We start from the raw sequence: 60,948 nt of genomic DNA, 5'->3' as shown, positions 1-60,948 counted from the left end.
AAGGAGGGCTTGAAGGTGGATGATGCCTTCAAGAAGGAGAACGGCAGCCAAGAGCGTCGTTGTCGCCGGCGACGGCAGAGGCCAGACAAAGCTTTCGCAGGGGGCGAACCACCACCCCTAAAGCATGACCTTGTCGCTCGTCAAACAGTACTGGACAGCCCATGGTATGAGGAAGAGATCACCGGTATCCGCTTGAAGGATTGCAACCCCTGTGATTGATCAATAAAACTCTTGAATCGAAAAAAAAGGCAAGCGTAAGAGAGATCGCATGGCAGCTGAACTTTTTACATTATAACTCAAGTTTCGTCTTTGTATCTCGACCGCTCCACTAAATCGTTAGAATCTCAGCCTCTGTCGTTTGCTGTAACTAAAATATGCAGGAGAGTACCTTGGACGGATCATAGATCTCTGTCGGATACAAATTTACGAATCCAATTAGGTTAATCTATCATGGCCAACGACGGTGCCATGGCGGAGCCCGGCCACGCCTGGCCCGTTGTTGCGCTCTGGGAAGAGAGGCTGCGGGATTAAACCCCAACCCCAACCCCCAACCAAGGCCAGGACGCGGTGGCGGCGGAGCCACATGACCATAGCAGGTGGATCCTTGTTTGCCTTCTTACTGCCGTCGCTCTCTTCATGTATGGTGCCGGCTGTCGGGAAGCAACTATCGGGGGGGTGACTAGAATCATGGCGTGTGTACTAGTGCTGATTCCAGTCTGTGTATTCTTTTCGCTACTTGCTGGTGTTGCCATCGCTGATTGGCTAACTGGGTTTCCAGGCGGTGAGAATCGTAGGCTCGTAGATAACTTGCTCCAGGTATAGCGTAGTTGGCTAGCTTCTTTTTTACAGAAATTGTAGCTAGCTTAGTTATAAATATAAATTTGTTGTTTCACTGTGCTTCTCTTTCTGTAGTTATACTATTCATGTGCACATGCACGTCCTCCTTGTTATAATCGAGATGTACAATAAACGAAGAACGAAAAGTAAAACACTGCAGGGGACACGAGATTTTAACGTGAAAAATCCTTGCAATACACAAGGGAAAAACCACGGGCGCCAGCCAGCAAAAGTTCACTATTTCGGTGATGTTTACAAACGCCGTGGGTGTACAATGATGCGACAAAACCCTAGCGGCGGCTTACAGGGAATATATATAGACGGTGGCAACGATCCGTACCGCTCGGCCCAAGCCTACCGGCGACGGGCCTCGCTCCGCTCGTCAGAAGTTAGCCTCTTCTTGAAATTTGGATCACAATATAACACTCCTGAACTAGATCTACACCAGGTATACATTGTGCTCGCGTTTCTAAATAAATACTCACCGAAGGAAAAAGATGGTGATTCAAAGATGTCTTGTTTTTGTATGAAAATGTCCTGTTACTGCTTTGGCTAATTTCAGTTAAGTTAGAGTTGGGTGAATGCACTCTATGATCAGGTATCTTAACTGAAATTCGTCTGGAATAGGTACTATCTTTGTTCTACAAAAGCGGAAAAGTTTCGGCCTCTCCATAGGCTTCTGTATCGGTTAGCACATGGCTATTGCAATACCTAGCTTAAATTATGCACAACCTTCCACTCATGCCACATCTGAAAACATCGACAATTTGTTGTGTTGATCAAACTTTCAACTCAAACTGATTTAAGCTTTGCATTAGCATCACAAATATTGTTGACCCCAACAAGACGTTATGGGAAAGCCCCTCTTGGGATCATGACCAAGAACACTTTCTAACCCTAATGACAGTTGATAGTTCCTCTTTCATGCAATCATGCTTCAGATATGATTTCACTCGGAGAGGCAGCAAGCTTCCCCGTGATCGTCAGATACCACGGTGCATCGCTAACAATTCCAAGCTACCATGTTGTGAAAAGAGTGTTAGACCTGCAGCTCTTGTGAATTTCCTGCTGGTTGGTAGGTCATGGGTCGTTTCAGAGAGCCATCATGCGACGGACAGTATCCACAACATCAAGGAATCGCCCTGAGATATGGGAATATTAGTCAGATTTTGATCTTCTTGCTTCCACCGCTTGCGAGTCTAATCCCATCTTGCTTTCCCCACCGTCAAAACAGCCGATTGTTGAGCCAGATAATTCTTAGGAGTTCATTTCTGATGTAGTTTTTTAGCTTTAATTCTGCATGTAAATGACAGACTCGAGATGTCTGTCATTTTACTTATGTTGAGAACAGCAGTCTACAAACAATTCCTAACCTCTGGGTGAAAACTGAGTCATAGTCTGGCCCTGATTGGACTGCTCCAACTTCTGCTGCATTTTCAGTCCAAGATGTCATTTCTAGCTTGAGATCAGAAATCTCTTTGCCATTCTCTATGGATATTGTGATGCTTGTCTCCTGGGCTATATGGACAACAAGGAATGATTTCATTTTCAAGGGTATCCTCCTAGTATTTATAGATGCAGGAAAAGATTCAAGGATGAAATGATTTTGTTGGCACTATACAAAGCTAAGAAGAAAGCTTACTCTGGTCTGGCAGCCTGGGTTCACAACTTTATCTAACTTAGTTTTAGTGAGGCTTGTAATAGTTGGTGCTTCTAATTTTGCAATTTCTTTATAAAATCAATAAAAAAATAACAGCTAAGTAATGTTGTTTCCTTCAACAACAAAAAACAAATCATAGTAATTGTCAGTTGCCTCTTTGCCCAAATTCATGGCGCTATAAAGTCACCCTAGCACGAATTTACTGGTACTTGACTACACTGTAGATTACAAAAATTAAAATGACACCTTTTACCTAGCTAGTAAAAGCTTATAAATTATTTGAATTTTAAAAGCTTATAAATGTGATAATTAATATTTGCTAATTTTGGAGAAAATGAAACATTTGGATTTTCCAAATCATGCTAGTTGAATGAAGTTAGTCCTGAAATTTATCCTGCTACTTCATCTTCAAACAACCATAGCGCTTGTAGATATGGTACATTCTGGATACTAAAACTTTGCTTGCATTAGAGGTTCAAGTATAATCATATTTGCCCGCACATGACAGTTTACTACTAAACAATGGAGCACAAACTGCAATGAAAGGGAGAAAGGTGTCAAGATTCAGACATGAGAATAAATACAGTTTTGTCTTAGCAACTGCGCTCAGTGCAAGAAATAACACAGGTGAGAGTAAAACAAGTCAGTTGTGTTGCTGCTCTTCTCCGCATGTCTACAGAAACAAACTGAGGAAACTCGTCTACCCATACAACAAGAATCACATGATCTCAAAACAGCACCAAACTTCGTAAGTTCATGCCCAATTAGCACATAAGTTCTAGAAACGTCAAATAGTTGGAAAAAAATGCACTGCCCATCTTTTGTTATTGCCGTGCTCAGAGAGTGGTTTCATGCCTATCATATCATTGACCGAACCAAGGAGGAATGTCATGACTCAAGATTAACGATATAAAAATATGAATTAGAAAGAAACAGATTAATTCTGGCAAGATTTAATGAGGGAAGCTACAAAACTACATGTATGCTGCCTTCTACAATAAATAAAAACACAGCAACACTGCTTGATGAACTAAGTGTATTTGTGCCGACAACTGTGGCTTTCTCCCTGTACGCACATCTGGAACTGATTAAGAAAATGTCCAAACAGGGATTCTCAACTTTCTAAACAGGAAGGAAAATCTTGAATCAAAACTCAGCAGTCCATTAGTATTTAAACCACCTTACCATGCTTTACTACCGTGGCTTTCTCCCTATATGCACATCTGGAACTAATTAAGAAAAGGACCAAACAGGGATTCTCAACTCTCTAAACAGGAAGGAAAATCTTGAATCAAAACTCAGCAGTCTATTAGTGTTTAAACCACCTCACCATGCTTTACTTAATCAATCTATAGCATAGCACAAAACACGTCACTAGAACGGTAAATATGCACTATCTATTAACTTCGCTCAATTTGAGAGTCTGTCAATTGGCTTCGGATCAACATACGCCGCTACATTGTTTTTGAAAAGAAGAAATACCATTAAATACTATCTAGCATGTAGGGTAATGACCGAAAATACCTGCCAATATGTGGAATTGCCCTCTACCCTATACTATATAATTGCAGTTTGCATATATTTATTATACATATTATCTGCATAAAGCTACGAAAAACATATATGTCCACGTAAATTATCCTCATATGGTGAAAATTTATCGCGAACACCAATTATCTACTTAAAGTTGACAACTGTCTCCATAGCATTTCAATTATTATTTTCTAGGGAATAGCATATTAACCAGTAAAGTTATACATAGTTACATACAGTGTCCTAATATGCAAGAATCTGAAAATGGAAGCACAGATCAGATGCAAAAAAGTTCCGAGCCCTAAGCAATATGGAGACCCACGGTGCTCGACATTAGCCTGATAAACTGGGCCTGCTTTTGCAGAACGTGCAATAGTTGGTTCTGCATGCCCAGGCAGTGAACAGATTTATCATCATCCTGCATGCATATGGCGTTGCCAGATAGATGCATGGAGGCAAACTAGGGGTTTATAAATTAATCGCCAGTCACTACCTCAAATGGACCAAAATGATGATCCATTCAAGCCATGTTGCATAAAAAGGAAGGTTACTTTAGCTTGACATTTTTCTTAGAGTTTGTTCAAACTTGACATAGTATGACTTTAGATCAAATTTATACGCCTTCCTTGACGAAACGGAGGTAGTACATGCACAATGTAAGTAAAACCCCACAGCATGAATATTTCCCTTGTTTCGAGGAAAGAAAAAAAATCCTGGATAAATGGCCTACCTGAAAGGATAGTGTTGTGCTAAACCTAGTCAAACTAGCCATCTATAAAAGTATACAATTGTTGAACTCCTATCTGAAATGTGCATAGACACTGATGGCTTTGCCACAACAGAAGCAGAGTGACTCACCACTGTTGCCACACCCCATTTTGTTGCACCCTTCAGATTTACCAGTGGTGACATTGTGGACATAATGTAGCATCTTTCTACACCACTTTAAAACTCAGCATTTCCTCCAGTATATCCCTGGTAGTCATCCTGCCTGACACCTACAAACAGTAATTTGGGAAGATCAGATAGGAAATATGCATAGATTGAGGTATTCTGCATTAGTTCCAGATGTAACTACAAATGTTCTGGAGGCACACGGGTCACTAAATCAGCATTAACTGCACGGTTTAACTACAAATGCAAGATTAGTAACACAAGATTTAGTTGCAACTGTACCTGCCGGGCCTAGATATTTTGCTCTGGGGTTACACACTGTTTCCCTCAATGGTGTGTGTTCTTGCAAAGAAGAGCAAAAGATAAAGTAACAGCTTGGGCATTGCTCGTTGTTCTCCTCAATTCTTCATCTTCCACACAACCAATCATACATTCACACACCTTGGGCAATGAACCATGTGTGACATCCGAGTTTAATGATTTCTCAGGAGCAAAACTATCTCAACCTTCAAATTGTTCTTCCTAAAAAGCCTCTGAAACAAATATGGTGAAATTGAAGCATGCTTTTGATGTTGCGGTATAGCAACTGAAACACACTACCCTCGTTCTCATGCATCCTGTATGAGTACTCCATGCGAATCAACAAAACAATTGCTGGCAAGCTTGATGGAGTTTGAACGTAATTGTTGCAATATTAAATTAGTTTACACAAACCAACTTCTATGAGCACAATTCATGAGGCTTGATGAGAACGAATTAAGTCAACTGGTTCTCAATAGAGTTATATCTACTATGAACCACTATCGCACAGTTCAACAAGGATAGAGCACGGAATGGAGACCATTAAATAAGTGGTATTCTTCCAAGGAAGACTCAAAAGAATTCATTAAAAACAGTGAATACCTTTTGGTATGACTGAATAAGATTGAATAACTCAGAAAACCCTATGCAAAGCCCTGGCTTAGGCATGTAGTGCACATATGGAAGTCCTTGAGAAATGTTTGATAGAATTCTAACTATTATATAACTGAGCATTGAAGGGATCAAAGACTACAAAGGCAAAATTTATGAGCTTGCACAGTTATCTCCTTCGTGTGTTGGAATATCTGGACCAAATCTTATTTAGCCACCAAACCGGAGGTAGAAGAGCTATACCAAACAAATAGAGGAAATGGCGGAAACAGGAGAGAGTAAAATCTAAGTGACATATGGCACGAAAAGAAAAACTATGAAAACAAGATCCGACCATCAAATAAACCTGTAAATAGCTGAGCCCTCCTTGTTTTCTACTTCAGCCCGATAATCCCCATATATTGCTTCCAACCGCATCAGCTGCAGTAAATGAAGAAATCAAGTAAACGAACAAATGATCTGTACAGCAAGTGTAAAGCATTAATCTTTGTATGACGCACTGTAACTCATAAATCACCATGATCCCAACTAGTCAATGCCTTATAAGGTACTCCGCAGCAGGGACTTACCCAAAACTGGAATATATATTCTCATTTTCCATTCCAGTATCATGTGCCAAAAGGCTAGAAACGCACTTCCATTTAGTTCACAATAGACTTAAAGAGTCCTGCAGACAACATTGAACATTTGCACAGCTGAAATCATTTAGTAGGCTAGTACCAGTGTATCACTTCTTAGCAGCTTGCAAAGGATGATATATTTACAGATTGATATTACATATCTCTCCTACATAGTTTTGTCTGCTTGAGTATTCTCACAAACAGCACCAGCTATCAAAATTCAGGCACCCGGGGGACCCTATATGGCTGCTGAACGCCAATACAAAATGAAGAACCTGAACTGCCAAGAACTTCCCCACCTTCGGGCCAACATTGCCATTACATTGAGCTACCAGGAAGCAGAGGATCTACAACCGCTTGTCTCTGTCGTCCTCGCTTGTCTCCGACACACCTCGATCAAAAGAATACTCTGGCTCCCCGCTTTGCATGCCAAACTTACTGATCATCCACTGAAGAGACTCGATCACCTGCCGGTCATACATCTGCTTCTGCTGAGCCATCTCCCGGAACTGCCGCGCCTCGCGCTCCACCAGCGCCTTCTCGTTCCGCAGGCACGCGATCTTGGCCATGGCCTCGTCGGCCGCGGAGGCCGCCGCGCGCCGCTCCTTCTCCAGCTCCTCCAGCGCCACCTCCTTCAGCCTCCTCTCCCGCGCGAGCCGCCGCCTCAGCCACTCCACGTTGCCCTCCTCCGCGCCGTTCGCCTCGCTCGCATTGTCCTCCTCCTCTGTTTCGGCGGCCTCCAGCTCGAGTTCGGAAGCCAGCGACCTGGAAACCGGCTTGCTGGAGCAGCCGCTAGCAGTAGAGCCGACGCGCTCCAGGGCGGGGCCCAGGCTGCCTTTCTTCGGAGCACGTGCTGTTGTCCCGCACACGGTGCAGACGACGCCTCTGACGCGCAGTGGCTGGGCCGCGCCGCCGGCGTTGGCGACGATCCCCTCCACCGCGTCGAAGCGCTTGCTGAGGCGCCAGACTTTGGCGGCCAGGAACAGAAGGAGCATTGCGAGAAACAGGTGGTGGGCGCTCACGGATCGGGACAGGGCGATCCAGCGCGCGGCGGAGGCCCACTGGCCGCCGACATCAGGCTCGGAGGCGTGCAGCATCGCCAAGAACCCGATAGCGGAGCCGACGACGAAGTAGGCGGCGCCGGCGCTGGGCAAGAAGGCGAGAGAGACGCCGGCGAGCGGCTTCAGGAACCGGGCACCGGAGATGCGGTTCCAGCCGCCCATGGCCAGGTTCCTTTGTCCAATCCGGGTGAAAATTTGGCGGAAAGATGCAGTCTCTATGGGTCGGCGCGCGCTGCTGCCATGGAATCGCTTGGAACTGGAGCAAACCTCGGAGATCTCGCAGAATTTGGGGGAGGGCGTGGGGATTGGGGAAGACCGGGAGTCGAGGAGCACGAGCTATAGCTAGGCAGCCGGCGTGGGCGGCGGCAGTAGGGTTCAGTCCAGTCGAGTCGGGGAGATTTCTTCGGATAAGTAGTGGACGGTATGGCTGCCTTGTGGGTCTCGCGAATTACGCGGCCCCACATTGTCGGTTTCTGGCTTGCGTGACGTGTGGGGCCGGCGAAAATGAAGGGACATGGGCGATCTTACCGGGCTCATGGAATTCCTAATTTAACACTTCATCTTGTAGATGACAGGTGGGCCACAAACATGTAGGACCCTATGTCTCTATTTTTTTTGAACAAGGCGTCAGGCGTGGTTACAGGAAGATACTGCAGGAGGCGGTCCAGATAAACGCTGAATTACAGCCGTGGTTAGGTTAAGTTTTTAAGCACAGCATGTAGGAGCATCTCCACGGACGGCTCCAACATCATCTTAAATAGGTTTACTATATAGGTACCGGTCGGTTGAATTTGGAGCCCAATAAAATCATCGGCTAACCCATGTCGGCCTCTTAAAAGAGTGCGATGGCGCCTCGCGTCACGTCGGATGGTGCTTATGTGACTGATATGGCAGCAACACAAATGGCGATTTTCACTTTAATGAGACGCCTCGGATACCGTCATAGACAGGTTGTCGTCTTTACTGTGAAACAACAATTCCCCACACGGAGACTCCTTGGATATTGCCGCTGTAAATGCGCACACCAGTCGTTCCTCCTATTTATCACCCACTCGACTCGCCTCTGAATTCACACCTGCCTCCGGCGAATCGCCTCCACACTCGCCACAATGTCGCGTTGGTTCATCACCACCTACTCCATTCTAGGTTGCAACTACCGCATGTCACAGCCCAAGCCCGAGCAGGTGGCCTTCCCTTCGGGCGGTGACCCTGACGAATCTGATTTCGAGGAGTGAAACAAGTCGTTCATGGCGGATGCGGACGCCAAGGTCACGGAGGACACACAGTGGGCCACGGAGGAGGAGCCAGCGAACCAGGAGCAAGCGGTGATCTGGCTACTTCAACATGGCGTGGGACCAGAGGAACATAGCCCCAGTCCTTGAGGAGACCAACACGGCCATCCTCGAGCATGTCGCTGAGATCTTCCACGAGTAGGTGCCGACGGAGGAGGATGGTCGCCTCCCCATGGCAATTGAGCGGCAGAGGCTCTAAGAGCTCTAGTTAGGGTCCATGTTGCTGGTGACTTCAAGCCAAATAAGGAGCATAAAAACCCTGGCATGTCTACTTGGCCACAAACATCGTGCTTGTGCTCTTACCCTCATCTTATGCCGCAACTTCCAACCAAGGTCAACATATTTCAGCCCATACGTAATTCACAACAAAATATTGAAAGCATCTTATAATTCCTAAGAGAGTGAGTACTAAATGAGTGAGAAGAGGGAATCTAGAACTAGTCACCAACCAATTGACAACATTGATGTTCTGAGTTTCAGAATAAGGATTAAAAGTAATCATAACTATACGACGTGCAGTAGCATGGCCGCCTGCAAAATAACAAATTCATACTATTTTGACAAATCTCAGATAAGTTTCATGAGATGGAGAGAATAGAAAACTTTGGCCATTTGTGAAGCGTTCAAGAAAGCACAATTTTGTTTTGTACAATCGGTGTACTCATTGTTGTTTTATAGGAATTTGTGGCTTGCAATATTTATATGTTTACTAAATTGTCATACTCCCGGAATTAAAACCTCGATGTAGAAGTATTCATGGAAATTACAGGGAATCATTGATGCGGAATTGTACTTAAGGAAATATACTTAAGAAACCCGGTACGGCTATACTGGAACACAATGTATATAAGTACGTTAGAATTATATACCCGAGAACAATAGAGTGGAATGCCATGTTGTCTGTAGGATTTGAATTCAAACTCGGCGCACGACTCACGCGTGCGTATTTAGGACCTATTAGTGATAGTGGTTGGTTTAACAAGTCGCTGAGTTCTATCTGCAGATACAAATATCTGAAATTTGGAGTCTATATAAAGGTCATTACCCTCTAGCCTCAGTATGCACTGTGAGCGGCACCACCGATAAGGGCGGCACCAGCGATAAAGCAGAGGAATAGAGGGTAGACCGAATAACTCCTAACCCTAATATCCTACAGTTTTATCATCATCCAATACTTCAATGTAATCCATTCAGATCAAGCAAGTCGAAACGTGCGGCATGATGCTGCCATGTAGTCAGGCACGTCCACATGGATCGAGCTTGTAAAACAAGTACACCTAAGTGTTGCCAGACTGAACTCTGAAGGTGACCATTGCTAAACTCAAAGTACTCTCTTTTTTCGCATCATGGAACTCACATTATTAATCGAACAGCAAATTACAATCCTTATTCAGGAAGTTAACTAAGAAAGCCAGGATATTGTTTATCCATAGGCACCTTCTTCTCTTTCTAGTGGCTTTTCTAGCATAAATCATAATAATGAGTGACTACATTAGCTAGCCGATCTACAAATAAAAGTTTAAAGCTAGAAAATATCCTGTTGAGCTTCTTTATTTTCTGACGGATTGAGGCAATTGAGGATTTGTCTCCACGTACTTGGATCTTCAATAAGCTTGACACTAGTAGGAAAAGCATCATCAGTGGCGCACCAAAAACACATTCTGTGGCGCATGGGTGGTGTGCCACAGAATTCTCGCCACAAAAATAAGGATTCTGTGGCGCACCAGCCAATGCGCCACAGAAAGCTTATTTCTGTGGCGCAGAGGATGGTGCGCCACAGAAACAGGAAGTCTTATTTCTGTGGCGCACCACCGCCGGTGCGCCACAGAATTTTTTTTTAAATTTCAAAAAAAGTGGCGGCCAGATCTAGATCTAGATCTAGATCTGGGGCCGCCGATTTTTTTTTTTAAATTTTTCTGGAAGGTCGCCGGAGGTGGGTGATTGGTTGCGTGGGTGGGGTGGGTGGGTGGGTGGAGGATGAGGCCGGCCGGAGGAGGTGGTGGTGGTGGAATAGGAGGAGGTGGAGGCAGTGGCGGGCACAAGTGTATTCATGGGTATTCAAGTGAATACCCATTATTTTCGTCCAAGAAAATTCATATAGTATTCAGCATGCTTAGCTGAACCAATCTAGTTATTCTCCTTGCACATAGCATCTCTAGTAAACCTACTATTCCTATAATAGCACTAGATTGCTCCCATGTTGATCTGGTGAGCTCTCCAGTAATCTAGCTTGAAGCTCGCACTAGCGACACAACGAGGATGAGGCGGTAATCGATTTTATTGTCCTAAATTTGAATACCCATTGTATTCATCATGTGCCCGCCCATGGGTGGAGGTGGAGGTGGTGGTGGTGGTGGTGGTGGTGGTGGTGGTGGTGGTGGTGGTGGTGGTAGAGGTAGAGGAGGAGGAGGAGGTGGTGGTGGTGGTGGTGGTGGTGGTGGTAGAGGAGGTGGTGGTGGTTGTTGTTGTTGTCGCCGGAGGAGGAGGAGAAGGTGGTTGTTGTGGAGGAGGTGGTCGCCGGAGGAGGTGTTGGTCGTGGTCGCCGTAGTAGGTCGCCGGAGTAGGTCGCCGGAGTTGTTGGTCGCCGGAGTTGTTGGTCGCCGGAGTAGGTCGCCGGAGTTGGTCGCCGGTGTAGGAGAGGAGAGAGGAGAAGTGGAGAAGTGGAGGAGAGGAGGAGAAGGGGAGAAGTGGAGAAGTGGAGGAGAGGAAGAGAAGAGGAGAGGAGGAGAAGGGGAGAAGTGGAGAATGGGAGAAGGGGAGAAGTGGAGAAATGGAGGAGAGAAGGAGAAGTGGGCACCAGAAATTTCAAATTTCGAACGTTATTTCTGTGGCGCATGGGCACTTGGTGCGCCACAGAATTTTTTTTTCTTTTTTTTGTATTTTGCAGCAAAAAATCTTTAACTGCCCGTAACTTTTTACTCTTTTCGAATTTGGCGATTCTAAAAATTGTCCAACCGGGCAAGCCCCGATGAATTCGGATGTAGATTTTTCGTGGGAACATTTTGATATATTATGCGTTTTTTTTCGAGTTCGTATGCAACCAGAAATCCACTTTGATGATTTTCCCACGTAATTTTGCAAAAAAAGTCGAAATTATTGTTTGTTAATTCTCAGTGGTAAAAGATGACATAATACATAGGCATCTTGAAGGGATTTATTTTTTGAAATTTTTATCTATTTTTTATATTTTTTACAGAGGTTAAAAAGGCGATCCAAGGGGGGGGGGGGGGGGGTGGAGTTGCATGGAACTCCACCATCCCACGTGCGCCACAGAAAGTCTTAATTCAGTGGCGCACCAGGACCAGTGCGCCACAGAAAGTCTTAATTCAGTGGCGCACCAGGCCAGTGCGCCACTGAATGTCTTATTTGCAATGGCGCACGTGATCTCGCATGCAGAAATAGTGAAACCAATGATTGGGGCTGGCCCCACCAAATTTCTGTGGCGCATGGATCCCTAGTGCGCCACAAAATTAAGCTATTTCTGTGGCGCACCGTGTCTGGTGCGCCACAAAATAACTTTCTGTGGCACATTTTTGGTGGTGCGCCACAGAAATAAGCTCCGCCTATAAGGGTTTTCCTACTAGTGTGATGGCCTCCTGTATCCACTTGTACATTCTGGTATCTTTGATCGAAAGTACTCTGACCAACTAACGATCGCCGTTCATGCTAACTGAATGTCTGAATCATCATACCGCTGACTACGTGTTAAAAATAGTAATCACCAAACCAATCTGAGGTCGATGTCACGCACGTAGCACCTGGCTATATCAGCAGAATAGAAGATGGTGACGACTGACGACCGATTGACACTTCGCGAGTGCACAGCCTTCAATTTCCTGCTGGGGCAAGTGCTTTCAGGTCACCGAAAAACAAACGGATCGGCACAAGTACATGATGTACATCCATGATGCTTTATACCCCTCTTTTTTAGCTTGACTGTTCTCATCTCTAAAGTCTTGGAAGATCCAGATCGGCATTGATCAGATCGCATAGTGTCTGGTACCATCTATGCTGTGCCTTTCGCTGGTACAGCCAGGATCTCGTCTCGCGATCAATGCTTCCCACTGATTGACAAAATGATTGCCACAGTAACCGGAATGAATACTCTTCTTATTGTGGTGTGCAGCAACATTCAGCAAAACGCGGTAGGCCCAGCCCTCAAGAAAATACACGCAGTTTTGCTCACACCAAGGAACGGATGCATACAGTCAGATTGCTGGCCTGGCTCCTACGGAGATGATACTTTCTTTTGAAACAACGCAAACAAAAGGTCATTTTAAATGATTAAGAAGAATTTTTTAGAACAACAAATGGCTAGGAAAGTCCTAGGAAGTAGCACAAACGCCTACTCTCCTAAAATTACGTTACTCCAAGATTTTGCCATGGCGATGCTCCAATCTCTAGCTTCCTCTTTGATCTCCGCGATGATTACATGCGTCGGAAAGGGGTGGTGTCGGAAAAATCTCGTATTTCTCTCTTTCCAACCAATGGGTCCAAAATACACAATGGATTTTGGGTACTCCTGAACCAAAATTGGGGTGACCCCTAAAACTTGTGTTTTCATGTCTTCAAAAATTCTGTACAAAATTGTGCATGTAGAGGATGCACGTATGCATGTCTGTGCCATTTTTATATGCAAATTCAAACATATGCATCTTAGGTAAAAATAACAAGTTTCCAATGAACAGGAAACTTCCTCCTCCTTACTTTTTGTAACATAACGATCGGGCAACTATATATAACTTAATGCCAGAGTAAGTAATATCAGGTTCAGGAGTACCCATGTTCAGAAGTTCAGTTTACCAATGGGAGATCATCTTAGGGTAACCCTTTTGTCAATGGATGCCTCCAATTACACTCCTACTCTCCGAAAGGATGAGAACCCACTATGTAGCATCTTACATCGATAACCCAAAAAATGTATAGTACATCATTTGTGTGATTCTTTGCAGGAACTAGCTGTGATAACGAACTCGCAAAATTGATCATTCTGTTTGTCATAAAGATATTTTTCTTGACCTTGCTTCATCTTAATTGTTATTTAAATAAAGAAAGATCACAGCGAGAGTGGACAAATGGAGACCGAGCTATATGTAGTTCTTTATTTTCAAAAAATCGAAAATCATGTTTTTAAGTTTCAAAAAATCATGAACAATAATTCTGGATGTAGCCAATGATAAAATCTAAAAATGTGCAAAATATCAATGTGAAACTCTTTGTATTTTAGGCTACACTAAAATGATAAAATCTGACAAATTTTATAGTCTTAAAGTGTGCAGTATTCACTACACTCAGAGCATCTTCAGCCGTCTCCCCGACGAGGCTCCCAGGACGCTTTTTTGTCATCCGGATGGACGAAAACGGCCCAGTCGCGTCTCTGGTTCCTCGTTTTCGTCCGGATTAGGCCTTTCATCCGTCCGGAGAGCCCAAGCCATCCCCGGCCCCCCGGGGAGCGCTCAGGGACTCCGGACGAGAGAAAACCTAAGGTTCCACCAGAGGACTGAGCATATAAAATTAATGCCGACTCATTTGGAAAATGAGTGATGCGTAGAGACGCAAATGAATTGCAAAATACATACGTTTCTGAACAGTCAGATCCGTTGACTAAAAACTTCTCTCGTGAGCAAAACATGATAAGCACCAGAAGGCCAAGGTGTTATATCTTTTCAAATGTAAACTAGATTATTGACTCTAGTGCAAGTGGGAGACTGTTGGAGATATGCCCAAGAGGCAATAATAAATTAGTTATTGTTATATCTTAGTAAGCCTCTTGTATAACTAGCTTGTTGATTAATGGATGATCATGGTTTCGTGATCATAAACATTGGATGTTATTAATAACAAGGTTATGTCATTAGGTGAATGATATAATGGACACACACCCAAATAAGCCTAGCATAAGATCAAGTCATTAAGTTCAATTTGCTATAAGCTTTCGATACATAGTTGCCTAAGTCCTTCGACCATGAGATCATGTAAATCACTTACACCGGAAGGGTACTTTGATTACATCAAACGCCATTGCGTAAATGGGTGGTTATAAAGATGGGATTAAGTATTTGGAAAGTATGAGTTGAGGCATATGGATCAATAGTGGGATTTGTCCATCCTGATGACGGATAGATATACTCTGGGCCCTCTCGGTGGAATGTCGTCTGATTAGCTTGCAAGCATATGATTGGATCATAAGAGATGACATACCATGGTACGAGTAAAGAGTACTTGTCGGTAACGAGGTTGAACAAGGTATGGAGATACCGATGATCGAACCTCGGACAAGTAAAATATCGTGTGACAAAGGGAATCGACATCGTATGTAAATGGTTCAATCGATCACTAAGTCATCGTTGAATGTGTGGGAGCCATTATGGATCTCCAGATCCCGCTATTGGTTATTGGTCGGAGAGGAGTCTCGACCATGTCTGCATAGTTCACGAACCGTAGGGTGACGCGCTTAAGGTTCGATGTCGCGTAAGTAGATTCGGAATATGAGATGGAGACCGAAGTTTGTTCAGAGTCTCGGATGGGATCCAGGACATCACGAGGAGGTCTGGAATGGTCCGGAGAATAAGATTCATATAAGGGAAGTTGATTTCTAGGTTTCGGAAAAGTTCGGGATTTTTCCGGTGGAAGACGGGAAGGTTCTAGAAGGTTCCGGGGGGTCCACCATGGGGCCCACGACCTAGGGGGTGCATCCTAGCCCTAATGGGCCAGGGGCACATGCCCCTCAAGGCCCAAGTCGGCCACCCTTAGGGTTTTCCCCAAAACCCTAGGGGGGATCAACTTGGGGGGGAAGAATTCCCCCTCCCCCCTTTGGCCGCCGGCCCTAGATGGGTTTGGGGGGTTGGGGGGCCACCCAAACCGACCTCCCCCCCTATATAAAGAGGGGAGGGGGCAGGGGGTCGACCCCCTTCATTCCCTAACCCTGGCCGCCCCTCTCTCCTCCACCGCAAGTCTACTCCAGCTTGGCGAAGCCCTGCAGCTTTTCTCCTCCACCACCACCACCACGCCGTCGTGCTGCTGGGATTCCGAGGGGATCTACCACACCTCCGCTGCCCGCTGGAATGGGGAGAGGACGGGCTTCATCGACACCGTACGCACGGCCGAGTACGGAAGTGCTACCGGATTGCAGCACTCGGGACGATCGTCTACACCAACAACGAGATCTAATCTCGTAGGCTTTGGAAATCTTCGAGGGTTAGTCTCACATCAATCTCGTTGCTCCGATCTTGTAGATTAGATCTTGGGTGTTCCATAGATTAGATCTTGGATTTATTCGCCTTGCGGTAGGAAATTTTTGTTTTCTATGCTACGAACCCCATCAGTGGTATCAGAGCCATGTCTATGCATAGATCTGTTGCACGAGTAGAACACAATGTTTTTGTGGGCGTTGATGCTTTTGTTGCTTTAGTTTGTGTACTTTGCATCTTGCGGGATGGTGGGATGAAGCGGCCCGGGCTAACTTTACATGACCGCGTCTCATGAGACTTGCTCCACGCTTGACATGCAACTTGTATTGCATAAGTGGCTTTGTGGGTGTATGTCTCTCCCACCATAGTGAAGATTCCAATTTGCACTTTCTATTGTCAACACTAGTATCACCGTTGCGGTTCATGTTCGTAGGTAGATTGGATCTTACTCGAAAACCCTAAACCACGTAAAATATGCAAACCAAATTAGAGGCGTCTAACTTGTATTTTGCAGGGTTTGGTGATGTGATATGGCCATGATGTGATGATGATTATATTTGATGTATGAGATGTTCATTATTGTATTATGGCAACCGGCAGGAGCCTAATGGTTGTCTTTAAATTTGTTAAGACCTGCGTGTCCATTGATCATGTAATAGCTTTATTTCAAGTAGTTGTTATAGTAGCTATAAGTGATGGACAACCATGAAGCGGCACCATGGACCTTGGTGCAATGCTGGTGATGATGGAGATCATGCTCATGTGCTTTGGAGATGGAGATCAAAAGAACAAGAAGAAAGGCCATGTCATATCACATATTATGAATTGCATGTGATGTTAATCCTTTATGCATCTTATCCTGCTTAGATCGCGACGGTAGCATTATAAGATGATCCCTCACATTAATATCAAGATAATAAAGTGTTCTCCCCTCGTATGCACCGTTGCTACAGTTCGTCGTCTCGAAGCATCTCGTGATGATCGGATGTGATAGATTCTACGTTCACATACAACGGGTGTAAGTGATGTCTACGTGTGCTTCTATTCTTGTAGACAGTGTTGGGCCTCCAAGAGCAGAGGTTTGTAGAACAGCAGCAAGTTTCCCTTAAGTGGATCACCCAAGGTTTATCGAACTCAGGGAGGAAGAGGTCAAAGATATTCCTCTCAAGCAACCCTGCAATCACGATACAAGAAATCTCTTGTGTCCCCAACACACCCAATACACTTGTCAGGTGTATAGGTGCACTAGTTCGGCGAAGAGATAGTGAAATACAAGTAGTATGAATGAATATGAGCAGTAGTAACGGCGCTAGAAAAGTGCTTGCTGGCGTGCAGTTGATGGTAGTAATATTGCAGGAAGTAAAGATGCAGCAAAATAGTAAACAAGCGATGATTGCAGTATTTGGAAACAAGGCCTAGGGATCATACTTTCACTAGTGGACACTCTCAAGATTGATCACATAAATAAATAAGTTCTCTTCCTTTGTGCTACATATACTCTTGTTTGATAATGAACACCATTCGTTGTGTAGGGCTACAAGAGCACCTCAATGCCGGAGTTAACAAGCTCCACAACATTCGATATTCATGTTTAAGTAACCTTTAGAGCATAATAGATCTTTGCAATTTAAACCGAGTACTAACATAGCATACACACTGTCACCTTTACACTATGAAGGGGGAATAAATCACATCAATACTATCATAGTAATAATTAACTCCATAACCTACAAGAGATTATGATCATAACCTACGGCAAGTACTACACGATGCACACACTGTCACCATTACACCGTGCAGGAGGAATAGACTACTTTAATAACATCACAAGAGTAGCACATAGACTAATAGTGATACACAGCTCATCCTATGGATCTCAATCATGCAAAGCAATTCATGAGATCATTGTATTGGGGTACAGAGAGAGAGATTAAACACATAGCTACCGGTACAGCCCTTAGCCTCGAGGGAGAACTACTCCCTCCTCATGGGAGACAGCAGCGTTGATGAAGATGGCGGTGGTGTCGATGGAGGAGCCTTCCGGGGGCACTTCCCCGTCCCGGCGGCGTGCCGGAACAGAGACTCCTGTCCCCCAGATCTTGGCTTCGCGATGGCGGCGGCTCTGGAAGGTTTCTCGTACCGTGGCTTTTCCGTATCGAGGTTTTAGGTCAGGGACCTTTAAATAGGCGAAGAGGCGGAGTCGGAGGGCTGACGAGGCGACGACACAGTAGGGGGGCGCGGCCCAGGCCCTGGCCGCGCCGCCCTAGCGTTTGGTGGCCCTGTGGCCCCCCTCTGCTGGCTCTCGGGTGTTCTGGAAGCTTCGTGGAAAAATAGGATGCTGGGCATTGATTTCGTCCGATTCCAAGAATATTTCCTTACTAGGATTTCTGAAACAAAAAACAGCAGAAAACAGGAACTGGCACTTCGGCATCTTGTCAATAGGTTAGTTCCGGAAAACGCATAATAATGACATAAAGTGTGTATAAAACATGTAGGTATCATCATAAAAGTATCATGGAACATAAGAAATTATAGATACGTTTGAGACGTATCAAGCATCCCCAAGCTTAGTTCCTACTCGCCCTCGAGTAGGTAAACGATAACAATGATAATTTCTTAAGTGACATGCTACCAACATAATCTTGATCATACTATTGTAAAGCATATGAGATGAATGCAGCGATTCAAAGCAATGATGAAGACAATGAGTAAACAACTGAATCATATAGCAAAGACTTTTCATGAATAGTACTTTCAAGACAAGCATCAATAAGACTTGCATAAGAGTTAACTCATAAAGCAATAGATTCAAAGTAAAAGCTTTGAAGCAACACCAAGGAAGATATAAGTTTCAGCGGTTGCTTTCAACTTCAACATATATATCTCATGGATAATTGTCAACACAAAGTAATATAACAAGTGCAATAGGTAAACATGTAAGAATCAATGCACACAGTTTACACAAGTGTTTGCTTCTAAGATAGAAAGAAGTAGGTAAACTGACTCAACATAAAGTAAAAGAAAGGCCCTTCGCAGAGGGAAGCAGGGATTAAATCATGTGCTAGAGCTTTTTAAATTTTGAAATCATATAGAGAGCATAAAAGTAAAGTTTTGAGAGGTGTTTGTTGTTGTCAACGAATGGTAGTGGGCACTCTAACTACCTCATCAACCAGACTTTCAAGAGCGGCTCCCATGAAGGACGTTGTCTCTACCAGCAAGGTAGATCATCCCTCTTCTCTTTTGTTTACACATGTACTTTAGTTTAGTTTTTATTTTTTATTTTTTAGATGACACTCCTCCCAACCTTTGCTTTCTCAAGCCATGGCTAACCGAATCCTCGGGTGCCTTCCAACAATCACATACCATGGAGGAGTGTCTATTTGCCAAATTAAGTTGCTTACTGATGAATCAGAGCAAAACATGTGAAGAGAATTATTAATGAAAGTTAATTAATTGGGGCTGGGAACCCCATTGCCAGCTCTTTTTGCAAAGTTATTGGATAAGCGGATGAGCCACTAGTCCATTGTGAAAGTCTGTCAGAAGTAAATGACAAGATCGAAAGATAAACACCACATACTTCCTCATGAGCTATAAAACATTGACACAAATAAGAGATAATAGCTTTTGAATTGTTTAAAGGTAGCACATGAAGTATTTGCTTGGAATGGCAGAGAAATACCATGTGGTAGGTAGGTATGGTGGACACAAATGGCATAGTTTTTGGCTCAAGGATTTGGATGCACGAGAAGAATTCCTCTCAATACAAGGCTAGGCTAGCAAGGTTGTTTGAAGCAAACTCAAGTATAAAACGGTGCAGCAAGACTCACATATGAACATATTGTAAGAATTATAAGACTTTACATTGTCTTCCTTGTTGTTCAAACACCTTAACCAGAAAATATCTAGACTCTAGAGAACAATCATGCAAGCCAAATTTTAACAAGCTCTATGTAGTTCTTCATTAATAGGTGCAAAGTACATGATGCAAGAGCTTAAACATGATCTATATGAGCACACCAATTGCCAAGTATCAAATTATTCAAGACATTATACCAATTACCACATGCAGCATTTTCTGTTTCCAACCATATAACAATGAACGAAGCAATTTCAACCTTCGCCATGAACATTAAAGCTAAGAACACATGTGTTCATACGCAACAGCGGAGCGTGTCTCTCTCCCACAAGCATGAATTTATTCAAACAAAACAAAAACAAACAGACGCTCCAAGTAAAGTACATAAGATGTGACCGAATAAAAATATAGTTTCAAGAGAAAAAACCTGATAAATTGTTGATGAAGAAGGGGATGCATTGGGCATCCCCAAGCTTAGATGCTTGGGTCTTATTGAAATATGCAGGGATGAACCACGGGGGCATCCCCAAGCTTAGACTTTTCACTCTTCTTGATCATAGTATATCATCCTCCTCTCTTGACGCTTGAAAACTTCCTCCACACCAAACTCGAAACAAACTCATTAGAGGGTTAGTGCATAATCAAAATTTCACATGTTCAGAGGTGACACAATCATTCTTAATACTTCTGTACATTGCCCAAAGCTACTGAAAGTTAATGGAACAAAGAAATCCATCAAACATAGCAAAACAGGCAATGCGAAATAAAAGGCAGAATCTGTCAAAACAGAACAGTCCGTAAAGACGAATTTTAAAGTGGCACCAGACTTGCTCAGATGAAAATGCCCAAATTGAATGAAAGTTGCGTACATATCTGAGGATCACGAACATAAATTGGCAGATTTTTCTGAGTTACCTACAGAGAACCCTGCCCAAATTCGTGACAGACAGAAATCTATTTCTGCGCAGTAATCCAAATCTAGTATCAACCTTGCTATCAAAGACTTTACTTGGCACAACAATGCAATAAATAAGATAAGGAGAGGTTGCTACAGTAGTAACAACTTCCAAGACTCAAATATAAAACAAAAGTACTGTAGTAAAATAAACACATGGGTTATCTCCCAAGAAGTTCTTTCTTTATAGCCATTAAGATAGGCTCAGCAATTTTAATGATGCTCACGCAAGAAATAAGAGTTGAAGCAAAAGAGAGCATCAAGAAGCAAATTCAAAACACATTTAAGTCTAACATGCTTCCTATGCATAGGAATCTTGTAAATAAACAAGTTCATGAAGAGCAAAGTAACAAGCATAGGAAGATAAAACCAGTGTAACTTCAAAAAATTCAGCATATAGAGAGGTGTTTTAGTAACATGAAAATTTCTACAACCATATTTTCCTCTCTCATAATAATTTTCAGAGGCATCATGAACAAACTCAACAATATAAGTATCACATAAAGCATTCTTATTCACATGCATAAAAGTATCATTACTCTCCACATAAGCATAATCAATTTTATTAGTTGTAGTGGGAGCAAATTCAACAAAGTAGCTATCATTATTATTCTCATCATCAAATATAGGAGGCATATTATAATCATAATTAAACTTATCCTCCATAGTAGGCGGCACCAAAAGACCACTATCATTATAATCATCATATATGGGAGGCATATCATAATCAACATAAACTTTCTCCTCAATACCCGGAGGGCTAAAGAGATCATTTTCATCAAAACCGACCTCCCCAAGCTTAGAATTTTCCATAGCATTAGCAACAATGGTGTTCAAAGCATTCATACTGATAACATTCCCATTAGCATGCATATAAAGTTCCATGGGTTTTTTAATTCTCTCTTCAAACACATCATGTCCTAATTCAAGATAAAGTTCATAAAGATCTATCATTGTGTTGTTCTCCATTAGGCCTAACTAGTGTAAACAAGAAACAAAAAGATGCAACTGCAGGATCTAAAGGAAATAGCTTCGAGCACACACACAACGGCAACAGAATAGTTACCTGGGACCGGAGTATGAGTGCCTTTTACCTTTCCTCCCCGGCAACGGCGCCAGAAAAGTAGCTTGACGTCTACGTGTGCTTCTATTCTTGTAGACAGTGTTGGGCCTCCAAGAGCAGAGGTTTGTAGAACAGCAGCAAGTTTCCCTTAAGTGGATCACCCAAGGTTTATCGAACTCAGGGAGGAAGAGATCAAAGATATTCCTCTCAAGCAACCCTGCAATCACGATACAAGAAATCTCTTGTGTCCCCAACACACCTAATACACTTGTCAGGTGTATAGGTGCACTAGTTCGGCGAAGAGATAGTGAAATACAAGTAGTATGAATGAATATGAGCAGTAGTAACGGCGCCAGAAAAGTGCTTGCTGGCGTGCAGTTGATGGTAGTAATATTGCAGGAAGTAAAGATGCAAAGAAAACAAGAAACAAGCGATGATTGCAGTATTTGGAAACAAGGCCTAGGGATCATACTTTCACTAGTGGACACTCTCAACATTGATCACATAAATAAATAAGTTCTCTTCCTTTGTGCTACATATACTCTTGTTTGATAATGAACACCATTCGTTGTGTAGGGCTACAAGAGCACCTCAATGCCAGAGTTAACAAGCTCCACAACATTCGATATTCATGTTTAAGTAACCTTTAGAGCATAATAGATCTTTGCAATTTAAACCGAGTACTAACATAGCATACACACTGTCACCTTTACACTATGAAGGGAGAATAAATCACATTAATACTATCATAGTAATAATTAACTCCATAACCTACAAGAGATTATGATCATAACCTACACCAAGTACTACACGATGCACACACTGTCACCATTACACCGTGCAGGAGGAATAGACTACTTTAATAACATCACAAGAGTAGCACATAGACTAATAGTGATACACAGCTCATCATATGGATCTCAATCATGCAAAGCAATTCATGAGATCATTGTATTGGGGTACAGAGAGAGAGATTAACCACATAGCTACCGGTACAGCCCTTAGCCTCGAGGGAGAACTACTCCCTCCTCATGGGAGACAGCAGCGTTGATGAAGATGGCGGTGGTGTCGATGGAGGAGCCTTCCGGGGGCACTTCCCCATCCCGGCGGCGTGCCGGAGCAGAGACTCCTATCCCCCAGATCTTGGCTTCGCGATGGCGGCGGCTCTGGAAGGTTTCTCATACCGTGGCTTTTCCGTATCGAGGTTTTAGGTCAGGGACCTTTAAATAGGCGAAGAGGCGGAGTCGGTGAAGGAGATATGCCCTAGAGGCAATAATAAAGTGGTTATTATTTATATCTTTATGTTTATGATAAATGTTTATATATCATGCTCTAATTGTATTAACCGAAACATTAGTACATGTGTGATATGTAGACAACAAGAAGTCCCTAGTATGCCTCTTAAACTAGCTTGTTGATTAATGGATGATTAGTTTCATAATCATGAACATTGGATGTTATTAATAACAAGGTTATATCATTATATGAATGATGTAATGGACACACCCAATTAAGCGTAGCATAAGATCTCGTCATTAAGTTATTTGCTATAAGCTTTCGATACATAGTTACCTAGTCCTTATGACCATGAGATCATGTAAATCACTTATGCCGGAAAGGTACTTTGATTACATCAAACGCCACTGCGTAAATGGGTGGTTATAAAGGTGGGATTAAGTATCCGGAAAGTATGAGTTGAGGCATATGGATCAACAGTGGGATTTGTCCATCCCGGTGACGAATAGATATACTCTGGGCCCTCTCGGTGGAATGTTGTCTAATGTCTTGCAAGCATATGAATAAGTTCATAAGAGACCACATACCACGGTACGAGTAAAGAGTACTTGTCAGGAGACGAGGTTGAACAAGGTATAGAGTGATACCGATGATCAAACCTCGGACAAGTAAAATATCGCGTGACAAAAGGAATTGGTATCGTATGTGAATGGTTCATTCGATCACTGAAGTCATCGTTGAATATGTGGGAGCCATTATGGATCTCCAGATCCCGCTATTGGTTATTGGTCGGAGTGAGTACTCAACCATGTCCGCATAGTTCACGAACCGTAGGGTGACACACTTAAAGTTGGATGTTGAAATGGTAGAACTTGAATATGGAATGGAGTTCGAATATTTGTTCGGAGTCCCGGATGAGATCCCGAACATCACGAGGAGTTCCGGAATGGTCCGGAGAATAAGATTCATATATAGGAAGTCATATTCCAAGTTTGGAAATGATCCGGTGCATTTATGGCAGGTTCTAGAAGGTTCTAGAAATGTCCGGAAGAATGGCACTTTGGAAAGTGGAGTCCCGAAGAGACTCCACTTGCATGACCAGCCAACCCTAAAGGGGAGGAGTCCAAGGTGGACTCCCCTAGGGTGGCCGGCCAACCCACCTCAAGGAAAGGTGGGAGTCCCACCTTGGGTAGGACTCCCTCCTTGAGTAGGTTTCCCACATATGGGAGGTTTTAGTGTTGGGGTCTTATTCGAAGACTTGGACTAGAACTCTTGGGGCTTCCACCTATATAATGAGGGGCATAGAGAGGGGGCTGATTACTTCAAGCCTCAGCCTTGGCCGCACCCCTTAGAGGGCCGGCGCCCAACCCCCCTCTCTCCCCAAACCCTAGCGGTCTCTCTCCTCCACCACATCCCGCACGCTTAAGCGAAGCTCCGCCGGATTTCTCCACCACCACCGACACCACGCCGTCGTGCTGTCGGATTCAAGAGGAGCTACTACTTCCGCTGCCCGCTGGAACGGGGAGGTGGACGTCGTCTTCATCAACAACCGAACGTGTGACCGAGTACGGAGGTGCTGCCCGTTCGTGGCGCCGGAAGCGATCGTGATCAAGATCTTCTACGCGCTTTTGCAAGCGGCAAGTGATCGTCTACCGCAGCAATAAGAGCCTACTCTTATAGGCTTTGGAATCTCTTCAAGGGTTAGTCTTGATCATCCCCTCGTTGCTACCGTCTTCTAGATTGCATCTTGGCTTGGATTGCGTGTTCGCGATAGGAAAATTTTTGTTTTCTATGCAACGTTATCCTACAGTGGTATCAGAGCCGTGTCTATGCATAGATGGTTGCACGAGTAGAACACAATGGTTTTGTGGGCGTTGATGCTCTTGTTATCTTTAGTTTGAGTACTTTGCATCTTTGTGGCATAGTGGGATGAAGCGGTGATGTCTACGCCCCCTCCTTTTCCTGTAGACAGTGTTGGGCCTCCAAGAGCAGAGGTTTGTAGAACAGCAGCAAGTTTTCCCTTAAGTGGATCACCCAAGGTTTATCGAACTCAGGGAGGAAGAGGTCAAAGATATCCCTCTCATGCAACCCTGCAACCACAAAGCAAGAAGTCTCTTGTGTCCCCAACACACCTAATAGGTGCACTAGTTCGGCGAAGAGATAGTGAAATACAGGTGGTATGAATAAATAGTAGTAGTAGCAACGGTGCCAGAAAATAGCTTGCTGGCGTGTAGTTGATGGTGGTAGTATTGCAGCAGTAGTAATGCAGTAAAACAGTAAACAAGCAGCGATAGCAGTATTTAGGAACAAGGCCTAGGGATTACACTTTCACTAGTGGACACTCTCAACATTGATCACATAACAGAATAGATAAATGCATACTCTACACTCTTGTTGGATGATGAACACATTGCGTAGGATTACACGAACCCTCAATGCCGGAGTTAACAAGCTCCACAATTCAATGTTCATATTTAAATAACCTTAGAGTGCATGAAAGATCAATTCGACTAAACCAAGTACTAACATAGCATGCACACTGTCACATTCATGCTTATGTAGGAGGAATAGTACACATCAATACTATCATAGCAATAGTTAACTTCATAATCTACAAGAGATCATAATCATAGCATAAACCAAGTACTAACACGGATGCACACACTGTCACCATTACACCGTGCAGGAGGAATAGAACTACTTTAATAACATTGCTAGAGTAGCACATAGATAAATTGTGATACAAAATACATTGCAATCATAAAGAGATATAAATAAGCACCTCACTATGCCATTCAACAGTGAATAAGTATTCTGTGAAATATAGCCTATGAGACCCACACGGTGCACACACTGTCACCTTTACACACGTGGGACAAGGAGTCTCCGGAGATCACATAAGTAAAATTCACTTGACTAGCATAACGACATCTAGATTACAAGCATCATCATATGAATCTCAATCATGTAAGGCAGCTCATGAGATTATTGTATTGAAGCACATAGGAGAGAGATGAACCACATAGCTACCGGTACAGCCCCGAGCCTCGATGGAGAACTACTCCCTCCTCATGGGAGCAGCAGCGGTGATGAAGATGGCGGTGGAGATGGCAGCGGTGTCGATGGAGAAGCCTTCCGGGGGCACTTCCCCGTTCGGCGGCGTGCGGAACAGAGACTCTGTCCTCGGATCTTGGCTTCGCGATGGCGGCGGCTCGGAAGGTTTACGTGGGTTTCGTCGAACGTATCGGGGTTTTCGCGACGGAGGCTTTAAATAGGCGAAGAGGCGGCGCCGGAGGGTCGAAGGGTGCCCACACCATAGGGTGGCGCGGGCCCCCTGGCCGCGCCGGCCTAGGGTTTGGTGGGCCTGTGCCCCCTCTCTTGGCGGTTCTCGTGTGTTACGGATGCTTCCGGGCAAAATAGGAACACGGGCGTTGATTTTGTCCAATTCCGAGAATATTTCGTTACTAGGATTTCTGAAACCAAAAACAGCAAGAACAAAGAACTGGCACTTCGGCATCTTGTTAATAGGTTAGTTCCAGAAAATGCACGAATATGACATAAAGTGTGCATAAAACATGTAGATAACATCAATAATGTGGCATGGAACATAAGAAATTATCGATACGTCGGAGACGTATCAGCATCCCCAAGCTTAGTTCTGCTCGTCCCGAGCAGGTAAAATGATAACAAAGATAATTTCTGGAGTGACATGCCATCATAAACTTGATCATATTGTAAACATATGTAATGAATGCAGCGATCAAAACAATGGTAATGACATGAGTAAACAACTGAATCATAAAGCAAAGACTTTTCATGAATAGTACTTCAAGACAAGCATCAATAAGTCTTGCATAAGAGTTAACTCATAAAGCAATAAATCAAAGTAAAGGTATTGAAGCAACACAAAGGAAGATTAAGTTTCAGCGGTTGCTTTCAACTTATAACATGTATATCTCATGGATAATTGTCAACATAGAGTAATATAATAAGTGCAATATGCAAGTATGTAGGAATCAATGCACAGTTCACACAAGTGTTTGCTTCTTGAGGTGGAGAGAAATAGGTGAACTGACTCAACAATGAAAGTAAAAGAAAGGTCCTCCATAGAGGAAAGCATCGATTGCTATATTTGTGCTAGAGCTTTGATTTTGAAAACATAAAGAGAGCATAAAGTTTTGAGAGGTGTATGTTGTTGTCAACGAATGGTAGCGGGTACTCTAACCCCCTTGCCAGGCAAACCTTCAAAGAGCGGCTCCCATTTTATTTTATTTTGGGTGGCACTCCTTCCAACCTTTCTTTCACAAACCATGGCTAACCGAATCCTCGGGTGCCTGCCAACAATCTCATACCATGAAGGAGTGCCTTTTTATTTTAGTTTTATTATTATGACACTCCTCCCAACCTTTGCTTACACAAGCCATGGCTAACCGAATCCTTGGGGTGCCGTCCAACAATCACATACCATGGAGGAGTGTCTATTTTTGTTAATTAATTTGGGACTGGGAATCCCATTGCCAGCTCTTTTTGCAAAATTATTGGATAAGCGGATGAAGCCACTAGTCCATTGGTGAAAGTTGCCCAACAAGATTGAAAGATAAACACCACATACTTCCTCATGAGCTATAAAACATTGACACAAATCAGAGGTGATAAATTTTGAATTGTTTAAAGGTAGCACTCAAGCAATTTACTTTGGAATGGCAGGAAATACCATGTAGTAGGTAGGTATGGTGGACACAAATGGCATAGTGTTGTTTGGCTCAAGGATTTGGATGCATGAGAAGTATTCCCTCTCGATACAAGGTTTAGGCTAGCAAGGCTATTTGAAACAAACACAAGGATGAACTGGTGCAGCAAAACTCACATAAAAGACATATTACAAGCATTATAAGACTATACATCGTCTTCCTTGTTGTTCAAACACCTTACTAGAAATTATCTAGACCTTAGAGAGACCAATTATGCAAACCAAATTTTAGCATGCTCTATGTATTTCTTCACTAATAGGTGCAAAGTATATGATGCAAGAGCTTAAACATGAGCACAACAATTGCCAAGTATCACATTACCCAAGACATTATAGCAATTACTACATGTAGCATTTTCCAATTCCAACCATATAACAATTTAACGAAGAAGAAACTTCGCCATGAATACTATGAGTAGAGCCTAAGGACATACTTGTCCATATGCTACAGCGGAGCGTGTCTCTCTCCCACAAAGTGAATGCTAGGATCCATTTATTCAAACAAAACAAAAAACAAAAACAAACCGACGCTCCAAGTAAAGTACATAAGATGTGATGGAATAAAAATATAGTTTCAGGGGAGGAACCTGATAATGTTGTCGATGAAGAAGGGGATGCCTTGGGCATCCCCAAGCTTAGATGCTTGAGTCTTCTTGATATATGCAGGGGTGAACCACCGGGGCATCCCCAAGCTTAGACTCTTTACTCTTCTTGATCATAGTATATCATCCTCCTCTCTTGACCCTTGAAAACTTCCTCCACACCAAACTCAAAGCAAACTCATTAGAGGGTTAGTGCATAATCAAAAACTCACATGTTCAGAGGTGACACAATCATTCTTAACACTTCTGGACATTGCCCAAAGCTACTGGAAGGTAATGGAACAAAGAAATCCACCCAACACAGCGAAAGAAGCAATGCGAAATAAAAGGCAGAATCTGTCAAAACAGAACAGTCCGTAAAGATGAATTTTAAAATGGCACCAGACTTGATCAAATGAAAATGCCCAAATTGAATGAAAGTTGCATACATATCTGAGGATCACTCACGTAAATTGGCATAATTTTCTGAGTTACCTACAGAGAATTAGGCCCAGATTCGTGACAGCAAGAAAACAGTTTCTGTGCAGTAATCCAAATCTAGTATTGACTTTACTATCAAAGACTTTACTTGGCACAACAAAACACAAAACTAAGATAAGGAGAGGTTGCTACAGTAGTAAACAACTTCCAAGACACAAATATAAAACAAAGTACTGTAGCAAAATAACACATGGGTTATCTCCCAAGAAGTTCTTTCTTTATAGCCATTAAGATGGGCTCAGCAGTTTTAATGATGCACTCGCAAGAAATAGTATTTGAAGCAAAAGAGAGCATCAAGAAGCAAATCCAAAACATATTTAAGTCTAACATGCTTCCTATGAAAAGGAATCTTGTACACAAATAAATTCATGATGAGCAAAATGACAAGATCAGGAAGATAAAACAAGTGTAGCTTCAAAAATTTCAGCACATAGAGAGGTGTTTTAGTAACATGAAAATTTCTACAACCATATTTTCCTCTCTCATAATAACTTTCAGTAGCATCATGAGCAAACTCAACAATATAACTATCATATAAAGCATTCTTATCATGAGTCTCATGCATAAAATTATTGCTACTCCCAACATAAGCATAGTCAATTTTATTAGTTGTAGTGGGAGCAAATTCAACAAAGTAGCTATCATTATTATTCTCATCATCAAATATAGGAGGCATATTGTAATCATAATCAAATTTATCCTCCATAACAGGCGGTACTAAAAGACCAATATCATTATCATAAATAGGAGGCAAAGTATCATCAAAGTAAATTTTCTCCTCAATGCTTGGGGGAATAAAAAGATCATGAAAACCAGCTTCCCCAAGCTTAGAACTTTCTATATTATTATCAACAATGGTGTTCAAAGCGTTCATACTAATATTACTACCAGCATGCAAATAAGATTCCATAGGTTTTTTAATTTTCGCATCAAACAATCCATGTTTTAAATCAGGAAATAGAATAAGAAGATCATTCTTGTCCATTATGCCAAACTAGTGTAAACAAGAAACAAAAAGATGCAATTGCAGGATCTAAAGGAAATAGCTTCGAGTACTTACAACGGCGAAAATAGCTTAGTAGCCGAGATCCGGAGTGTGAGTACCTTTTACCTTTCCTCCCCGGCAACGGCGCCAGAAAATAGCTTGATGTCTACGCCCCCTCCTTTTCCTGTAGACAGTGTTGGGCCTCCAAGAGCAGAGGTTTGTAGAACAGCAGCAAGTTTTCCCTTAAGTGGATCACCCAAGGTTTATCGAACTCAGGGAGGAAGAGGTCAAAGATATCCCTCTCATGCAACCCTGCAACCACAAAGCAAGAAGTCTCTTGTGTCCCCAACACACCTAATAGGTGCACTAGTTCGGCGAAGAGATAGTGAAATACAGGTGGTATGAATAAATAGTAGTAGTAGCAACAGTGCCAGAAAATAGCTTGCTGGCGTGTAGTTGATGGTGGTAGTATTGCAGCAGTAGTAACGCAGTAAAACAGTAAACAAGCAGCGATAGCAGTATTTAGGAACAAGGCCTAGGGATTACACTTTCACTAGTGGACACTCTCAACATTGATCACATAACAGAATAGATAAATGCATACTCTACACTCTTGTTGGATGATGAACACATTGCGTAGGATTACACGAACCCTCAATGCCGGAGTTAACAAGCTCCACAATTCAATGTTCATATTTAAATAACCTTAGAGTGCATGAAAGATCAATTCGACTAAACCAAGTACTAACATAGCATGCACACTATCACCTTCATGCTTATGTAGGAGGAATAGTACACATCAATACTATCATAGCAATAGTTAACTTCATAATCTACAAGAGATCATAATCATAGCATAAACCAAGTACTAACACGGATGCACACACTGTCACCATTACACCGTGCAGGAGGAATAGAACTACTTTAATAACATTGCTAGAGTAGCACATAGATAAATTGTGATACAAAATACATTGCAATCATAAAGAGATATAAATAAGCACCTCACTATGCCATTCAACAGTGAATAAGTATTCTGTGAAATATAGCCTAAGAGACCCACACGGTGCACACACTGTCACCTTTACACACGTGGGACAAGGAGTCTCCGGAGATCACATAAGTAAAATTCACTTGACTAGCATAACGACATCTAGATTACAAGCATCATCATATGAATCTCAATCATGTAAGGCAGCTCATGAGATTATTGTATTGAAGCACATAGGAGAGAGATGAACCACATAGCTACCGGTACAGCCCCGAGCCTCGATGGAGAACTACTCCCTCCTCATGGGAGCAGCAGCGGTGATGAAGATGGCGGTGGAGATGGCAGCGGTGTCGATGGAGAAGCCTTCCGGGGGCACTTCCCCGTTCCGGCGGCGTGCCGGAACAGAGACTCCTGTCCCCCAGATCTTGGCTTCGCGATGGCGGCGGCTACGGGAAGGTTTACGTGGGTTTCGTCGAACGTATCAGGGTTTTCGCGACGGAGGCTTTAAATAGGCGAAGAGGCGGCGCCAGAGGGTCGAAGGGGTGCCCACGCCATAGGGTGGCGCGGGCCCCCCTGGCCACGCCGGCCTAGGGTTTGGTGGGCCTGTGCCCCCTCTCTGGCGGTTCTCGTGTGTTCTGGATGCTTCCGGGCAAAATAGGAACCTGGGCGTTGATTTCGTCCAATTCCGAGAATATTTCGTTACTAGGATTTCTGAAACCAAAAACAGCAGAAAAAGAATCGGCACTTCGGCATCTTGTTAATAGGTTAGTTCCAGAAAATGCACGAATATGACATAAAGTGTGCATAAAACATGTAGATAACATCAATAATGTGGCATGGAACATAAGAAATTATCGATACGTCGGAGACGTATCAAGCGGCTCGGACTAACTTTACATGACCGCGTTCATGAGACTTGTTCCTCGTTCGACATGCAACTTGTATTGCATAAGAGGCTTTGCGGGTGTCTGTCTCTCCTACTATAGTGAAGATTCAACTTACTCTTCTATTGACAACACTAGTATCACCGTTGTGGTTCATGTTCGTAGGTAGATTAGATCTTACTCGAAAACCCTAAACCACGTAAAATATGCAAACCAAATTAGAGACGTCTAACTTGTTTTTGCAGGGTTTGGTGATGTGATATGGTCATAATGTGATGATGAATATGTATGAGATGATCATTATTGTATTGTGGCAACCGGCAGGAGCCTTATGGTTGTCTTTAAATTTCATGTTGTGTAGTATTTCAAAGTAGTTGTAATAGTTGCTACATGAGGTGAACAACCATGAAGCCGGCGCCATGAACCTTGACGCTACGCCGATGATGATGGAGATCATGCCTGTTGATGATGGAGATCATGTCCGTGCTTTGGAGATGAAGATCGAAGGCGCAAAGACTAAAGGGCCATATCATATCACATATGAATTACATGTGATGTTAATCCTTTATGCATCTTATTTTGCTTAGATCACGACGGTAGCATTATAAGATGATCCCTCACATTAATATCAAGATAATAAACTGTTCTCCCCTCGTATGCACCGTTGCCAAAGTTCATCGTTTCAAAGCATCTCGTGATGATCGGATGTGATAGATTCAACGTTCATATACAACGGGTGTAAGCCATGTTGCACACGCGGAATACTTGGGTTTGCTTGACGAGCCTAGCATGTACAGACATGGCCTCGGGACAACGGAAACCGAAAGGTTGAACACGAGTCATATGGATGATATGATCAACATGTTGATGTTCACCATTGAAGCTACATCATCTCACGTGATGATCAGTTTTGGTATAGTGGATTTGGATCGTGTACCACTTAACAACTATGAGGGATGTTGTATTAAGTGGGAGTTCATTAGTAATTAGATTAAAACATGAACTAATTATCATAAACATGGTCTGAGTAGTATTTTGAATTAATTTTGTAGTATTGGCATCCGTTTTCTACCATGTGCTAGTCTTGTTATTGAGATAGAAATACTGTTAAAATCTGACAAGAAACTTTACGGATTAGTACCGTATTGTTAAAGAATCAAGAATTGATTAAGTCCTATTGCAAACTTTTAGTAAACCTCACATTGTTGATTCAAAGATCTATGGTTTCAATTAGTACCTAAAGTTATCTTGTCTCCGTGAAACTTGAAGTTCAAATCTGTTTGAAAAGTAAGGAGCTGAAAATTTAGTTTTCAGAAATAATCAAGGTATGAGATATATGTGATATCTAAGACCTTATTGCAAGATGATAGAATATAAATTTGGTGAGACTACATAAACTCATAAGTTTTATGGGAATGTATGAAGGTTGAAGACGCCAGGCGTCACAATCCTCCAACTATTGGGGCACTAATAATATTCGTATATCCATGAAGTTATCGTCCTTAGTATGCACCGTTGCTAAGACTCGTCGTTTCGAAGCATCACGTGATGATCGGGTGTGATAGATTCTACGTGTGCATACAACGGGTGCAAGCCAGATTTGCACATGCGAATACCAAGGTTAAAACTTTACGAGCCTAACATGTACAGACATGGTCTCGGAAAGTCGTCATGATATAATGGATAAAATTATGAGTGAAATTGTTCATCATATTACAAAGTTACTAATAGTGAAATCTAGAACACTTGTCATATGATGATCAACTTCAAAATAAGAACCTCAAGTTTATTGATATTAGACCAACAAACCTAGAAGTTTTTAATGTTGAAGTGTTTTTCTGAATAATGAGGAAAGCTAAAAGAGAAACTGCAAAAGATTTTTTGGCAGAAAGAAAGAAAAGACTAGAAAGTCTAGCTCAGGTGTATATAAATGATATACATGTTATGGTTGTATTCCTAGTTAGGTCACACTATGAAATTCTTGGGTATTAGTACTATATTGGTTGGTATGAAGTGTCATACAAAACAACGCAATACAAGAATACAATGGCCTAAGTGACTGACAAGGAATATGATAGAAATGCACGTCTGGAACAAAATAAAGTGTTATTATGTTCGTCGTTGGCATTCTATCTAGCCCTTAGAATTTATAATAAAGAACTTAATAATTGTTATTTTGCTCCGGTCAAATGAAAACAATGAGTTGTTCAAATTATGACATTACTCCATGTACAATGGATAAGTTATTATAAATCTTAATGGTGAAACACACATACATAAAACCGACGCTAAAATGCCATAAGGCAAATGATTTGAATTCCACTTATTTGTGGAACCGCCATTTAGGTCATGTTAGAAAGGAACGCATGAAGGAACTCCATGCAAATGGATTTTTTGGAGTCATTTGATTTTTGAATCATTTGGCACTTGCAATTTTTTTTCTAAAGAGAATGATTAAAATACCGTTCATAGGCCAAGAGTTGAACGGGCAACAAACTTAGTGGAAAAATACATAATGATGTATATGGTTCACTGAGCATAGTTGTGTGCGGGAGATTCTTCTACTTCATGAAAACTTTCAACAATGAATTGAGTATATATATTTGGATATATTCGATAAGGAAGAAGTTTGAAACATTTGAATGGGTTCAAATAAATTTCAACATGAAGTGGAAATCAACGTAATAGAAAAGTCAGATATCTATGATTGGATCATGGTGGAAATATTTGAATTACGAGTTTTAGCGAACATCTAAGAGAGTTATGAAATTGTTCTACAACTCACATTTCTTGGAGTATCATAATGATGATATAGTATCCGAGATATGTATCCAAACCTTGTTGGATCAATGATGAGATAAAATATTGATGCCATTATATTTTTGTGGATTATGCTTTAGTGACTACCGCTTTTACACTGAATAGAGCATCATCATGATCCGATGAAATGACATCATACAAGTTATGACATGGGTATAAACCCTAATAGTCTTTTCTTTAAATTTTGGTCTAAGAGTTTACAACCAAAATCGGATGAATGTCTTTGTTGGTTATCCCAGAGATTTAATTGGGAATTCTTCCCACAAGACAAAGACAAAAGTGTTTGTCAATGTTTCTTATTTTGAGAAATTGTTTCTAGTGAAGTATTTGAGTGGGAGGACAATATAATTTGATAAGGTTTATGAACCTAAGCATAATGATCAGAGTAGCGCAGCATCGGAATTGGTTTCGGAAGCGGCCACAACGATCATGGCTCCCATGACTACAAAGTGTTTTAGCCATGGAGATCGAAGTACATATTGAACCTTGTAGGTATGGTTTACTTTGTGATCAAATAAATGATTTGTGGACAAAGGATTGATTTTAAACAATGATAAACCAACTACAAACAAAGAAGTTATGATGGGCCCTGACTCCATTAAAATGGCCATGCGCCATGAAATCCATAATAGATGAATACTTTTTGAAAGTAAATGGATCTATAGACTTGGATGAAATATCTTTGAAGAAGCTCGACTTGTCGAAAAATTGTTTACGACAAAGTTCAAAGAGTTGACTACGATAAGATTAGATCTTCCGTAGCAATGCTTATAGTCTATGTGGATTATTCTAGTAATCACTACATATTTCTTTTATGAGATATGCTAGTAGGATGGCAAAATACATTACTTATCAGAAGTATGTATTAAAGGTGTATACAAGATACAACCAAGAGTTTTGCTGGTTCGTGGAATACTAGATAGGTATACGAACTTCAATTGGATGAAGTAAGTATCGCGGAGTTGGAATCTTCACCAGATGAAATAGTCAAAGAGTTTTTTGATTTCATCAAGAGATGATGAAGAGGCTTGCATTTGCAAGAAATTAAGTGGGAGCGCTAAGACATATTTATAATACTTTATGTAGGTGACATATAGTTGGTTATAAATGATGTAATTATATACTTGATTAAAAGGTTTCATTGAGAAATTAATTTCAATGAAAGGATATGGACTGAAACAAATTTAGTGTCAAAATCTATGAAGATAGATTGAAACACATAAATAAGTTTAAGTCAAAGTACATAGAATAGATATTGAAATAGTTCAATATAGAAATATTAAGAAAATATTCTTGTCATGTTAAAGTTTTAACAAGACTTAAGTGTATCTGACACTCAATGAGTAAAAACACATGAGTGATTATAGATCACGAATAATATGTACACAATCAGATATCATGTGCTATAAAGTGTTATGAGCATTTACCAGAATGATTCATATGATGATCATTGGGAGACAGTAAGAATATCCTTGAGTACTTTAGAAGAACTAAGGATATATATATATTTTTGTATGAAGAAATGACAAACAAATCGCTGTAAGGTGTTACACCAATATTGTTTTTGTCACATATAAAATATAATTTCAATCTCAAATTAGACTAAGTGTTGTTTAAAAGGTAGCCCAATAAGCTAGAAGTTGTCTATGCTAGATTTAGAAGAGTTCTAAATATTGTGATGGATTCTACAAATAAAGGCAGAATATGTCATTGTTTTGATAATGACAAAGGATGTTAAGTCAGGAGGTTCTTTGAGAACTTGGTGTAGTTCCGACAGAGTCAGAACTTTGAAGCTATATTGTGTGTCACAATATTAGTGACATATTTTCAGACCGCGGAATTAAGGTTCCACCAGAAGACCAAACATATTTAAATGCCGACTCATTTGGAAATGAGTGATGCGTTGAGACGCAAATGAATTACAAAATACATACGTTTCTGAGCGTGTCAGATCCGTTGACTAAAACCTCTCCCGTAAGCAATACATGATAAAGCACCAAAAGGCCAAGGTTTTATATCTTTACAAATGTAAACTAGATTATTGACTCTAGTGCAAGTGGGAGACTGAAGGAGATATGCCCTAGAGGCAATAATAAAGTGGTTATTATTTATATCTTTATGTTTATGATAAATGTTTATATATCATGCTGTAATTGTATTAACCGAAACATTAGTACATGTGTGATATGTAGACAACAAGAAGTCCCTAGTATGCCTCTTAAACTAGCTTGTTGATTAATGGATGATTAGTTTCATAATCATGAACATTGGATGTTATTAATAACAAGGTTATATCATTATATGAATGATGTAATGGACACACCCAATTAAGTGTAGCATAAGATCTCGTCATTAAGTTATTTGCTATAAGCTTTCGATACATAGTTACCTAGTCCTTATGACCATGAGATCATGTAAATCACTTATACCGGAAAGGTACTTTGATTACATCAAACGCCACTGCGTAAATGGGTGGTTATAAAGGTGGGATTAAGTATCCGGAAAGTATGAGTTGAGGCATATGGATCAACAGTGGGATTTGTCCATCCCGATGACGGATAGATATACTCTGGGCCCTCTCGGTGGAATGTCGTCTAATGTCTTGCAAGCATATGAATAAGTTCATAAGAGACCACATACCACGGTACGAGTAAAGAGTACTTGTCAGGAGACGAGGTTGAACAAGGTATAGAGTGATACCGATGATCAAACCTCGGACAAGTAAAATATCGCGTGACAAAAGGAATTAGTATCGTATGTGAATGGTTCATTCGATCACTGAAGTCATCGTTGAATATGTGGGAGCCATTATGGATCTCCAGATCCCGCTATTGGTTATTGGTCGGAGTGAGTACTCAACCATGTCCGCATAGTTCACGAACCGTAGGGTGACACACTTAAAGTTGGATGTTGAAATGGTAGAACTTGAATATGGAATGGAGTTCGAATATTTGTTCGGAGTCCCGGATGAGATCCCGGACATCACGAGGAGTTCCGGAATGGTCCGGAGAATAAGATTCATATATAGGAAGTCATATTCCAAGTTTGGAAATGATCCGGTGCATTTATGGCAGGTTCTAGAAGGTTCTAGAAAAGTCCGGAAGAATGGCACCTTGGAAAGTGGAGTCCCGAAGAGACTCCACTTGCATGACCAGCCAACCCTAAAGGGGAGGAGTCCAAGGTGGACTCCCCTAGGGTGGCCGGCCAACCCACCTCAAGGAAAGGTGGGAGTCCCACCTTGGGTAGGACTCCCTCCTTGAGTAGGTTTCCCACATATGGGAGGTTTTAGTGTTGGGGTCTTATTCGAAGACTTGGACTAGAACTCTTGGGGCTTCCACCTATATAATGAGGGGCATAGAGAGGGGGCTGATTACTTCAAGCCTCAGCCTTGGCCGCACCCCTTAGAGGGCCGGCGCCCAACCCCCCTCTCTCCCCAAACCCTAGCGGTCTCTCTCCTCCACCACATCCTGCACGCTTAAGCGAAGCTCCGCCGGATTTCTCCACCACCACCGACACCACGCCGTCGTGCTGTCGGATTCAAGAGGAGCTACTACTTCCGCTGCCCGCTGGAACGGGGAGGTGGACGTCGTCTTCATCAACAACCGAACGTGTGACCGAGTACGGAGGTGCTGCCCGTTCGTGGCGCCGGAAGCGATCGTGATCAAGATCTTCTACGCGCTTTTGCAAGCGGCAAGTGATCTTCTACCGCAGCAATAAGAGCCTACTCTTATAGGCTTTGGAATCTCTTCAAGGGTTAGTCTTGATCATCCCCTCGTTGCTACCGTCTTCTAGATTGCATCTTGGCTTGGATTGCGTGTTCGCGATAGGAAGTTTTTTGTTTTCTATGCAACGTTATCCTACAGTCGGAGGGCTGACGAGGCGACGACACAGTAGGGGGGCGCGGCCCAGGCCCTGGCCGCGCCGCCCTAGCGTCTGGTGGCCCTGTGGCCCCCCTCTGCTGGCTCTCGGGTGTTCTGGAAGCTTCGTGGAAAAATAGGATGCTGGGCATTGATTTCGTCCGATTCCGAGAATATTTCCTTACTAGGATTTCTGAAACCAAAAACAGCAGAAAATAGGAACTGGCACTTCGGCATCTTGTCAATAGGTTAGTTCCGGAAAACGCATAATAATGACATAAAGTGTGTATAAAACATGTAGGTATCATCATAAAAGTAGCATGGAGCATAAAAAATTATAGATACGTTTGAGACGTATCAGTAAGCCATGTTGCACACGCGGAAATACTTGGGTTTGCTTGGCGAGCCTAGCATGTACAAACATGGCCTCGGGACACAGGAAACCGAAAGGTTGAACACGAGTCATATGGATGATATGATCAACATGTTGATGTTCACCATTGAAGCTACATCATCTCACGTGATGATCGGTTTTGGTGTAGTGGATTTGGATCGTGTATCACTTAACAACTATGAGGGATGTTGTATTAAGTGGGAGTTCATTAGTAATTAGATTAAAACATGAACTAATTATCATGAACATAGTCTGAATAGTATTTTGGATTAAGTTTGTAGAATTGGCATCCGTTTTTCTACCATGCGCTAGTCTTGTAATTGAGATAGAAATACTGTTAAGTCTGACAAGAAACTTTACGGATTGGTACCGTATTGTTAAAGAATCAAGAAATGATTAAGTCCTATTGCAAACTTTTAGTAAACCTCACATCGCTGATTCAAAGAACAATGGTTTCAATTAGTACCTAGAATCATCTTGTCTCCATGAAACTTGAAGTTTAAATCTGTTTGAAAAGTAAGGAGCTGAAAATTTTGTTTTCAGAAATAAGCGAGGTATGAGATATATGTGATATCTAAGACCTTGTTGCAAGATGATAAAATATAATTTGGTGAGACAACATAAACTCATAGGTTTTATGGGAATGTATGAAGGTTGAAGACGCCAGGCGTCCCAATCCTCCAACTATTGGGGCACTAACGATATTCGCATATCCATGAAGTGATCGTCCTTAGTATGCACCGTTGCTAAGACTCGTCGTTTCGAAGCATCTCGTGATGATCGGGTGTTATAGATTCTACGTGTGCATACAATGGGTGCAAGCCAGATTTGCATATGCGAATACTAAGGTTAAACTTTACGAGCCTAGCATGTACAAACATGGTCTCAGAAAGTCGTCATGATATGATTATGAGTGAAATTGTTCATCATATTAAAAAGTTACTAATAGTGAAATCTGGAACACTTGTCATGTGATGATCAACTTCAAAGTAAGAACCTCAAGGTTATTGGTATTTGACCAATGGACCTAGAAGTTATTGAAGGTGAAGTGTTTTCTGAGAATGAGGAAAGCTAAAAGAGAAACTACAAAAGATTTTGGCAGAAAGAAAGAAAAGACTAGAAAGTCTAGTTCAGGTGTACATAAATGATATACATGTTATGAATGTATTCCTAGTTTGGTCACACAATGAAATTCTTGGTTATCTGTATCATTTTGGTTGGTATGAAGTGTCATACAAAACAACGCAATACAAGAATACAATGGCCTTAGAATTTATAATAAAGAACTTAATAATTGTTATTTTGCTCTGGTCAAATGAAAACAATGAGTTGTTCAAATTATGACATTACTCCATGTACGATGGATAAGTTATTATAAATCTTAATGGTGAAATACACATACATAACACTGACGCTAAAATGCCATAAGGCAAATGATTTGAATTCCACTTATTTGTGGAACCGCCATTTAGGTCATGTTGGAAAGGAACGCATGAAGGAACTCCATGCAAATGGATTTTTGGAGTCATTCGATTTTTGAATCGTTTGGCGCTTGCAAATCTTTCCTAAAGAGAATGACTAAAATACCGTTCATAGGCCAAGAGTTGAACGGGCAACTAACTTAGTGGAAAAATACATGATGATGTATGTGGTTCACTGGGCATAGTTGTGTGCGGGAGATTCTTTTACTTCATGAAAACTTCCAACAATGAATTGAGTATATATATGTGGATATATTCGATAAGGAAGAAGTTTGAAACATATGAATGGATTCAAATAAATTTCTGCATGAAGTGGAAATCATCGTAATAGAAAAAGTCAAATATCTATGATTGGATCATGGTGGAAATATTTGAATTACGAGTTTTAGCGAACATCTAAGAGAGTTATGAAATTGTTCTACAACTCACGTGTCATAGAGTATCATAGTGATGATGGAGTATCCGAGAGACGTATCCGAACCTTGTTGGATTAATGATGAGATAAAATAAAATGAAGCCATTATATTTTTGTGGATTATGCTTTAGAGACTACCACTTTTACACTGAATAGAGCATCATCATGATCCGTTGAAATGACACCATACGAGTTGTGGCATGGGTATAAACCATAATAGTCCTTTCTTAAAAATTTGGTATAAGTAAATAAGTTTACAACCAAAATCGGATGAAACCAAAATCGGATGAATGTCTTTGTTGTTATCCCAGAATTGGGAATTCTTTCCACTATGAAGTAAAAGACAAAAGTGTTTGTTAATGTTACTTGCTTATTTCCAAGAAATTGTTTTCTAGCGAAGTATTTAAGTGGGAAGACAATAGAACTTGATAAGGTTTATGAACCTGAGCGTAATGATCAGAGTAGCGCAGCATCGGAAATGGTTCCGGAAGCGGCCACGACGATCATGGTTCCCATGACTACAAAGTGTTTTAGCCATGGAGATCGAAGTACCTATTGAACCTTGTAGGTATGGTTTACTTTGTGATCAAATAAATGATTTGTGGACAAAGGATTGATTTTGAACAATGATAAACCAACTACAAACAAAGAAGTTATGATGGGCCCTGACTCCGTTAAAATGACTATATGCCATGAAATCCAAGATAGATGAATACTTTTTGAAAGTAAATGGATCTATAAAATTGATGGACTTGGATGAAATATCATTGAAGAAGCTTGACTTGTTGAAAAGTTGTTTACGACAAAGTTCAAAGAGTTGACTACAATAAGATTAGATCTTCCGTAGCAATGCTTATAGTCTATGTGGATTATTCTAGTAATCGCTACATATTTCTTTTATGAGATATGCTAGTAGGATGGCAAAATACATTACTTAACAGAAGTGTGTATTAAAGGTGTATACAAGATACAACCAAGAGTTTTGCTAGTCCGTGGAATACTAGATAGGTATACAAACTTCAAATGGATGAAGTAAGTATCACGGAGTTGGAATCTTCACCGGATGAAATAGTCAAAGAGTTTTTGATTTCATCAGAAACGATGAAGATGCTTGCATTTGCAAGAAATTAAGTGGGAGCGCTGAGACATATTTATAATACTTTATGTAGATGACATATAGTTGGTTATAAATGATGTAATTATATACTTGATTAAAAGGTTTCATTGAGAATTAATTTCAATGAAAGGATATGGACTGAAACATATTTAGTGTCAAGATCTATGAAGATAGATTGAAACACATAATAAGTTTAAGTCAAAGTACATAGAATGAATATTGAAGTAGTTCAATATAAAAATATTAAGAAGGTGTTCTTTTCCATGTGAAGGTTTAACAAGACTTGAGTGTATTTGACACTCGATGAGTAAAAACACATGAGTGATTTTAGATCACGAATAATATGTACAAAGTCAGATGTCCTGTGCTCTAAAGTATTACGAGCATATACCAGAATGATTCATGTAATGATCATTGGACAACAGTAAGAATATCCCTGAGTGCTTTAGAAGAACCAAGGATATATATTTTTTATATGGGTAATGACAAACAAATCGCTGTAAAGTGTTGCACCGATATTAGTTTGGTCACATATAAAAGTAAAATTTCAATCTCAATTAGGCTAAGTGTTATTTAAAAGGGTAGCACAATGAGCTAGAATATGTCTATGCTAGATTTAGATGAGTTCTAAATATTGTGACGGATTCTACAAACGAAGGCAGAGTATGTCATTGTTTTGACAATGACTGAGGATGTTGAGTCAAGGAGTTCTTTGAGAACTTGGTGTAGTTCCGATAGTGTCAGAACTTTGAAGCTATATTGTGTATGACAATATTAGTGACTTATTTTCAGACCGCGGAATTAAGGTTCCACCAGAGGACTAAGCATATAAAATTAATGCCGACTCATTTGGAAAATGAGTGATGCGTAGAGACGCAAATGAATTGCAAAATACATACATTTCTGAACAGTCAGATCCGTTGACTAAAAACCTCTCCCGTGAGCAAAACATGATAAGCACCTGATGTCTACGGGTGCTTCTATTCTTGTAGACAGTGTTGGGCCTCCAAGAGCAGAGGTTTGTAGAACAGCAGCAAGTTTCCCTTAAGTGGATCACCCAAGGTTTATCGAACTCAGGGAGGAAGAGGTCAAAGATATTCCTCTCAAGCAACCCTGCAATCACGATACAAGAAGTCTCTTGTGTCCCCAACACACCTAATACACTTGTCAGATGTATAGGTGCACTAGTTCGGCGAAGAGATAGTGAAATACAAGTGGTATGAATGAATATGAGCAGTAGTAACGGCGCCAGAAAAGTGCTTGCTGGCGTGCAGTTGATGGTAGTAATATTGCAGGAAGTAAAGATGTAGTAAAACAGTAAACAAGCGATGATTGCAGTATTTGGAAACAAGGCCTAGGGATCATACTTTCACTAGTGGACACTCTCAACATTGATCACATAAATAAATAAGTTCTCTTCCTTTGTGCTACATATACTCTTGTTTGATAATGAACACCATTCGTTGTGTAGGGCTACAAGAGCTCCCTCAAGCCGGAGTTAACAAGCTCCATAACATTTGGCATTCGTATTTAAGTAACCTTTAGAGCATAATAGATCTTTGCAATTTAAACCGAGTACTAATGATACGTCCAATTTGCATCACTATTTTATATCATAATTTGCTGTTATTCATTGATATATTTCATATTTGGAAATGATACTTATGTTATTTCATCTATTTTGCATGTTTCATGATTATTTGGGGATCGCGCACCGGAGCCAGGATTCTGCTAGAAAAAGCACCGTCAGAATGCAATATTTCGGAAGATCAACAGTTGACGGAAATTATACGAAAAATCCTATTTTTCCAGATGACGAAGGGAGCCAGAAGGGGGAGCCGAGGGGACCCGAGGTGGGCCCACCTCATAGGCCGGCGCGGCCCAAGGCCTGGCCGCGCCGCCTGATGTCTACGCCCCCTCCTTTTCCTGTAGACAGTGTTGGGCCTCCAAGAGCAGAGGTTTGTAGAACAGCAGCAAGTTTCCCTTAAGTGGATCACCCAAGGTTTATCGAACTCAGGGAGGAAGAGGTCAAAGATATCCCTCTCATGCAACCCTGCAACCACAAAGCAAGAAGTCTCTTGTGTCCCCAACACACCTAATAGGTGCACTAGTTCGGCGAAGAGATAGTGAAATACAGGTGGTATGAATATATATGAGCAGTGGCAACGGCACCAGAAAAGTGCTTTGCCCAGGACAGTAAACAAGCAGTAGTAACGCAGCAGTAGTAACGCAGTAAAACATTAAACAAGCAGTGATAGCAGTATTTAGGAACAAGGCCTAGGGATCATACTTTCACTAGTGGACACTCTCAACATTGATCACATAACAGAATAGATAAATGCATACTCTACACTCTTGTTGGATGATGAACACCATTGCGTAGGATTACATGAACCCTCAATGCCGGAGTTAACAAGCTCCACAATTCAATGTTCATATTTAAATAACCTTAGAGTGCAAGATAGATCAACACAACCAAACCAAGTACTAACATAGCATGCACACCGTAACCTTCACACTATGAAAGGAGGAATAGATCGCATCAATACCATCATAGTAATAGTTAACTTCACAATCTACAAGAGATCACGATCATAAACTACGCCAAGTACTACATGATGCACACCCTGTCCACTTTACACCATGCAGGAGGAATAGAATACTTTAATAACATCACTAGAGTAGCACATAGAGTAATAGTGATACAAAACTCATATGAATCTCAATCATGTATAGCAGCTCATGAGATCATTGTATTGAAGTACATAGGAGAGAGATTAACCACATAGCTACCGGTACAGCCCCGAGCCTTGATGGAGAACTACTCCCTCCTCATGGGAGACAGCAGCGTTGATGGAGATGGCGGTGGTGTCGATGGAGAAGCCTTCCGGGGGCACTTCCCCGTCCCGGCGGCGTGCCGGAACAGAGAGTCCTGTCCCCCAGATCTTGGCTTCGCGATGGCGGCGGCTCTGGAAGGTTTCTGTGGGTTTCGTCGAACGTGATAGGGTTTTCGCGACGGAGGCTTTAAATAGGCGGAAGGGCAGCGTCAGAAGGTCGAAGGGGCGACGACACTATAGGGCGGCGTGGCCAGGGCCTGGGCCGCGCCGGCCTATGGTCTAGGGGCCCAGTGCCCCCCCTCTGGTCCTTCTTGTGTGTTCTGGATGCTTCCGGGCAAAATAGGAACCTGGGCGTTGATTTCGTCCAATTCCGAGAATATTTCGTTACTAGGATTTCTGAAACCAAAAACAGCAGAAACAAAGAATCGGCCCTTCGGCATCTCGTCAATAGGTTAGTTCCAGAAAATGCACGAATATGACATAAAGTGTGCATAAAACATGTAGATATCATCAATAATGTGGCATGGAACATAAGAAATTATCGATACGTCGGAGACGTATCACCGCCCTGTGAGGAGGGGGCCCACAGCCCTCTCTCGCCTCCTTTTCTTCGCGTGCGTCTTCGTCCCGAAAACCTAAGCTCCAGAGGGTACATCGCGAAGAGCCACAGCCGCCTCTGCGGGGCGGAGAACACCAGAGAGAAAAGAGCTCTCCGGCGGGCAGGAATCCGCCGGGGAAATTCCCTCCCGGAGGGGGAAATCGATGCCATCGTCACCGTCATCGAGCTGGACATCATCTCCATCACCATCATCATCACCTTCATCATCATCACCGCCGTCTCCACCACTGCACACCGTCACCGCTGTAACAATTTGGGTTTGATCTTGATTGTTTGATAGGGGAAACTCTCCCGGTGTTGATTTCTACTTGTTATTGATGCTATTGAGTGAAACCATTGAACCAAGGTTTATGTTCAGATTGTTATTCATCATCATATCACCTCTGATCATGTTCCATATGATGTCTCGTGAGTAGTTTGTTTAGTTCTTGAGGACATGGGTGAAGTCTAAATGTTAGTAGTGAAGTATGGTTGAGTAATATTCAATGTTATGATATTTAAGTTGTGGTGTTATTCTTCTAGTGGTGTCGTGTGAATGTCGACTACACGACACTTCACCTTTATGGGCCTAGGGGAATGCATCTTGTACTCGTTTGCCAATTGCGGGGTTGCCGGAGTGACAGAAACCTGAGCCCCCGTTGGTATATCGATGCAGGAGGGATAGCAGGATCTCAGAGTTTAAGGCTGTGGTTAGATTTATCTTAATTACTTTCTTGTAGTTGCGGATGCTTGCAAGGGGTATAATCACTAGTATGTATTAGTCCTAGGAAGGGCGGTATATTAGCATAGGTTCACCCACACAACACTTATCAAAACAATGAAGATTAATCAGCTGTATGTAGCGAAAGCACTAGACTAAATTCCCGTGTGTCCTCAAGAACGTTTGGTCATTATAAGTAAACAAACCGGCTTGTCCTTTGTGCTAAAAAGGATTGGGCCACTCGCTGCAATTATTTCTCTCGCACTTTATTTACTTGTACTTTATTCATCTGTTACATCCAACCCCCATGAATACTTGTCTGTGAGCATTTACAGTGAATCCTTCATCGAAACTGCTTGTCAACACCTTCTGCTCCTCGTTGGGATCAACATTCTTACTTATCGAAGATACTACGATACACCCCCTATACTTGTGGGTCATCAAGACTATTTTCTGGCGCCGTTGCCGGGGAGTGAAGCGCTATTGGTAAGTGGAATTGGTAAGGGAAATTTCTCTCGTTTGTGCTGATTTTATTTCTGCTGCTGCTATAATTCATTATGGAGAGATCTTCTCTTGAGTGTTTATTTGGGAAATCTACTACTACTGCAAAGGTAGTGGATGAGGCGCTGAGTAAGGAAGAAATACCATACAAAATACCTATGAAAATTATTGAACGTGTAGTGGGTAACCGTTATACAGGGGATGGAACTGTCCACCCTGGAGATCATTTACTGTTCTTACATGAATTATGCGGTTTATTCAAGTGTGCAGGTATTGCTATGGATGAAGTGAGGAAGAAACTATTTTCTATATCGCTGTCTGGTAAAGCGGCGCATTGGTATAAATTACTGGATAATGGGGATCTCTTTGAATGAATGATATTGTGCCCCGGTTTTATTCTAAGTTCTATCCTCCAAGTGAGATTCACAAAGATCGGAATCGCATATATAATTTTTGGCCTCATGAAGGAGAGAGTATTGCTCAAGCGTGGGGGAGATTGAAGTCTTTAATGCTCAAATGCCCCATTCATGAGCTTCCTGGTAATATTATTATTGATAATTTCTATGCAAGACTTTCTTTTCAAGACAAGACCTTGCTGGATACTTCTTGTTCTGGATCATTTACACGCAACAAGGAAGAGTTTAAAAGGGACCTTCTTAATCGGATCCAAGAAAATACTGAAGGATGGGAGAACGACAAGGATAGAGAATCAGGTATAAATTATGATTATAAATGCATTGAAGCTTTTATGGATACTGATAAATTTCGTAATATGAGTGCTACTTATGGTCTTGATTCTCAAGTTGCTGCAAATCTTTATAAAGCTTTTGCCTCTCATTATGAATTGCCTAAGAATAACTTTGATAAGTATCATGAACCATATAAAGATAAAATTGATTCATCTATAAATAAATGTGTTGTAGTGGAAACTGTTGATCATGTTATTCCTGAAGCTTATATTGAAAAAACTCCTTTCCCTGCTAAAATGAAGGAGTACTCTGTTATAAATAGTGCGGTTCATAAAAGTGAAAAGAAACCTATAGAACCTGAAGAACAAATAAAAGTTGAACCTGCTGTTGCAATAATTAAAGATCTTGTGACTGAAAATGTAGAAGATGGTCATATTATTTTCTGTGAAGATGCTTCTAATATTGTTTCACATCCTAATAAGTCTAGGAAAGCTAGTGTTCCTATGCTCTCTGTTAGAATTGGTGATCATTGTTATTATGGTTTATGTGATATTGGTGCAAGTATTAGTGCTATTCCTTATGAGCTTTACACGGAGATTATGCACGAAATTGGTTCTTGTGAACTTGAAGATATTGATGTGGTTATTCGGCTAGCTAATAGAGAAACTATCTCTCCTATTGGTATTATTCGAGATGTGGAAGTTCTATGTGATAAGATTAAATATCCTGCTGACTTTTTGGTACTTGGTTCTGCTGCTAGTAAATATTGTCCTATTATTTTTGGTAGACCTTTTCTAAATACTTGTGGAGCTATTATAGATTGCAAGAAAGAGAAAATTTTGACTAAATTTGCTGGTGAATCTTATGAGTTTAACTTCTCTAAATTTACCAAAACTCCTTATAAAATTGATTCGCCTAATAGTGATTTTAAAGTTGAACAGTGTGCATCTATTGCTCTTGCTCCTAGTAATCCTTTGCAGCAACATTTGGAGAATAGTGAGAGTGAAGTTTTTAGGGAAGAAAGAGATGAGCTTGATGAAATTTTCCTTCGTCAACCTATTCTTAAGCATGATTTACCGGTGGAAGATCTGGGTACAACACCACCACCAAAGGAAGATCCTGTCTTTGATTTAAAACCATTGCCTGATAATCTTAAATATGCTCATATTGATGATAAGAAAATATATCCTGTTATTATTAGTTCTAAGCTTTCAGAGTTTGAAGAAGAAAGGTTATTGGAAATACTGAAGAAACACCGAGGTGCTATTGGCTACACTCTTGATGACTTGAAGGGGATTTCTCCCTCTATTTGCCAACACGCCATTAATATGGAAGATGATGCAAAGCCTGTTGTTGAACCTCAGCGTCGTCTAATTCCTAAGATGAAGGATGTGGTAAGAAATGAGGTATTAAGACTCCTTGAAGCTGGTATTATATATCCTATTGCTGATAGTAGATGGGTTAGACATGTGCATTGTGTTCCTAAGAAAGGAGGAATGAATGTTGTGCCTAATGATAATGATGAGCTCATACCTCAAAGAGTAGTTGTAGGGTATAGAATGTGCATTGATTATCGAAAAGTTAATAAGGTTACTAAGAAAGATCATTACCCTTTGCCTTTTATTGATCAAATGTTAGAAAGGTTATCTAAAAATACTCATTTTTTGCTTTCTTGATGGTTGTTCTGGGTTTTCACAAATTGCTGTTAAAACTAAAGATCAAGAGAAACCCACTTTCACTTGTCCCTATGGAACTTATGCTTATAGGCGTATGCCTTTTGGTTTATGTAATGCTCCTGCTACTTTTCAAAGATGCATGTCTGCTATTTTTCATGGCTTTTGTGAGAGTATTGTAGAGGTATTCATGGACGATTTTTCCGTCAATGGAAATTTTTTTGATAATTGCTTGCGGAACCTCGATAAAGTTTTGCAGAGATGTGAAGAAACTAACCTTGTTCTTAATTGGGAGAAATGCCACTTTATGGTTAATGAAGGAATTGTATTGGGACATAAAATTTCCGAGAGAGGTATTGAAGTTGATAGAGCTAAAGTTGAAGCCATTGAGAAGATGCCCTATCCTAGGGATGTTAAAGGTATTCGTAGTGTTCTTGGTCATGCTGGGTTTTATAGGAGGTTTATTAAAGACTTCTCCAAGATTTCAAAGCCTCTTACTAATCTTCTTCAAAAAGATGTACCTTTTGTTTTTGATGATGATTGTAAGGAAGCTTTCGAAACTCTAAAGAAAGCCTTAACAACTGCCCCTATAGTTGAACCTCCTGATTGGAACTTACCATTTGAAATTATGTGTGATGCTAGTGATTTTGCTGTAGGCGCTGTTCTTGGACAGCGAGTAGATAAAAAACTGAATGTTATTCATTATGCTAGTAAAACTCTTGATGCTGCTCAAAGAAATTATGCTACTACTGAAAAGGAATTGTTAGCTGTAGTCTTTGCTTGTGATAAGTTTAGATCTTATATCGTTGATTCAAAAGTTACTATTCATACTGATCATGCTGCAATTAGATACCTTATGACAAAGAAAGATGCTAAGCCAAGGCTTATTAGATGAGTACTTCTGTTGCAAGAATTTGATTTACATATTGTAGATAGGAAAGGTGCTGATAATCCTGTTGCTGATAATTTGTCTAGATTGGAAAATATTGCTTATGATCATGTTCCTGTTAATGATAGTTTTCCAAATGAACAATTGGCTGTAATAAAGGTGAGTTCGTGAGACAGTCCTTGGTATGCTAATCATGCTAACTTTATTGTTTCCAAGTACTTGCCTCCAACCTTTTCAGCTCAGCAAAGGAGGAAATTCTTTTATGACTTGAGGCATTATTTTTGGGATGACCCACACTTATATAAAGAAGGAGTGGATGGTATTCTGCGAAGATGTGTTCCCGAATATGAGCAACAAGAGATATTGAGTAAATGTCATGGGAGTGCTTATGGAGGACATCACGCCGGAGATAGAATCGCGCAAAAGGTTCTACAATCAGGTTTTTATTGGCCAACTCTCTTCAAAGATGCAAGGAAGTTTATTTTATCTTGTGATGAATGTCAAAGGGTTGGTAATATCTCCAGACGCAATGAAATGCCTATGAATTATACTCTTGTTATTGAACCGTTTGATTGTTGGGGATTTGACTTCATGGGACCTTTTCCCTCTTCAGAAGGTAACACTCATATACTTGTTGCTGTTGATTATGTTACTAAATGGGTGGAAGCCATACCTACAAAAAGTGCTGATGGTGAGACCTCTTTAAGAATGCTTTTAGACATTATTTTTCCTAGATTTGGAGTTCCTAGATATATTATGACAGATGGAGGTTCTCATTTTATTCATGGTGGTTTTAGAAAAACTCTTGCTAAATATGGTATTAATCATAGAATTGCTTCCGCTTATCATCCTCAAACTAGTGGGCAAGTAGAACTATCAAATAGAGAAATTAAATCTATCTTGCAAAAGACTGTTAATAAAACTAGAAAGAATTGGGCTAGTAAATTGAAGGAAGCACTATGGGCTTATAGAACTGCTTATAAAAACCCCATGGGAATGTCACCTTATAAAATGGTTTATGGAAAAGCTTGTCATTTACCTTTAGAACTAGAGCACAAAGCTTATTGGGCTGTTAGAGAACTAAACAAAGATCCAAAACTAGCCGGTGATAAGAGGTTGTTGCAATTAAGTTCTCTAGATGAATGGAGAAGTGAAGCTTATGAAAATGCTAAACTCTTTAAAGAGAAAGTTAAGAAATGGCATGATAGAAGGATTATCAAAAGAGAGTTTAATATTGGGGATAAAGTCCTATTGTATCGGTCTCGTCTCAGATTCTTTGCAGGGAAATTACTCTCGAAATGGGAAGGACCATATGTTGTTGAGGAGGTGTATCGTTCAGGAGCAATTAAAATTAGTTCCCTCCAAGGCAATGCCACACAATTGGTGAATGGACAAAGACTCAAGCATTATATCTCAGGTGATTCTTATAATGTAGATGTTGATGTTATTCGAGTGGAAACACCAGAGGCTTTCATCAAAGGTCAAATTGACAGTCCGCCAGAACTCGACTTTGAATAGGTAACAGTACAGGTAATAAAAAGTTCGCGATTTGTTTTCCGAACAATGTTTTTGCTGTTTTTGGAAAATATGAGAAATTACGAGATCGAAACGGAGTGGAGGAGACGCACGAGGGCATGCCCCCATAGGCCGGCGCGGGCCACAGCCTGGCCGCGCCGCCCTATGAGCTGGCCGCCTCGTCGCCCCTTTCCGATTCCGGTTTGACCTGTATTTTTCTTCTGTCGTAAAAATTACTGCTATATAATCCCCCAGACCCCTGCAGGTCCGTATATCGTTTTCTCGACGTATTTTGTTTCGAGCTGTTTCTGTCAGGATCTATTGTCAATCTAGGAGCACCATGGCCTCCGACAACAAGGGCAAAGGGCCTTCGAAGGAAGAAGTGAAAAGGGTGTCGTCAAAACAAGAGCAACAAGCTGTTGGGAGTAAGCAAATCTTGGTGGGATCTGTTGACACTCGACGTTCTTTCTCTCATAACTTGCAGGGACCCTTACCACCTGCTCTTGGCCTCGACTCTTTCCCCTGTCTTTGGAAGAAGCTCTACGGACTACCGATGAGTTTTGTGGTCAATATCGGGCTCTAAGAAGAGAAGTGGAGATACTCCAGGAGGAGAATTACCGACTCCGTAGAATGCTGGAATATTACTCGATACCCATCACAAGGTCGCCACCGCCAACTTCAGATAACAATGAATCTCTTCGAGTCTTAGTGCAGAATTGCCAAGCTGAGAAACTGAAGCTGAAGGAGATCTGTAAGAAGCGCGGGAGGAATTCATCACCGCCATCGCCAAAGGAGAAATTCATCATTGGTATTGGCATCCCCTTGGTTTGTTCCAAGCTTGGGGGAGTGCCGCGGTATCACATCATCACTACCTTTTACTTTTTACTATCAAGTAGTGTCATATCATGAGTAGGGAAGTTATCATATAAGATGGGTTGCAGTGTGGAAGTATCTCTCCTTTAGTTGGTTGTCTATGTATCCCTTGGTGTGAGTTATCGTTATGAAATATTAATGAGAAGTCTTATCATTTACATATTGCACACCTTATTTTAGTTTTCAATTTCTATTATATGATTGATCTTGATTTTAGTATTGGTACCACTTTGGGAGCATTGAGTAAATATATTTGGTTTTGGCAAACTTAGCATTGGTCAATAGCAACAACACCTTGAGGTTTAAGTAGAAAAGAGAAATATATATAGTTGTTTCATTGTCTTCCTTTCTTGTTAGCTCATAGCTTATTATTCTGAAGTTAAAATTGTTTGTGCTTACAAGAAAGATGCATGATTGTTTCTATCACATGTATATTCGTTTGTTTCCCTCAACTTTTGTGCTTGCTAATTAACCTTGCTAGCCAAAGACCTGTACTGAGAGGGAATGCTTCTCGTGCATCCAAACCTCAACCCAAACCTATGCCATCGCCAAAGGAGAAATTCATCATCGGTATTGGCATCCCCTTGGTTTGTTCCAAGCTTGGGGGAGTGCCGCGGTATCACATCATCACTACCTTTTACTTTTTACTATCAAGTAGTGTCATATCATGAGTAGGGAAGTTATCATATAAGATGGGTTGCAGTGTGGAAGTATCTCTCCTTTAGTTGGTTGTCTATGTATCCCTTGGTGTGAGTTATCGTTATGAAATATTAATGAGAAGTCTTATCATTTACATATTGCACACCTTATTTTAGTTTGCAATTTCTATTATATGATTGATCTTGATTTTAGTATTGGTACCACTTTGGGAGCATTGAGTAAATATATTTGGTTTTGGCAAACTTAGCATTGGTCAATAGCAACAACACCTTGAGGTTTAAGTAGAAAAGAGAAATATATATAGTTGTTTCATTGTCTTCCTTTCTTGTTAGCTCATAGCTTATTATTCTGAAGTTAAAATTGTTTGTGCTTACAAGAAAGATGCATGATTGTTTCTATCACATGTATATTCGTTTGTTTCCCTCAACTTTTGTGCTTGCTAATTAACCTTGCTAGCCAAAGACCTGTACTGAGAGGGAATGCTTCTCGTGCATCCAAACCTCAACCCAAACCTATGCCATTTGTGTCCACCATATCTACCTACTACATGGTATTTCTCCGCCATTCCAAAGTAAATTGCTTGAGTGCTACCTTTAAAATTTCTATCCTTTACCTCTGCAATATATAGCTCATGGGACAAATAGCTATAGTGACCTCACTTTAAATAAAGTGCAAGTCCCTGTGCATTAGTGCTAGTCCCTGGATCGAACTGCTAGCACACACAGTTTAAGATGAAATACCAAGTAGCAAAGGTCTTCATTACAACCTAAGATCCAGCGAAAATAAAATAGTTCGATACAACTTGCATAGCTCAAGGGCTAGCATAAACATAAATCAGAGTTCAACATCAAGCGGAAAACAAATAGCATGGAGTCCTCTTCCATCACGGATGCCACAGGCAGACATGTTGGGCAAAGACTCGTGATCCTAACATCTTCTTCAGCAGCTAGGGATACCTGCAACATCAAACGTTGCAGCCCGAAGGAATCAATACATTTGGAATTGTATTAGCAAGGACACTTTTGTGGACTCAAAAGGGCATCCTACACCTACGTGCACATCTGGCAGGTAGAGCTCAAGTTCATTTTGCATAAAGCCAATTTTTCCCTATCTTTTATCAAAACATTTTCTTTCAATCTAATTATCAGTAACATTGGTAAAACCCCAATGTACCAAATTAACAGTAGCATTGGTAAAGCCCCAATGTACCTTCCTACCCTTGTTCACCCATTCAAATTTTATTTAAGAAATTGGGATGAGGAGATCTTCGAACAAGGACTTGTCAGTTCGCTCAAGTTGTCCATAACCGGGGACACGGCTAAGTACTTAGATTTTTACACTCTCGAGAGGTTGTACACCTTTACCCACATGGCCAGGTCAATCCTTCTACCTCGATGCACATTTTGCTCAGAGGACAGGTGCAGACCGTGGCCGAGACCTTCTGTGTGTAATCACCCGAACCATTCCCTAAGGGCCCCGTTCCACCTACAGTATCCCTCTACCACCACCTGGCCCCTAGGATCCGGGTTCATACAACATACTTTGTCAAGCCAGAGCCATAGTAGCATGTGGTTGTACGTGAAGCTAATGAGCAAGGTTTGTCTACAATCTCTTTAAGCCTGGGTGACTTTCCGCAAATGTGCACTAGCACCAGGGTCTTGCCCCTGACATGACCACCCTCTCCATAACTCCACCAGTCACCCAGGTAATTCATTAAACTTAGTTGTTTTTCCTTAACCTCTATCAAAACCTTTTTCCATGGCATAGCAGGTAACAACTAAATTTAATGGCGGCTAAGGGAGTCTAGGAGTGGTGTAGCTAAACTACTAGGATTTACTAGCAAGCATAAAGCATAAACCCTAGACATGTCTACTATAAAAACTCTACAGTGCAAGATTAAAACTGGGACTTTTGGTGTGTGTCACTTGCCTTTTTCAGAGGGAAGAGTTGCAATCTTCGCAGTCACAACGGTTGCAGCTGTCACAGTCGCAATCTACAAGCATTCATACATAGCACGATAAACACAATGCACAACACAAATGCACAAGCATAGACATGAGATGCATATGATATTTACACAAGTGCACTCCATTTAATGATCTCTGGTTGTCACTATATGCATGATGCCATGGTCAAGTTTTATGGTCGGTTGAATTATTGCGAAGCAATTATGTCGCACTAGTGAAGGGCAACTACCATTAAATGTAAATTGTATTTTGGTACAGTAGGTAAATGTTGATTTTGGTACTACTGGACAGAGGGTAACATTTGCAAGCATGTGCAAAAGGAATTACTCGAAATAGGTATGTAGATCTCATTTTACGGGTTGAGTACTCCGATTAGGCATTTAAATATACATGATTTTCAAACTTCTGCAATTTCACATTTTATTGTTCCATAATGTTCCTTATATTTTTAGGATTCCAGAAGTATAAAGTTTGTAATTTTTGGACAAGCGGAGCTCTGGTTATGAATTTTTACAAAGCGCGGACTATCGAAACCAAGATTAAACGCAAACTAGGGTGTGTCCCTAACACATGGCGATTTCTCATTGGCTGATACCTCTTCGCGCGGATCAGCGTTATAAGCCATTGGATCTAACTAACACGGATGGCTGAGATCTAAAGGCAGAATAGGAAAGAAGAAAAAGAAAGAAAAGGGAAATACCCAGGTGGCGCTGACTCGGCGTACGCGTGGCGCTGACACGGACGCTGATGTGGCGGCGGCGGTGGAGATGGCCGGCGCGTGGCCTGGCCGTGCTCGACGGCGGCGGCTCGGGGGTCCTCGGGCTCGGGCGAGTCCGGGACGGCGTGGAGCTTGGCGAGGCCGACCCGGGGTGTCGGTGGCGGTGCCTGGGGTGGCTCTTACCGGCGGTGATAGGCGGATGGAGGCGGCGCGGTGGCGGCTACTCCGGCGAGGAATCCGGCAGCCTGGGGGCGTGTTTGGAGAGGGAGAGCAGGGGGAATTGGACGAGGGGCGCGGGGGCTAAGTAGGGGTGGCCTCGGGTCGGTTGGGGGAGCGCTGGGGAGGGAGGGGCGAGTGGGGGAAGAGGTGGCCGGCGCTGTGCGTGCAGGCGTGCAGCGTGTGGGGAGGAGCGGGGCGAGCGACGGTTGGAGACGAAGTCTCCTGGCGTGCGTGCGGGGGCCAGCTCGGGCCGGTAGCCTGTCGGGTCGCCTTGGCCTGGTCGGCCCAGGGGGGAAGGGAGAGGGGAGGGAGAAGAGGTGGCCGGCGCGGGCCTGGTCGGCTGGCTGGGCCGCTGGCCGACTGGGTTGGCCCAGCTGCCGTTCGTTTTCATTTTTTTTCTATTTTTTTTCTTCTATCTCTTTCTCGCATTTGAAAAAGCATTTGAGGCACCAAATAAATCGGAAAAATGCAAATAAGATACCGTTGGATTCCTTGTGAAAAATCCTTCACTTTGGAACCATTTTTGAAACAAAAATGAATACTTTTAAAACCAAAATTCGCAAAGATGCATAAGTGGCTAATAGCGCTATTTTAGGGTTTGGTTTTTGAAATGCACTTTGAATTTTTCCCTAAATGCAAAATGTCATGATGCACATGTATGAAATGCATGATGTTTCGAAATTTTGAAAATTGGGATGTTACAAACCTACCCCCCTTAAGATGATTCTCGCCCTCGAGAATCGGAGTGGCTAGCAAATAGGTATGGGTGATCTTCACGGAGGTCATGTTCTCGTTCCCATGTAGCTTCTTCCTCTGTGTGGTGGTTCCACTGGACCTTGCAAAATTTGATCGTCTTCGTACGGGTCACTCTTTCTGCTGTCTCCAGTATCTTGATCGGCTTCTCTTCATATGTGAGATCACTCTCCAACTGAACTTCCTCAAGTGGCACTGTATCTCTCAACGGGGACTCTGCCATTTCTGGATGACACTTCTTCAGTTGGCTTACATGGAACACATTGTGAACTGCAGCTAGAGATTCTGGCAGTTCCAACTCATATGCTACTTCACCTTTGCGAGCCAGGATCTTGAACGGTCCTACAAAGCGGGGTGCTAACTTTCCTTTGACTCCAAATCTCTTCACACCACGTAGGGGTGAGACTCTTAGGTATGCTCTATCTCCTATCTCATAGGTCACTTCCCTACGCTTTGAGTCAGTGTAGCTCTTCTGTCTAGATTGGGCTATCTTCAATCTATCTCTGATCAGTCTGACCTTCTCTTCGGCATCCTTGATTAGGTCTGGACCAAACAGACTTCTTTCTCCTACGCCACTCCATAGCAATGGGGTGGTGCACTTCCTTCCATACAATGCCTCAAAGGGTGCCATACCAATACTAGCTTGGTGGCTATTATTATATGAAAACTCCGCATAAGGTAGATTTTCATCCCAACTTGATCCATAGTCCAATGCACATGCTCTTAACATGTCCTCCAAGATTTGATTCACTCTTTCAGTCTGTCCATCAGTCTGTGGGTGAAACGCTGTGCTGAACTCAAGTCTAGTTCCCAATGACTCATGTATTTGACGCCAAAAGTGAGATGTAAACTGGGTACCTCTGTCTGACACAATGCTCTTGGGTACTCCATGCAAACATATGATTTTGTTCATGTATAACTTGGCTAATTTGGCGCTAGTATATGTGGTCTTCACTGGGATGAAGTGAGCCACTTTAGTCAGACGGTCAACTACGACCCAAATGGAATCATATCCCGATCTAGTCTTTGGCAGTCCAGTGATAAAATCCATGCCAATATTCTCCCACTTCCATTCTGGTACAGGTAGTGGTTGCAACAATCCTGCGGGTTTCTGATGTTCCGCCTTGACTCTGCTACAAACATCACACAAAGCAATATACTCAGCGATGTCTCTCTTCATATTACTCCACCAGAACCTTTCCTTCACGTCCATGTACATCTTGGTGTTACCCGGATGAATGGAGTATGGTGAATCATGGGCTTCCTGGAAAATCAACTTCCTAAGCTCAGGGTCCTGGGGTACACAGATGCGCTTCTCAAACCATATGGTTCCTTATTCATCTGCATGAAATCCTTTTGCTCTGCCTTCGCTCATATTGACCTTAATCTCCTCTATTTCTTTGTCTAACTTTTGAGCTTCTCTAATTCTGTCCATTAGTGTTGGCTGAACTTCAAGTGATGCCAAATAACCTTTTGGCACAACCTCTAGTCTGAGGTCCTTAAATTGTTCACACAGTTCCTCGGGTAATTCTCCAGCAATGAGGCCATTTACATAGCTCTTACGGCTCAGCGCATCGGCTACAACGTTAGCCTTCCCTGGATGGTATTGCAAATTCATATCATAATCTTTTATTAACTCCAACCATCTTCTTTGCCTCATGTTCAGCTCCTTCTGAGTGAATATGTACTTCAGGCTCTTATGGTCTGTGAACACATCACAATGCTTTCCCATCAAGTAGTGTCTCCACACTTTCAGGGTATGAACAACAGATGCTAGCTCTAAGTCATGGGTTGGGTAGTTTCTCTCATGCTTCTTAAGTTGCCGCGAAGCATAGCACACTACTTTTCCATCTTGCATTAGAACACCTCCAAGTCCTTGACGAGAGGCGTCGCAGTACACTTGGAAATCCTTATTGATATCCGGCAAGCATAGAACCGGTGCACTTACTAGGCGTTGCTTCAACTCTTGAAAACTAGCTTCACACTCATCTGTCCAGTTGAATTTCTTCTCCTTCTTCAACAGTTCTGTCATGGGCTTTGCAATCTTGGAGAAATTCTCAATAAATCTCCGGTAGTATCCAGCGAGTCCTAGGAAACTCCGGATCTCTCCTGCATTCTTGGGTGATTCCCACTCGGTCACAGCTGCCACTTTACTCGGATCGACTGCGACTCCTTCTGCTGAAACTATATGTCCAAGAAATCCAACCCTATCCAACCAGAACTCACACTTGCTGAACTTGGCATACAACTTGTGCTCTCTAAGCTTCTCCATGATTAGGCGCAAGTGCCTCTCATGTTCGGCTTCATCCTTTGAGTATATCAATATATCATCGATGAATACTACTACAAACTTATCCAAATATTCCATGAACACTTTGTTCATCATGGCCATAAAATATGCCGGGGCATTGGTTAGACCAAATGGCATAACTGTATACTCATACAGACCGTATCTAGTAGTGAATGCGGTCTTAGGTATGTCTTGCTCTCTGATCTTCATTTGGAAGTAGCCCGATCGAAGATCAATTTTGGAGAACACCTTTGCTCCCTTCAGTTGGTCAAATAGGTCGTTGATATTGGGCAACGGGTACTTGTTCTTGATAGTGACTTCATTGAGTGATCGATAATCCATTACCAATCTCTTGCTAGAATCTTTCTTCATCACAAACAAAACAGGGGCTCCCCATGACGATGAACTAGGTCGGATGAAACCTTTTTCCAACTGTTCCTTAAGCTGCTTCTTCAACTCCTTCAATTCCTCCACATCCATCTTGTATGGTCTCTTGGCTATTGGTCCAGTTCCAGGCAATAGTTCAATGAGAAACTCAACTTCTCTATCCGGTGGCATTCCTGGCAACTCTTCTGGGAACACGTCCGGGTATTCTCTCACAACGAGCACCGTCTCCATGCTAACCCCCTTAAGAGAGTTGACCTTACTACCTTTAAGCTCAAAGGTTGAATTGAAACGGATCCTCTTCATTTCTGGGGTTGTGAGTGTAATTGATCTCTTTGCACAATCTATTATGCCTCCATAAGTGGTCATCCAATCCATGCCCAAGATTACATCTAGACCTTGGGATGGTAGGACTACTAAGTTGGCTGGGAACTTATGTTTTCCAATTTGCAGGGTCAAATTTCTACATCCATCAGTTACTAACATCTCTCCCCCTGGAGAGCTTACTCTAAGAGGGCATCCCGTTGTTTCAGTGGGAAGATTATTCTTAACCACAAATGCTCTTGATATGAAAGAATGCGATGCACCAGTATCAAATAGAACAAGTGCTGAAAAGCAATTGAGCATGAACGTACCGATCACTGCGTCCGGCTCATCATAGATCTCCTCAACATTGACATGGTTGGCATGCCCCTTCTGGAACGGGTTCGGCTTGCCTGCATCCACAACCTTCCTTGCTTCCTTAGCCTTCTTCTCAGGGCAGTCATTGGCAAAGTGTCCTGTCTTCCTGCACTTGAAGCACTCCACGCAAACAAATATTTTTAAACACTAACAAACTAGTATGGTCATACCACAATTTGGTATGATCAATACATGTTTAATACATCGTTGGTCTGATAAAGGTGAGAAAGTGGTGGTCTACTCTATTTCCATCTTGGGTGCTTCCAGCTTCTCTTCCACTTCCTTGAGGTCTTCAAAGATTGGACGTCTAAAGGATGAAGATTTTTTTTTTTAAAGATGAAATAGGTGAGAGTACAAGAAAACAATTCGCAAACATTTCTTTTTGATAGAAAATGGATTAGATAGATAAGATGGAATTTCATCCTAGGGTCTTCCTATTTCTAATCCAAACCTAGGGTCACGAACCTATGGGCAACACAGTGCTCTGATACCATCTATAGTGACCTCACTTTAAATAAAGTGCAAGTCCCTGTGCATTAGTGCTAGTCCCTGGATCGAACTGCTAGCACACACAGTTTAAGATGAAATACCAAGTAGCAAAGGTCTTCATTACAACCTAAGATCCAGCGAAAATAAAATAGTTCGATACAACTTGCATAGCTCAAGGGCTAGCATAAACATAAATCAGAGTTCAACATCAAGCGGAAAACAAATAGCATGGAGTCCTCTTCCATCACGGATGCCACAGTGCACATGTTGGGCAAAGACTCGTGATCCTAACATCTTCTTCAAGCTAGGGATACCCGCAACATCAAACGTTGCAGCCGAAGGAATCAATACATTTGGAATTGTATTAGCAAGGACACTTTTGTGGACTCAAAAGGGCATCCTACACCTACGTGCACATCCGTGTAGAGCTCAAGTTCATTTTGCATAAAGCCAATTTTTCCCTATCTTTTATCAAAACATTTTCTTTCAATCTAATTATCAGTAACATTGGTAAAACCCCAATGTACCAAATTAACAGTAGCATTGGTAAAGCCCCAATGTACCTTCCTACCCTTGTTCACCCATTCAAATTTTATTTAAGAAATT

At 41.7% G+C, this 60,948-nt stretch overlaps 1 protein-coding gene across 1 annotated transcript; it reads right to left on the bottom strand.

Moving 5' to 3' along the window:
- Window positions 1-6,567: 6,567 nt before the first annotated feature.
- LOC127335147 (protein FLOURY 1) lies at window positions 6,568-7,917 on the bottom strand. The gene has a single exon (XM_051361736.1). It carries the CDS (start codon window positions 7,677-7,679, stop codon window positions 6,804-6,806), a length of 876 nt encoding a protein of 291 aa, XP_051217696.1. The 5' UTR covers window positions 7,680-7,917; the 3' UTR covers window positions 6,568-6,803.
- Between the last annotated feature and the right edge of the window lie 53,031 nt (window positions 7,918-60,948).

Source organism: Lolium perenne, chromosome 2 (genome assembly GCF_019359855.2).
Source record: "Lolium perenne isolate Kyuss_39 chromosome 2, Kyuss_2.0, whole genome shotgun sequence".
Classification (NCBI taxonomy): domain Eukaryota; kingdom Viridiplantae; phylum Streptophyta; class Magnoliopsida; order Poales; family Poaceae; genus Lolium; species Lolium perenne.
This window is presented reverse-complemented; position numbering and strand designations above follow the sequence as displayed.

Coding starts and splice junctions, on each gene's coding strand:
- LOC127335147 (XM_051361736.1), bottom strand. CDS start 7,679: ATGGGCGGCTGGAACCGCATCTCCGGTGCCCGGTTCCTGAAGCCGCTC.